Source organism: Pituophis catenifer, unplaced genomic scaffold (genome assembly GCF_029215685.1).
Source record: "Pituophis catenifer annectens isolate HBS135680 unplaced genomic scaffold, rPitCat1.0.hap2 SCAF_2, whole genome shotgun sequence".
NCBI lineage: Eukaryota > Metazoa > Chordata > Lepidosauria > Squamata > Colubridae > Pituophis > Pituophis catenifer.
Window position 1 is genome coordinate 162588468 of NW_027256882.1, and position 72089 is coordinate 162660556.

The window sequence follows — 72089 nt, forward strand, 5'->3', positions numbered from 1 at the left end:
GTGTTTTCTTCCTCAGGGAGCAAAAACACTCGATTTTTAAAAACAGCCAATAATAACATTTTTAAGCATGGAATTCCACCCCGAATCACATTCTAGCATCCGTTGTTACATTTGAGTCGAAAAAAATTTTTGGTCCTGGGCAGCTTTTTTTCTGACCGCGGCATCACGCGTTTTCTTCCTCGGGGAGCAAAAACACTCGATTTTTAAAAACAGCTAATAATAACATTTATAAGCATGGAATTCCACCCCAAATCACATTCTAGCATCCGTTATTACATTTGAGTCAAAAAAAATTTTTTTGCTCCTGGGCAGATTTTTTTCTGACCGCGGCGTCATGCGTTTTCTTCCTCGGGCAGCAAAAACACTCGATTTTTAAAAACAGCTAATAATAACATTTTTAAACATGGAATTCCACCCCTAATCACATTCTAGCATCCGTTATTACATTTGAGTCAAAAAAAATTTTTTTGCTCCTGGGCAGATTTTTTTCTGACCGCGGCATCATGCGTTTTCTTCCTCGGGGAGCAAAAACACTCGATTTTTAAAAACAGCTAATAATAACATTTATAAGCATGGAATTCCACCCCGAATCACATTCTAGCATCCGTTATTACATTTGAGTCAAAAAAAAATTTTTGGTCCTGGGCAGATTTTTTTTTTCACCGCGGCATCACGCCTTTTCTTCCTCGGGGAGCAAAAACACTCAATTTTTAAAAACAGCTAATAATAACATTTATAAGCATGGAATTCCACCCCAAATCACATTCTAGCATCCGTTATTACATTTGAGTCAAAAAAATTTTTTTTGCTCCTGGGCAGATTTTTTTCTGACCGCGGCATCACGCGTTTTCTTCCTCGGGGAGCAAAAACAATCGATTTTTAAAAACAGCTAATAATAACATTTTTAAGCATGGAATTCCACCCCGAATCACATTCTAGCATCCGTTGTTACATATGAGTCAAAAAAATATTTTTGGTCCTGGGCAGCTTTTTTTCTGACCGCGGCATCACGCGTTTCCTTCCTCGGGGAGCAAAAACAGTCGATTTTTAAAAACAGCTAATAATAACATTTATAAGCATGGAATTCCACCCCGAATCACATTCTAGCATCCGTTATTACATTTTAGTCAAAAAAAATTTTTTTGCTCCTGGGCAGATTTTTTTCTGAACGCGGCATCACGCGTTTTCTTCCTCGGGCAGCAAAAACACTCGATTTTTAAAAACAGCTAATAATAACATTTTTAAGCATGGAATTCCACCCCTAATCACATTCTAGCATCCATTATTACATTTGAGTCAAAAAAATTTTTTTTGCTCCTGGGCAGATTTTTTTCTGACCGCGGCATCTCGCGTTTTCTTCCTCGGGGAGCAAAAACACTCGATTTTTAAAAACAGCTAATAATAACATTTATAAACATGGAATTCCACCCCGAATCACATTCTAGCATCCGCTATTACATTTGAGTCAAAAAAAATTTTTTTGCTCCTGGGCAGATTTTTTTCTGACCGCGGCATCACACGTTTTCTTCCTCGGGGAGCAAAAAAACTCGATTTTTAAAAACCGCTAATAATAACATTTTTAAGCATGGAATTCCACCCCTAATCACATTCTAGCATCCGTTATTACATTTGAGTCAAAAAAAATTTTTTTGCTCCTGGGCAGATTTTTTTCTGACCACGGCATCACGCGTTTTCTTCCTCGGGCAGCAAAAACACTCGATTTTTAAAAACAGCTAATAATAACATTTTTAAGCATGGAATTCCACCCCGAATCACATTCTAGCATCCGTTGTTACATTTGAGTCAAAAAAATATTTTTGGTCCTGGGCAGCTTTTTTTCTAACCGCGGCATCACGCGTTTTCTTCCTCAGGGAGCAAAAACACTCGATTTTTAAAAACAGCCAATAATAACATTTTTAAGCATGGAATTCCACCCCGAATCACATTCTAGCATCCGTTGTTACATTTGAGTCGAAAAAATTTTTTGGTCCTGGGCAGCTTTTTTTCTGACCGCGGCATCACGCGTTTTCTTCCTCGGGGAGCAAAAACACTCGATTTTTAAAAACAGCTAATAATAACATTTATAAGCATGGAATTCCACCCCAAATCACATTCTAGCATCCGTTATTATATTTGAGTCAAAAAAAATTTTTTTGCTCCTGGGCAGATTTTTTTCTGACCGCGGCATCACACGTTTTCTTCCTCGGGGAGCAAAAAAACTCGATTTTTAAAAACCGCTAATAATAACATTTTTAAGCATGGAATTCCACCCCGAATCACATTCTAGCATCCGTTGTTACATTTGAGTCAAAAAAATATTTTTGGTCCTGGGCAGCTTTTTTTCTAACCGCGGCATCACGCGTTTTCTTCCTCAGGGAGCAAAAACACTCGATTTTTAAAAACAGCCAATAATAACATTTTTAAGCATGGAATTCCACCCCGAATCACATTCTAGCATCCGTTGTTACATTTGAGTCGAAAAAAATTTTTGGTCCTGGGCAGCTTTTTTTCTGACCGCGGCATCATGCGTTTTCTTCCTCGGGGAGCAAAAACACTCGATTTTTAAAAACAGCTAATAATAACATTTTTAAGCATGGAATTCCACCCCGAATCACATTCTAGCATCCGTTATTACATTTGAGTCAAAAAAAATTTTTTTGCTCCTGGGCAGATTTTTTTCTGACCGCGGCATCACGCGTTTTCTTCCTCGGGGAGCAAAAACACTCGATTTTTAAAAACAGCTAATAATAACATTTTTAAGCATGGAATTCCACCCCGAATCACATTCTAGCATCCGTTGTTACATATGAGTCAAAAAAATATTTTTGGTCCTGGGCAGCTTTTTTTCTGACCGCGGCATCACGCGTTTTCTTCCTCGGGGAGCAAAAACACTCGATTTTTAAAAACAGCTAATAATAACATTTATAAGCATGGAATTCCACCCCGAATCACATTCTAGCATCCGTTATTACATTTGAGTCAAAAAAAATTTTTTTGCTCCTGGGCAGATTTTTTTCTGACCGCGGCATCACGCGTTTTCTTCCTCGGGGAGCAAAAACAATCGATTTTTAAAAACAGCTAATAATAACATTTTTAAGCATGGAATTCCACCCCGAATCACATTCTAGCATCCGTTGTTACATTTGAGTCAAAAAAAAATTTTTGGTCCTGGGCAGCTTTTTTTCTGACCGCGGCATCACGCGTTTTCTTCCTCGGGGAGCAAAAACACTCGATTTTTAAAAACAGCTAATAATAACATTTATAAGCATGGAATTCCACCCCGAATCACATTCTAGCATCCGTTATTACATTTGAGTCAAAAAAATTTTTTTTGCTCCTGGGCAGATTTTTTTCTGACCGCGGCATCACGCGTTTTCTTCCTCGGGGAGCAAAAACACTCAATTTTTAAAAACAGCTAATAATAACATTTTTAAGCATGGAATTCCACCCCAAATCACATTCTAGCATCCGTTATTACATTTGAGTCAAAAAAAATTTTTTTGCTCCTGGGCAGATTTTTTTTTTCACCGCGGCATCACGCGTTTTCTTCCTCGGGGAGCAAAAACACTCGATTTTTAAAAACAGCTAATAATAACATTTTTAAGCATGGAATTCCACCCCGAATCACATTCTAGCATCCGTTATTACATTGGAGTCAAAAAAAAAATTTTGCTCCTGGGCAGATTTTTTTCTGACCGCGGCATCACGCGTTTTCTTCCTCGGGCAGCAAAAACACTCGATTTTTAAAAACAGCTAATAATAACATTTTTAAACATGGAATTCCACCCCGAATCACATTCTAGCATCCGTTATTACATTTGAGTCAAAAAAAAATTTTTTGCTCCTGGGCAGATTTTTTTCTGACCGCGGCATCACGCGTTTTCTTCCTCGGGGAGCAAAAACACTCAATTTTTAAAAACAGCTAATAATAACATTTTTAAGCATGGAATTCCACCCCGAATCACATTCTAGCATCCGTTATTACATTTGAGTCAAAAAAATATTTTTGGTTCTGGGCAGATTTTTTTTTTCACCGCGGCATCACGCGTTTTCTTCCTCGGGGAGCAAAAACACTCGATTTTTAAAAACAGCTAATAATAACATTTTTAAGCATGGAATTCCACCCCGAATCACATTCTAGCATCCGTTATTACATTGGAGTCAAAAAAAAAATTTTGCTCCTGGGCAGATTTTTTTCTGACCGCGGCATCACGCGTTTTCTTCCTCGGGCAGCAAAAACACTCGATTTTTAAAAACAGCTAATAATAACATTTTTAAACATGGAATTCCACCCCGAATCACATTCTAGCATCCGTTATTACATTTGAGTCAAAAAAAAATTTTTTGCTCCTGGGCAGATTTTTTTCTGACCGCGGCATCACGCGTTTTCTTCCTCGGGGAGCAAAAACACTCAATTTTTAAAAACAGCTAATAATAACATTTTTAAGCATGGAATTCCACCCCGAATCACATTCTAGCATCCGTTATTACATTTGAGTCAAAAAAATATTTTTGGTTCTGGGCAGATTTTTTTTTTCACTGCGGCATCACGCGTTTTCTTCCTCGGGGAGCAAAAACACTCGATTTTTAAAAACAGCTAATAATAACATTTTTAAGCATGGAATTCCACCCCGAATCACATTCTAGCATCCGTTATTACATTTGAGTCAAAAAAAATTTTTTTGCTCCTGGGCAGATTTTTTTCTGACCGCGGCATCACGCGTTTTCTTCCTCGGGGAGCAAAAACACTCGATTTTTAAAAACAGCTAATAATAACATTTTTAAGCATGGAATTCCACCCCGAATCACATTCTAGCATCCGTTGTTACATATGAGTCAAAAAAATATTTTTGGTCCTGGGCAGCTTTGTTTCTGACCGCGGCATCACGTGTTTTCTTCCTCGGGGAGCAAAAACACTCGATTTTTAAAAACAGCTAATAATAACATTTATAAGCATGGAATTCCACCCCGAATCACATTCTAGCATCCGTTATTACATTTGAGTCAAAAAAAATTTTTTTGCTCCTGGGCAGATTTTTTTCTGACCGCGGCATCACGCGTTTTCTTCCTCGGGGAGCAAAAACAATCGATTTTTAAAAACAGCTAATAATAACATTTTTAAGCATGGAATTCCACCCCGAATCACATTCTAGCATCCGTTGTTACATTTGAGTCAAAAAAAAATTTTTGGTCCTGGGCAGATTTTTTTTTTCACTGCGGCATCACGCGTTTTCTTCCTCGGGGAGCAAAAACACTCGATTTTTAAAAACAGCTAATAATAACATTTTTAAGCATGGAATTCCACCCCGAATCACATTCTAGCATCCGTTATTACATTTGAGTCAAAAAAAATTTTTTTGCTCCTGGGCAGATTTTTTTCTGACCGCGGCATCACGCGTTTTCTTCCTCGGGGAGCAAAAACACTCGATTTTTAAAAACAGCTAATAATAACATTTTTAAGCATGGAATTCCACCCCGAATCACATTCTAGCATCCGTTGTTACATATGAGTCAAAAAAATATTTTTGGTCCTGGGCAGCTTTGTTTCTGACCGCGGCATCACGTGTTTTCTTCCTCGGGGAGCAAAAACACTCGATTTTTAAAAACAGCTAATAATAACATTTATAAGCATGGAATTCCACCCCGAATCACATTCTAGCATCCGTTATTACATTTGAGTCAAAAAAAATTTTTTTGCTCCTGGGCAGATTTTTTTCTGACCGCGGCATCACGCGTTTTCTTCCTCGGGGAGCAAAAACAATCGATTTTTAAAAACAGCTAATAATAACATTTTTAAGCATGGAATTCCACCCCGAATCACATTCTAGCATCCGTTGTTACATTTGAGTCAAAAAAAAATTTTTGGTCCTGGGCAGCTTTTTTTCTGACCGCGGCATCACGCGTTTTCTTCCTCGGGGAGCAAAAACACTCGATTTTTAAAAACAGCTAATAATAACATTTATAAGCATGGAATTCCACCCCGAATCACATTCTAGCATCCGTGATTACATTTGAGTCAAAAAAAATTTTTTTGCTCCTGGGCAGATTTTTTTCTGACCGCGGCATCACGCGTTTTCTTCCTCGGGGAGCAAAAACACTCAATTTTTAAAAACAGCTAATAATAACATTTTTAAGCATGGAATTCCACCCCGAATCACATTCTAGCATCCGTTATTACATTTGAGTCAAAAAAAATTTTTTTGCTCCTGGGCAGATTTTTTTTTTCACCGCGGCATCACGCGTTTTCTTCCTCGGGGAGCAAAAACACTCGATTTTTAAAAACAGCTAATAATTACATTTTTAAGCATGGAATTCCACCCCGAATCACATTCTAGCATCCGTTATTACATTTGAGTCAAAAAAAAAATTTTGGTCCTGGGCAGATTTTTTTCTGACCGCGGCGTCATGCGTTTTCTTCCTCGGGCAGCAAAAACACTCGATTTTTAAAAACAGCTAATAATAACATTTTTAAACATGGAATTCCACCCCTAATCACATTCTAGCATCCGTTATTACATTTGAGTCAAAAAAAATTTTTTTGCTCCTGGGCAGATTTTTTTCTGACTGCGGCATCATGCGTTTTCTTCCTCGGGGAGCAAAAACACTCGATTTTTAAAAACAGCTAATAATAACATTTATAAGCATGGAATTCCACCCCGAATCACATTCTAGCATCCGTTATTACATTTGAGTCAAAAAAAAATTTTTTGCTCCTGGGCAGATTTTTTTCTGACCGCGGCATCACGCGTTTTCTTCCTCGGGGAGCAAAAACACTCAATTTTTAAAAACAGCTAATAATAACATTTTTAAGCATGGAATTCCACCCCGAATCACATTCTAGCATCTGTTATTACATTTGAGTCAAAAAAATATTTTTGGTTCTGGGCAGATTTTTTTTTTCACCGCGGCATCACGCGTTTTCTTCCTCGGGGAGCAAAAACACTCGATTTTTAAAAACAGCTAATAATAACATTTTTAAGCATGGAATTCCACCCCGAATCACATTCTAGCATCCGTTATTACATTTGAGTCAAAAAAAATTTTTTTGCTCCTGGGCAGATTTTTTTCTGACCGCGGCATCACGTGTTTTCTTCCTCGGGGAGCAAAAACACTCGATTTTTAAAAACAGCTAATAATAACATTTTTAAGCATGGAATTCCACCCCGAATCACATTCTAGCATCCGTTGTTACATATGAGTCAAAAAAATATTTTTGGTCCTGGGCAGCTTTTTTTCTGACCGCGGCATCACGCGTTTTCTTCCTCGGGGAGCAAAAACACTCGATTTTTAAAAACAGCTAATAATAACATTTATAAGCATGGAATTCCACCCCGAATCACATTCTAGCATCCGTGATTACATTTGAGTCAAAAAAAATTTTTTTGCTCCTGGGCAGATTTTTTTCTGACCGCGGCATCACGCGTTTTCTTCCTCGGGGAGCAAAAACACTCAATTTTTAAAAACAGCTAATAATAACATTTTTAAGCATGGAATTCCACCCCGAATCACATTCTAGCATCCGTTATTACATTTGAGTCAAAAAAAATTTTTTTGCTCCTGGGCAGATTTTTTTCTGACCGCGGCATCACGCGTTTTCTTCCTCGGGGAGCAAAAACACTCGATTTTTAAAAACAGCTAATAATAACATTTTTAAGCATGGAATTCCACCCCGAATCACATTCTAGCATCCGTTATTACATTTGAGTCAAAAAAAAAATTTTGGTCCTGGGCAGATTTTTTTCTGACCGCGGCGTCATGCGTTTTCTTCCTCGGGCAGCAAAAACACTCGATTTTTAAAAACAGCTAATAATAACATTTTTAAACATGGAATTCCACCCCGAATCACATTCTAGCATCCGTTATTACATTTGAGTCAAAAAAAATTTTTTTGCTCCTGGGCAGATTTTTTTCTGACCGCGGCATCATGCGTTTTCTTCCTCGGGGAGCAAAAACACTCGATTTTTAAAAACAGCTAATAATAACATTTATAAGCATGGAATTCCACCCCGAATCACATTCTAGCATCTGTTATTACATTTGAGTCAAAAAAAAATTTTTTGCTCCTGGGCAGATTTTTTTCTGACCGCGGCATCACGCGTTTTCTTCCTCGGGCAGCAAAAACACTCGATTTTTAAAAACAGCTAATAATAACATTTTTAAGCATGGAATTCCACCCCGAATCACATTCTAGCATCCGTTGTTACATTTGAGTCAAAAAAATATTTTTGGTCCTGGGCAGCTTTTTTTCTGACCGCGGCATCACGCGTTTTATTCCTCAGGGAGCAAAAACACTCGATTTTTAAAAACAGCCAATAATAACATTTTTAAGCATGGAATTCCACCCCGAATCACCTTCTAGCATCCGTTGTTACATTTGAGTCGAAAAAAATTTTTTGGTCCTGGGCAGCTTTTTTTCTGACCGTGGCATCACGCGTTTTCTTCCTCGGGGAGCAAAAACACTCGATTTTTAAAAACAGCTAATAATAACATTTTTAAGCATGGAATTCCACCCCGAATCACATTGTAGCATCCGTTATTACATTTGAGTCAAAAAAAATTTTTTTGCTCCTGGGCAGATTTTTTTCTGACCACGGCATCACGCGTTTTCTTCCTCAGGCAGCAAAAACACTCGATTTTTAAAAACAGCTAATAATAACATTTTTAAGCATGGAATTCCACCCCGAATCACATTCTAGCATCCGTTGTTACATTTGAGTCAAAAAAATATTTTTGGTCCTGGGCAGCTTTTTTTCTGACCGCGGCATCACGCGTTTTCTTCCTCAGGGAGCAAAAACACTCGATTTTTAAAAACAGCCAATAATAACATTTTTAAGCATGGAATTCCACCCCGAATCACCTTCTAGCATCCGTTGTTACATTTGAGTCGAAAAAAATTTTTTGGTCCTGGGCAGCTTTTTTTCTGACCGTGGCATCACCCGTTTTCTTCCTCGGGGAGCAAAAACACTCGATTTTTAAAAACAGCTAATAATAACATTTTTAAGCATGGAATTCCACCCCGAATCACATTGTAGCATCCGTTATTACATTTGAGTCAAAAAAAATTTTTTTGCTCCTGGGCAGATTTTTTTCTGACCACGGCATCACGCGTTTTCTTCCTCAGGCAGCAAAAACACTCGATTTTTAAAAACAGCTAATAATAACATTTTTAAGCATGGAATTCCACCCCGAATCACATTCTAGCATCCGTTGTTACATTTGAGTCAAAAAAATATTTTTGGTCCTGGGCAGCTTTTTTTCTGACCGCGGCATCACGCGTTTTCTTCCTCAGGGAGCAAAAACACTCGATTTTTAAAAACAGCCAATAATAACATTTTTAAGCATGGAATTCCACCCCAAATCACATTCTAGCATCCGTTATTACATTTGAGTCAAAAAAAATTTTTTTCCTCCTGGGCAGATTTTTTTCTGACCGCGGCATCACGCGTTTTCTTCCCGGGCAACAAAAACACTCGATTTTTAAAAACAGCTAATAATAACATTTTTAAGCATAGAATTCCACCCCGAATCACATTCTAGCATCCGTTGTTACATTTGAGTCAAAATAAAATTTTTGGTCCTGGGCAGCTTTTTTTCTGACCGCGGCATCACGCGTTTTCTTCCTCGGGGAGCAAAAACACTCGATTTTTAAAAACAGCTAATAATAACATTTTTAAGCATGGAATTCCACCCCGAATCACATTCTAGCATCCGTTGTTACATTTGAGTCAAAAAAGTATTTTTTGCTCCTGGGCAGATTTCTTTCTGACCGCGGCATCACGCGTTTTCTTCCTCGGGGAGCAAAAACACTCGATTTTTAAAAACAGCTAATAATAACATTTTTAAACATGGAATTCCACCCCTAATCACATTCTAGCATCCGTTATTACATTGGAGTCAAAAAAATTTTTTTTGCTCCTGGGCAGATTTCTTTCTGACCGCGGCATCACGCGTTTTCTTCCTCAGGGAGCAAAAACACTCGATTTTTAAAAACATTTTTAATAATAACATTTCTAATAATAACATTTTTAAGCATGGAATTCCACCCCGAATCACATTCTAGCATCCGTTATTACATTTGAGTCAAAAAAATATTTTTGGTTCTGGGCAGATTTTTTTTTTCACCGCGGCATCACGCGTTTTCTTCCTCGGGGAGCAAAAACACTCGATTTTTAAAAACAGCTAATAATAACATTTTTAAGCATGGAATTCCACCCCGAATCACATTCTAGCATCCGTTATTACATTTGAGTCAAAAAAAAATTTTTTGCTCCTGGGCAGATTTTTTTCTGACCGCGGCATCACGCGTTTTCTTCCTCGGGCAGCAAAAACACTCGATTTTTAAAAACAGCTAATAATAACATTTTTAAGCATGGAATTCCACCCCGAATCACATTCTAGCATCCGTTATTACATTTGAGTCAAAAAAATATTTTTGGTTCTGGGCAGATTTTTTTTTTCACCGCGGCATCACGCGTTTTCTTCCTCGGGGAGCAAAAACACTCGATTTTTAAAAACAGCTAATAATAACATTTTTAAGCATGGAATTCCACCCCGAATCACATTCTAGCATCCGTTGTTACATTTGAGTCAAAAAAATATTTTTGGTCCTGGGCAGCGTTTTTTGTGACCGCGGCATCACGCGTTTTCTTCCTCGGGGAGCAAAAACACTCGATTTTAAAAAACAGCTAATAATAACATTTTTAAGCATGGAATTCCACCCCGAATCACATTCTAGCATCCGTTATTACATTTGAGTCAAAAAAATATTTTTGGTTCTGGGCAGATTTTTTTTTTCACCGCGGCATCATGCGTTTTCTTCCTCGGGGAGCAAAAACACTCGATTTTTAAAAACAGCTAATAATAACATTTTTAAGCATGGAATTCCACCCCGAATCACATTCTAGCATCCGTTATTACATTTGAGTCAAAAAAATATTTTTGGTTCTGGGCAGATTTTTTTTTTCACCGCGGCATCACGCGTTTTCTTCCTCGGGGAGCAAAAACACTCGATTTTTAAAAACAGCTAATAATAACATTTTTAAACATGGAATTCCACCCCTAATCACATTCTAGCATCCGTTATTACATTTGAGTCTAAAAAAATTTTTTGCTCCTGGGCAGATTTTTTTCTGACCGCAGCATCACGCGTTTTCTTCCTCGGGCAGCAAAAACACTCGATTTTTAAAAACAGCTAATAATAACATTTTTAAGCATGGAATTCCACCCAGAATCACATTCTAGCATCCGTTATTACATTTGAGTCAAAAAAACTTTTTTTGCTCCTGGGAAGATTTTTTTCTGACCGCGGGATCACGCGTTTTCTTCCTCGGGCAGCAAAAACACTCGATTTTTAAAAACAGCTAATAATAACATTTTTAAGCATAGAATTCCACCCCGAATCATATTCTAGCATCCGATGTTACATTTGAGTCAAAAAAATATTTTTGGTCCTGGGCAGCGTTTTTTGTGACCGCGGCATCACGCGTTTTCTTCCTCGGGGAGCAAAAACACTCGATTTTAAAAAACAGCTAATAATAACATTTTTAAGCATGGAATTCCACCCCGAATCACATTCTAGCATCCGTTGTTACATTTGAGTCAAAAAAATATTTTTGGTTCTTGGCAGATTTTTTTTTTCACTGCGGCATCACGCGTTTTCTTCCTCGGGGAGCAAAAACACTCGATTTTTAAAAACAGCTAATAATAACATTTTTAAGCATGGAATTCCACCCCGAATCACATTCTAGCATCCGTTATTACATTTGAGTCAAAAAAAATTTTTTTGCTCCTGGGCAGATTTTTTTCTGACCGCGGCATCACGCGTTTTCTTCCTCGGGGAGCAAAAACACTCGATTTTTAAAAACAGCTAATAATAACATTTTTAAGCATGGAATTCCACCCCGAATCACATTCTAGCATCCGTTATTACATTTGAGTCAAAAAAACTTTTTTTCCTCCTGGGCAGATTTTTTTCTGACCGCGGCATCACGCGTTTTCTTCCTCGGGGAGCAAAAACACTCGATTTTTAAAAACAGCTAATAATAACATTTTTAAGCATGGAATTCCACCCCGAATCACATTGTAGCATCCGTTATTACATTTGAGTCAAAAAAAATTTTTTTGCTCCTGGGCAGATTTTTTTCTGACCACGGCATCACGCGTTTTCTTCCTCAGGCAGCAAAAACACTCGATTTTTAAAAACAGCTAATAATAACATTTTTAAGCATGGAATTCCACCCAGAATCACATTCTAGCATCCGTTGTTACATTTGAGTCAAAAAAATATTTTTGGTCCTGGGCAGCTTTTTTTCTGACCGCGGCATCACGCGTTTTCTTCCTCAGGGAGCAAAAACACTCGATTTTTAAAAACAGCCAATAATAACATTTTTAAGCATGGAATTCCACCCCGAATCACCTTCTAGCATCCGTTGTTACATTTGAGTCGAAAAAAATTTTTTGGTCCTGGGCAGCTTTTTTTCTGACCGTGGCATCACCCGTTTTCTTCCTCGGGGAGCAAAAACACTCGATTTTTAAAAACAGCTAATAATAACATTTTTAAGCATGGAATTCCACCCCGAATCACATTGTAGCATCCGTTATTACATTTGAGTCAAAAAAAATTTTTTTGCTCCTGGGCAGATTTTTTTCTGACCACGGCATCACGCGTTTTCTTCCTCAGGCAGCAAAAACACTCGATTTTTAAAAACAGCTAATAATAACATTTTTAAGCATGGAATTCCACCCCGAATCACATTCTAGCATCCGTTGTTACATTTGAGTCAAAAAAATATTTTTGGTCCTGGGCAGCTTTTTTTCTGACCGCGGCATCACGCGTTTTCTTCCTCAGGGAGCAAAAACACTCGATTTTTAAAAACAGCCAATAATAACATTTTTAAGCATGGAATTCCACCCCAAATCACATTCTAGCATCCGTTATTACATTTGAGTCAAAAAAAATTTTTTTCCTCCTGGGCAGATTTTTTTCTGACCGCGGCATCACGCGTTTTCTTCCCGGGCAACAAAAACACTCGATTTTTAAAAACAGCTAATAATAACATTTTTAAGCATAGAATTCCACCCCGAATCACATTCTAGCATCCGTTGTTACATTTGAGTCAAAAAAATATTTTTGGTTCTGGGCAGATTTTTTTTTTCACCGCGGCATCACGCGTTTTCTTCCTCGGGGAGCAAAAACACTCGATTTTTAAAAACAGCTAATAATAACATTTTTAAGCATGGAATTCCACCCCGAATCACATTCTAGCATCCGTTGTTACATTTGAGTCAAAAAAATATTTTTGGTCCTGGGCAGCGTTTTTTGTGACCGCGGCATCACGCGTTTTCTTCCTCGGGGAGCAAAAACACTCGATTTTAAAAAACAGCTAATAATAACATTTTTAAGCATGGAATTCCACCCCGAATCACATTCTAGCATCCGTTATTACATTTGAGTCAAAAAAATATTTTTGGTTCTGGGCAGATTTTTTTTTTCACCGCGGCATCATGCGTTTTCTTCCTCGGGGAGCAAAAACACTCGATTTTTAAAAACAGCTAATAATAACATTTTTAAGCATGGAATTCCACCCCGAATCACATTCTAGCATCCGTTATTACATTTGAGTCAAAAAAATATTTTTGGTTCTGGGCAGATTTTTTTTTTCACCGCGGCATCACGCGTTTTCTTCCTCGGGGAGCAAAAACACTCGATTTTTAAAAACAGCTAATAATAACATTTTTAAACATGGAATTCCACCCCTAATCACATTCTAGCATCCGTTATTACATTTGAGTCTAAAAAAATTTTTTGCTCCTGGGCAGATTTTTTTCTGACCGCAGCATCACGCGTTTTCTTCCTCGGGCAGCAAAAACACTCGATTTTTAAAAACAGCTAATAATAACATTTTTAAGCATGGAATTCCACCCAGAATCACATTCTAGCATCCGTTATTACATTTGAGTCAAAAAAACTTTTTTTGCTCCTGGGAAGATTTTTTTCTGACCGCGGGATCACGCGTTTTCTTCCTCGGGCAGCAAAAACACTCGATTTTTAAAAACAGCTAATAATAACATTTTTAAGCATAGAATTCCACCCCGAATCATATTCTAGCATCCGATGTTACATTTGAGTCAAAAAAATATTTTTGGTCCTGGGCAGCGTTTTTTGTGACCGCGGCATCACGCGTTTTCTTCCTCGGGGAGCAAAAACACTCGATTTTAAAAAACAGCTAATAATAACATTTTTAAGCATGGAATTCCACCCCGAATCACATTCTAGCATCCGTTGTTACATTTGAGTCAAAAAAATATTTTTGGTTCTTGGCAGATTTTTTTTTTCACTGCGGCATCACGCGTTTTCTTCCTCGGGGAGCAAAAACACTCGATTTTTAAAAACAGCTAATAATAACATTTTTAAGCATGGAATTCCACCCCGAATCACATTCTAGCATCCGTTATTACATTTGAGTCAAAAAAAATTTTTTTGCTCCTGGGCAGATTTTTTTCTGACCGCGGCATCACGCGTTTTCTTCCTCGGGGAGCAAAAACACTCGATTTTTAAAAACAGCTAATAATAACATTTTTAAGCATGGAATTCCACCCCGAATCACATTCTAGCATCCGTTATTACATTTGAGTCAAAAAAACTTTTTTTCCTCCTGGGCAGATTTTTTTCTGACCGCGGCATCACGCGTTTTCTTCCTCGGGGAGCAAAAACACTCGATTTTTAAAAACAGCTAATAATAACATTTTTAAGCATGGAATTCCACCCCGAATCACATTGTAGCATCCGTTATTACATTTGAGTCAAAAAAAATTTTTTTGCTCCTGGGCAGATTTTTTTCTGACCACGGCATCACGCGTTTTCTTCCTCAGGCAGCAAAAACACTCGATTTTTAAAAACAGCTAATAATAACATTTTTAAGCATGGAATTCCACCCAGAATCACATTCTAGCATCCGTTGTTACATTTGAGTCAAAAAAATATTTTTGGTCCTGGGCAGCTTTTTTTCTGACCGCGGCATCACGCGTTTTCTTCCTCAGGGAGCAAAAACACTCGATTTTTAAAAACAGCCAATAATAACATTTTTAAGCATGGAATTCCACCCCGAATCACCTTCTAGCATCCGTTGTTACATTTGAGTCGAAAAAAATTTTTTGGTCCTGGGCAGCTTTTTTTCTGACCGTGGCATCACCCGTTTTCTTCCTCGGGGAGCAAAAACACTCGATTTTTAAAAACAGCTAATAATAACATTTTTAAGCATGGAATTCCACCCCGAATCACATTGTAGCATCCGTTATTACATTTGAGTCAAAAAAAATTTTTTTGCTCCTGGGCAGATTTTTTTCTGACCACGGCATCACGCGTTTTCTTCCTCAGGCAGCAAAAACACTCGATTTTTAAAAACAGCTAATAATAACATTTTTAAGCATGGAATTCCACCCCGAATCACATTCTAGCATCCGTTGTTACATTTGAGTCAAAAAAATATTTTTGGTCCTGGGCAGCTTTTTTTCTGACCGCGGCATCACGCGTTTTCTTCCTCAGGGAGCAAAAACACTCGATTTTTAAAAACAGCCAATAATAACATTTTTAAGCATGGAATTCCACCCCAAATCACATTCTAGCATCCGTTATTACATTTGAGTCAAAAAAAATTTTTTTCCTCCTGGGCAGATTTTTTTCTGACCGCGGCATCACGCGTTTTCTTCCCGGGCAACAAAAACACTCGATTTTTAAAAACAGCTAATAATAACATTTTTAAGCATAGAATTCCACCCCGAATCACATTCTAGCATCCGTTGTTACATTTGAGTCAAAAAAAAATTTTTGGTCCTGGGCAGCTTTTTTTCTGACCGCGGCATCACGCGTTTTCTTCCTCGGGGAGCAAAAACACTCGATTTTTAAAAACAGCTAATAATAACATTTTTAAGCATGGAATTCCACCCCGAATCACATTCTAGCATCCGTTGTTACATTTGAGTCAAAAAAGTATTTTTTGCTCCTGGGCAGATTTCTTTCTGACCGCGGCATCACGCGTTTTCTTCCTCGGGGAGCAAAAACACTCGATTTTTAAAAACAGCTAATAATAACATTTTTAAACATGGAATTCCACCCCTAATCACATTCTAGCATCCGTTATTACATTGGAGTCAAAAAAATTTTTTTTGCTCCTGGGCAGATTTCTTTCTGACCGCGGCATCACGCGTTTTCTTCCTCAGGGAGCAAAAACACTCGATTTTTAAAAACATTTTTAATAATAACATTTCTAATAATAACATTTTTAAGCATGGAATTCCACCCCGAATCACATTCTAGCATCCGTTATTACATTTGAGTCAAAAAAATATTTTTGGTTCTGGGCAGATTTTTTTTTTCACCGCGGCATCACGCGTTTTCTTCCTCGGGGAGCAAAAACACTCGATTTTTAAAAACAGCTAATAATAACATTTTTAAGCATGGAATTCCACCCCGAATCACATTCTAGCATCCGTTATTACATTTGAGTCAAAAAAAAATTTTTTGCTCCTGGGCAGATTTTTTTCTGACCGCGGCATCACGCGTTTTCTTCCTCGGGCAGCAAAAACACTCGATTTTTAAAAACAGCTAATAATAACATTTTTAAGCATGGAATTCCACCCCGAATCACATTCTAGCATCCGTTATTACATTTGAGTCAAAAAAATATTTTTGGTTCTGGGCAGATTTTTTTTTTCACCGCGGCATCACGCGTTTTCTTCCTCGGGGAGCAAAAACACTCGATTTTTAAAAACAGCTAATAATAACATTTTTAAGCATGGAATTCCACCCCGAATCACATTCTAGCATCCGTTGTTACATTTGAGTCAAAAAAATATTTTTGGTCCTGGGCAGCGTTTTTTGTGACCGCGGCATCACGCGTTTTCTTCCTCGGGGAGCAAAAACACTCGATTTTAAAAAACAGCTAATAATAACATTTTTAAGCATGGAATTCCACCCCGAATCACATTCTAGCATCCGTTATTACATTTGAGTCAAAAAAATATTTTTGGTTCTGGGCAGATTTTTTTTTTCACCGCGGCATCATGCGTTTTCTTCCTCGGGGAGCAAAAACACTCGATTTTTAAAAACAGCTAATAATAACATTTTTAAGCATGGAATTCCACCCCGAATCACATTCTAGCATCCGTTATTACATTTGAGTCAAAAAAATATTTTTGGTTCTGGGCAGATTTTTTTTTTCACCGCGGCATCACGCGTTTTCTTCCTCGGGGAGCAAAAACACTCGATTTTTAAAAACAGCTAATAATAACATTTTTAAACATGGAATTCCACCCCTAATCACATTCTAGCATCCGTTATTACATTTGAGTCTAAAAAAATTTTTTGCTCCTGGGCAGATTTTTTTCTGACCGCAGCATCACGCGTTTTCTTCCTCGGGCAGCAAAAACACTCGATTTTTAAAAACAGCTAATAATAACATTTTTAAGCATGGAATTCCACCCAGAATCACATTCTAGCATCCGTTATTACATTTGAGTCAAAAAAACTTTTTTTGCTCCTGGGAAGATTTTTTTCTGACCGCGGGATCACGCGTTTTCTTCCTCGGGCAGCAAAAACACTCGATTTTTAAAAACAGCTAATAATAACATTTTTAAGCATGGAATTCCACCCCGAATCATATTCTAGCATCCGATGTTACATTTGAGTCAAAAAAATATTTTTGGTCCTGGGCAGCGTTTTTTGTGACCGCGGCATCACGCGTTTTCTTCCTCGGGGAGCAAAAACACTCGATTTTAAAAAACAGCTAATAATAACATTTTTAAGCATGGAATTCCACCCCGAATCACATTCTAGCATCCGTTGTTACATTTGAGTCAAAAAAATATTTTTGGTTCTTGGCAGATTTTTTTTTTCACTGCGGCATCACGCGTTTTCTTCCTCGGGGAGCAAAAACACTCGATTTTTAAAAACAGCTAATAATAACATTTTTAAGCATGGAATTCCACCCCGAATCACATTCTAGCATCCGTTATTACATTTGAGTCAAAAAAAATTTTTTTGCTCCTGGGCAGATTTTTTTCTGACCGCGGCATCACGCGTTTTCTTCCTCGGGGAGCAGAAACACTCGATTTTTAAAAACAGCTAATAATAACATTTTTAAGCATGGAATTCCACCCCGAATCACATTCTAGCATCCGTTATTACATTTGAGTCAAAAAAACTTTTTTTCCTCCTGGGCAGATTTTTTTTCTGACCGCGGCATCACGCGTTTTCTTCCTCGGGGAGCAAAAACACTCGATTTTTAAAAACAGCTAATAATAACATTTTTAAGCATGGAATTCCACCCCGAATCACATTCTAGCATCCGTTATTACATTTGAGTCAAAAAAATATTTTTGGTTCTGGGCAGATTTTTTTGTCCACCGCGGCGTCACGCGTTTTCTTCCTCGGGGAGCAAAAACACTCGATTTTTAAAAACAGCTAATAATAACATTTTTAAACATGGAATTCCACCCCTAATCACATTCTAGCATCCGTTATTACATTTGAGTCAAAAAAAATTTTTTTGCTCCTGGGCAGATTTTTTTCTGACAGCGGCATCACGCGTTTTCTTCCTCGGGGAGCAAAAACACTCGATTTTTAAAAACAGCTAATAATAACATTTTTAAGCATGGAATTCCACCCCGAATCACATTCTAGCATCCGTTATTACATTTGAGTCAAAAAAAAATTTTTTGCTCCTGGTCAGATTTTTTTCTGACCGCGGCATCACGCGTTTTCTTCCTCGGGGAGCAAAAACACTCGATTTTTAAAAACAGCTAATAATAACATTTTTAAGCATGGAATTCCACCCCGAATCACATTCTAGCATCCGTTGTTACATTTGAGTCAAAAAAATATTTTTGGTCCTGGGCAGCGTTTTTTCTGACCGCGGCATCACGCGTTTTCTTCCTCGGGGAGCAAAAACACTCGATTTTTAAAAACAGCTAATAATAACATTTATAAGCATGGAATTCCACCCCGAATCACATTCTAGCATCCGTTATTACATTTGAGTCAAAAAAATATTTTTGGTTCTGGGCAGATTTTTTTTTTCACCGCGGCATCACGCGTTTTCTTCCTCGGGGAGCAAAAACACTCGATTTTTAAAAACAGCTAATAATAACATTTTTAAGCATGGAATTCCACCCCGAATCACATTCTAGCATCCGTTATTACATTTGAGTCAAAAAAATATTTTTGGTTCTGGGCAGATTTTTTTCTGACCGCGGCATCACGCGTTTTCTTCCTCGGGCAGCAAAAACACTCGATTTTTAAAAACAGCTAATAATAACATTTTTAAGCATGGAATTCCACCCCGAATCACATTCTAGCATCCGTTGTTACATATGAGTCAAAAAAATATTTTTGGTCCTGGGCAGCTTTTTTTCTGACCGCGGCATCATGCGTTTTCTTCCTCGGGGAGCAAAAACACTCAATTTTTAAAAACAGCTAATAATAACATTTTAAAGCATGGAATTCCACCCCGAATCACATTCTAGCATCCGTTATTACATTTGAGTCAAAAAAAATTTTTTTGCTCCTGGGCAGATTTTTTTTTTTCACCGCGGCATCACGCGTTTTCTTCCTCGGGCAGCAAAAACACTCGATTTTTAAAAACAGCTAATAATAACATTTTTAAACATGGAATTCCACCCCTAATCACATTCTAGCATCCGTTATTACATTTGAGTCAAAAAAAATTTTTTTGCTCCAGGGCAGAGTTTTTTCTGACCGCGGCATCATGGGTTTTCTTCCTCGGGGAGCAAAAACACTCGATTTTTAAAAACAGCTAATAATAACATTTATAAGCATGGAATTCCACCCCGAATCACATTCTAGCATCCGTTATTACATTTGAGTCAAAAAAAAATTTTTTGCTCCTGGGCAGATTTTTTTCTGACCGCGGCATCACGCGTTTTCTTCCTCGGGGAGCAAAAACACTCAATTTTTAAAAACAGCTAATAATAACATTTTTAAGCATGAAATTCCACCCCGAATCACATTCTAGCATCCGTTTCTACATTTGAGTCAAAAAAAAATTTTTTGCTCCTGGGCAGATTTTTTTCTGACCGCGGCATCACGCGTTTTCTTCCTCGGGGAGCAAAAACACTCGATTTTTAAAAACAGCTAATAATAACATTTTTAAGCATGGAATTCCACCCCGAATCACATTCTAGCATCCGTTATTACATTTGAGTCAAAAAAAATTTTTTTGCTCCTGGTCAGATTTTTTTCTGACCGCGGCATCACGCGTTTTCTTCCTCGGGGAGCAAAAACACTCGATTTTTAAAAACACCTAATAATAACATTTTTAAGCATGGAATTCCACCCCGAATCACATTCTAGCATCCGTTGTTACATATGAGTCAAAAAAATATTTTTGGTCCTGGGCAGCTTTTTTTCTGACCGCGGCATCATGCGTTTTCTTCCTCGGGGAGCAAAAACACTCGATTTTTAAAAACAGCTAATAATAACATTTATAAGCATGGAATTCCACCCCGAATCACATTCTAGCATCCGTTATTACATTTGAGTCAAAAAAAAATTTTTTGCTCCTGGGCAGATTTTTTTCTGACCGCGGCATCACGCGTTTTCTTCCTCGGGGAGCAAAAACACTCAATTTTTAAAAACAGCTAATAATAACATTTTTAAGCATGGAATTCCACCCCGAATCACATTCTAGCATCCGTTATTACATTTGAGTCAAAAAAAAATTTTTTGCTCCTGGGCAGATTTTTTTTTTCACCGCGGCATCACGCGTTTTCTTCCTCGGGGAGCAAAAACACTCGATTTTTAAAAACAGCTAATAATAACATTTTTAAGCATGGAATTCCACCCCGAATCACATTCTAGCATCCGTTATTACATTTGAGTCAAAAAAAAAAATTTTGGTCCTGGGCAGATTTTTTTCTGACCGCGGCATCACGCGTTTTCTTCCTCGGGCAGCAAAAACACTCGATTTTTAAAAACAGCTAATAATAACATTTTTAAACATGGAATTCCACCCCTAATCACATTCTAGCATCCGTTATTACATTTGAGTCAAAAAAATTTTTTTTGCTCCAGGGCAGATTTTTTTCTGACCGCGGCATCATGCGTTTTCTTCCTCGGGGAGCAAAAACACTCGATTTTTAAAAACAGCTAATAATAACATTTATAAGCATGGAATTCCACCCCGAATCACATTCTAGCATCCGTTATTACATTTGAGTCAAAAAAAAATTTTTTGCACCTGGGCAGATTTTTTTCTGACCGCGGCATCACGCGTTTTCTTCCTCGGGGAGCAAAAACACTCGATTTTTAAAAACAGCTAATAATAACATTTTTAAGCATGGAATTCCACCCCGAATCACATTCTAGCATCCATTACTACATTTGAGTCAAAAAAAATATTTTTGGTTCTGGGCAGATTTTTTTTTTCACCGCGGCATCACGCGTTTTCTTCCTCGGGGAGCAAAAACACTCGATTTTTAAAAACAGCTAATAATAACATTTTTAAGCATGGAATTCCACCCCGAATCACATTCTAGCATCCGTTATTACATTTGAGTCAAAAAAATTTTTTTTGCTCCTGGGCAGATTTTTTTCTGACCGTGGCATCACGCGTTTTCTTCCTCGGGGAGCAAAAACACTTGATTTTTAAAAACAGCTAATAATAACTTTTTTAAGCATGGAATTCCACCCCGAATCACATTCTAGCATCCGTTATTACATTTGAGTCAAAAAAATATTTTTGGTTCTGGGCAGATTTTTTTTTTCACCGCGGCATCACGCGTTTTCTTCCTCGGGGAGCAAAAACACTCGATTTTTAAAAACAGCTAATAATAACATTTATAAGCATGGAATTCCACCCCAAATCACATTCTAGCATCCGTTATTACATTTGAGTCAAAAAAAAATTTTTTGCTCCTGGGCAGATTTTTTTCTGACCGCGGCATCACGCGTTTTCTTCCTCGGGGAGCAAAAACACTCGATTTTTAAAAACAGCTAATAATAACATTTTTAAGCATGGAATTCCACCCCAAATCACATTCTAGCATCCATTATTACATTTGAGTCAAAAAAATATTTTTGGTTCTGGGCAGATTTTTTTTTTCACCGCGGCATCACGCGTTTTCTTCCTCGGGGAGCAAAAACACTCGATTTTTAAAAACAGCTAATAATAACATTTTAAAGCATGGAATTCCACCCCGAATCACATTCTAGCATCCGTTATTACATTTGAGTCAAAAAAAATTTTTTTGCTCCTGGGCAGATTTTTTTCTGACTGCGGCATCACGCGTTTTCTTCCTCGGGGAGCAAAAACACTCGATTTTTAAAAACAGCTAATAATAACATTTTTAAGCATGGAATTCCACCCCGAATCACATTCTAGCATCCGTTGTTACATATGAGTCAAAAAAATATTTTTGGTCCTGGGCAGCTTTTTTTCTGACCGCGGCATCACGCGTTTTCTTCCTCGGGGAGCAAAAACACTCGATTTTTAAAAACAGCTAATAATAACATTTATAAGCATGGAATTCCACCCCGAATCACATTCTAGCATCCGTTATTACATTTGAGTCAAAAAAAAATTTTTTGCTCCTGGGCAGATTTTTTTTTTCACCGCGGCATCACGCGTTTTCTTCCTCGGGCAGCAAAAACACTCGATTTTTAAAAACAGCTAATAATAACATTTTTAAGCATGGAATTCCACCCCGAATAACATTCTAGCATCCGTTATTACATTTGAGTCAAAAAAAATTTTTTTGCTCCTGGGCAGATTTTTTTCTGACCGCGGCATCACGCGTTTTCTTCCTCGGGGAGCAAATACACTCGATTTTTAAAAACAGCTAATAATAACATTTATAAGCATGGAATTCCACCCCGAATCACATTCTAGCATCCGTTATTACATTTGAGTCAAAAAAAATTTTTTTGCTCCTGGGCAGATTTTTTTTTTTCACCGCGGCATCACGCGTTTTCTTCCTCGGGGAGCAAAAACACTCGATTTTTAAAAACAGCTAATAATAACATTTTTAAGCATGGAATTCCACCCCGAATCACATTCTAGCATCCGTTATTACATTTGAGTCAAAAAAAAATTTTTTGCACCTGGGCAGATTTTTTTCTGACCGCGGCATCACGCGTTTTCTTCCTCGGGGAGCAAAAACACTCGATTTTTAAAAACAGCTAATAATAACATTTTTAAGCATGGAATTCCACCCCGAATCACATTCTAGCATCCATTACTACATTTGAGTCAAAAAAAATATTTTTGGTTCTGGGCAGATTTTTTTTTTCACCGCGGCATCACGCGTTTTCTTCCTCGGGGAGCAAAAACACTCGATTTTTAAAAACAGCTAATAATAACATTTTTAAGCATGGAATTCCACCCCGAATCACATTCTAGCATCCGTTATTACATTTGAGTCAAAAAAATTTTTTTTGCTCCTGGGCAGATTTTTTTCTGACCGTGGCATCACGCGTTTTCTTCCTCGGGGAGCAAAAACACTCGATTTTTAAAAACAGCTAATAATAACATTTATAAGCATGGAATTCCACCCCGAATCACATTCTAGCATCCGTGATTACATTTGAGTCAAAAAAAATTTTTTTGCTCCTGGGCAGATTTTTTTCTGACCGCGGCATCACGCGTTTTCTTCCTCGGGGAGCAAAAACACTCAATTTTTAAAAACAGCTAATAATAACATTTTTAAGCATGGAATTCCACCCCGAATCACATTCTAGCATCCGTTATTACATTTGAGTCAAAAAAAATTTTTTTGCTCCTGGGCAGATTTTTTTCTGACCGCGGCATCACGCGTTTTCTTCCTCGGGGAGCAAAAACACTCGATTTTTAAAAACAGCTAATAATAACATTTTTAAGCATGGAATTCCACCCCGAATCACATTCTAGCATCCGTTATTACATTTGAGTCAAAAAAAAAATTTTGGTCCTGGGCAGATTTTTTTCTGACCGCGGCGTCATGCGTTTTCTTCCTCGGGCAGCAAAAACACTCGATTTTTAAAAACAGCTAATAATAACATTTTTAAACATGGAATTCCACCCCGAATCACATTCTAGCATCCGTTATTACATTTGAGTCAAAAAAAATTTTTTTGCTCCTGGGCAGATTTTTTTCTGACCGCGGCATCATGCGTTTTCTTCCTCGGGGAGCAAAAACACTCGATTTTTAAAAACAGCTAATAATAACATTTATAAGCATGGAATTCCACCCCGAATCACATTCTAGCATCTGTTATTACATTTGAGTCAAAAAAAAATTTTTTGCTCCTGGGCAGATTTTTTTCTGACCGCGGCATCACGCGTTTTCTTCCTCGGGCAGCAAAAACACTCGATTTTTAAAAACAGCTAATAATAACATTTTTAAGCATGGAATTCCACCCCGAATCACATTCTAGCATCCGTTGTTACATTTGAGTCAAAAAAATATTTTTGGTCCTGGGCAGCTTTTTTTCTGACCGCGGCATCACGCGTTTTATTCCTCAGGGAGCAAAAACACTCGATTTTTAAAAACAGCCAATAATAACATTTTTAAGCATGGAATTCCACCCCGAATCACCTTCTAGCATCCGTTGTTACATTTGAGTCGAAAAAAATTTTTTGGTCCTGGGCAGCTTTTTTTCTGACCGTGGCATCACGCGTTTTCTTCCTCGGGGAGCAAAAACACTCGATTTTTAAAAACAGCTAATAATAACATTTTTAAGCATGGAATTCCACCCCGAATCACATTGTAGCATCCGTTATTACATTTGAGTCAAAAAAAATTTTTTTGCTCCTGGGCAGATTTTTTTCTGACCACGGCATCACGCGTTTTCTTCCTCAGGCAGCAAAAACACTCGATTTTTAAAAACAGCTAATAATAACATTTTTAAGCATGGAATTCCACCCCGAATCACATTCTAGCATCCGTTGTTACATTTGAGTCAAAAAAATATTTTTGGTCCTGGGCAGCTTTTTTTCTGACCGCGGCATCACGCGTTTTCTTCCTCAGGGAGCAAAAACACTCGATTTTTAAAAACAGCCAATAATAACATTTTTAAGCATGGAATTCCACCCCGAATCACCTTCTAGCATCCGTTGTTACATTTGAGTCGAAAAAATTTTTTTGGTCCTGGGCAGCTTTTTTTCTGACCGTGGCATCACCCGTTTTCTTCCTCGGGGAGCAAAAACACTCGATTTTTAAAAACAGCTAATAATAACATTTTTAAGCATGGAATTCCACCCCGAATCACATTGTAGCATCCGTTATTACATTTGAGTCAAAAAAAATTTTTTTGCTCCTGGGCAGATTTTTTTCTGACCACGGCATCACGCGTTTTCTTCCTCAGGCAGCAAAAACACTCGATTTTTAAAAACAGCTAATAATAACATTTTTAAGCATGGAATTCCACCCCGAATCACATTCTAGCATCCGTTGTTACATTTGAGTCAAAAAAATATTTTTGGTCCTGGGCAGCTTTTTTTCTGACCGCGGCATCACGCGTTTTCTTCCTCAGGGAGCAAAAACACTCGATTTTTAAAAACAGCCAATAATAACATTTTTAAGCATGGAATTCCACCCCAAATCACATTCTAGCATCCGTTATTACATTTGAGTCAAAAAAAATTTTTTTCCTCCTGGGCAGATTTTTTTCTGACCGCGGCATCACGCGTTTTCTTCCCGGGCAACAAAAACACTCGATTTTTAAAAACAGCTAATAATAACATTTTTAAGCATAGAATTCCACCCCGAATCACATTCTAGCATCCGTTGTTACATTTGAGTCAAAAAAAAATTTTTGGTCCTGGGCAGCTTTTTTTCTGACCGCGGCATCACGCGTTTTCTTCCTCGGGGAGCAAAAACACTCGATTTTTAAAAACAGCTAATAATAACATTTTTAAGCATGGAATTCCACCCCGAATCACATTCTAGCATCCGTTGTTACATTTGAGTCAAAAAAGTATTTTTTGCTCCTGGGCAGATTTCTTTCTGACCGCGGCATCACGCGTTTTCTTCCTCGGGGAGCAAAAACACTCGATTTTTAAAAACAGCTAATAATAACATTTTTAAACATGGAATTCCACCCCTAATCACATTCTAGCATCCGTTATTACATTGGAGTCAAAAAAATTTTTTTTGCTCCTGGGCAGATTTCTTTCTGACCGCGGCATCACGCGTTTTCTTCCTCAGGGAGCAAAAACACTCGATTTTTAAAAACATTTTTAATAATAACATTTCTAATAATAACATTTTTAAGCATGGAATTCCACCCCGAATCACATTCTAGCATCCGTTATTACATTTGAGTCAAAAAAATATTTTTGGTTCTGGGCAGATTTTTTTTTTCACCGCGGCATCACGCGTTTTCTTCCTCGGGGAGCAAAAACACTCGATTTTTAAAAACAGCTAATAATAACATTTTTAAGCATGGAATTCCACCCCGAATCACATTCTAGCATCCGTTATTACATTTGAGTCAAAAAAAAATTTTTTGCTCCTGGGCAGATTTTTTTCTGACCGCGGCATCACGCGTTTTCTTCCTCGGGCAGCAAAAACACTCGATTTTTAAAAACAGCTAATAATAACATTTTTAAGCATGGAATTCCACCCCGAATCACATTCTAGCATCCGTTATTACATTTGAGTCAAAAAAATATTTTTGGTTCTGGGCAGATTTTTTTTTTCACCGCGGCATCACGCGTTTTCTTCCTCGGGGAGCAAAAACACTCGATTTTTAAAAACAGCTAATAATAACATTTTTAAGCATGGAATTCCACCCCGAATCACATTCTAGCATCCGTTGTTACATTTGAGTCAAAAAAATATTTTTGGTCCTGGGCAGCGTTTTTTGTGACCGCGGCATCACGCGTTTTCTTCCTCGGGGAGCAAAAACACTCGATTTTAAAAAACAGCTAATAATAACATTTTTAAGCATGGAATTCCACCCCGAATCACATTCTAGCATCCGTTATTACATTTGAGTCAAAAAAATATTTTTGGTTCTGGGCAGATTTTTTTTTTCACCGCGGCATCATGCGTTTTCTTCCTCGGGGAGCAAAAACACTCGATTTTTAAAAACAGCTAATAATAACATTTTTAAGCATGGAATTCCACCCCGAATCACATTCTAGCATCCGTTATTACATTTGAGTCAAAAAAATATTTTTGGTTCTGGGCAGATTTTTTTTTTCACCGCGGCATCACGCGTTTTCTTCCTCGGGGAGCAAAAACACTCGATTTTTAAAAACAGCTAATAATAACATTTTTAAACATGGAATTCCACCCCTAATCACATTCTAGCATCCGTTATTACATTTGAGTCTAAAAAAATTTTTTGCTCCTGGGCAGATTTTTTTCTGACCGCAGCATCACGCGTTTTCTTCCTCGGGCAGCAAAAACACTCGATTTTTAAAAACAGCTAATAATAACATTTTTAAGCATGGAATTCCACCCAGAATCACATTCTAGCATCCGTTATTACATTTGAGTCAAAAAAACTTTTTTTGCTCCTGGGAAGATTTTTTTCTGACCGCGGGATCACGCGTTTTCTTCCTCGGGCAGCAAAAACACTCGATTTTTAAAAACAGCTAATAATAACATTTTTAAGCATGGAATTCCACCCCGAATCATATTCTAGCATCCGATGTTACATTTGAGTCAAAAAAATATTTTTGGTCCTGGGCAGCGTTTTTTGTGACCGCGGCATCACGCGTTTTCTTCCTCGGGGAGCAAAAACACTCGATTTTAAAAAACAGCTAATAATAACATTTTTAAGCATGGAATTCCACCCCGAATCACATTCTAGCATCCGTTGTTACATTTGAGTCAAAAAAATATTTTTGGTTCTTGGCAGATTTTTTTTTTCACTGCGGCATCACGCGTTTTCTTCCTCGGGGAGCAAAAACACTCGATTTTTAAAAACAGCTAATAATAACATTTTTAAGCATGGAATTCCACCCCGAATCACATTCTAGCATCCGTTATTACATTTGAGTCAAAAAAAATTTTTTTGCTCCTGGGCAGATTTTTTTCTGACCGCGGCATCACGCGTTTTCTTCCTCGGGGAGCAAAAACACTCGATTTTTAAAAACAGCTAATAATAACATTTTTAAGCATGGAATTCCACCCCGAATCACATTCTAGCATCCGTTATTACATTTGAGTCAAAAAAACTTTTTTTCCTCCTGGGCAGATTTTTTTCTGACCGCGGCATCACGCGTTTTCTTCCTCGGGGAGCAAAAACACTCGATTTTTAAAAACAGCTAATAATAACATTTTTAAGCATGGAATTCCACCCCGAATCACATTCTAGCATCCGTTATTACATTTGAGTCAAAAAAATATTTTTGGTTCTGGGCAGATTTTTTTGTCCACCGCGGCGTCACGCGTTTTCTTCCTCGGGGAGCAAAAACACTCGATTTTTAAAAACAGCTAATAATAACATTTTTAAACATGGAATTCCACCCCTAATCACATTCTAGCATCCGTTATTACATTTGAGTCAAAAAAAATTTTTTTGCTCCTGGGCAGATTTTTTTCTGACCGCGGCATCACGCGTTTTCTTCCTCGGGGAGCAAAAACACTCGATTTTTAAAAACAGCTAATAATAACATTTTTAAGCATGGAATTCCACCCCGAATCACATTCTAGCATCCGTTATTACATTTGAGTCAAAAAAAAATTTTTTGCTCCTGGTCAGATTTTTTTCTGACCGCGGCATCACGCGTTTTCTTCCTCGGGGAGCAAAAACACTCGATTTTTAAAAACAGCTAATAATAACATTTTTAAGCATGGAATTCCACCCCGAATCACATTCTAGCATCCGTTGTTACATTTGAGTCAAAAAAATATTTTTGGTCCTGGGCAGCGTTTTTTCTGACCGCGGCATCACGCGTTTTCTTCCTCGGGGAGCAAAAACACTCGATTTTTAAAAACAGCTAATAATAACATTTATAAGCATGGAATTCCACCCCGAATCACATTCTAGCATCCGTTATTACATTTGAGTCAAAAAAATATTTTTGGTTCTGGGCAGATTTTTTTTTTCACCGCGGCATCACGCGTTTTCTTCCTCGGGGAGCAAAAACACTCGATTTTTAAAAACAGCTAATAATAACATTTTTAAGCATGGAATTCCACCCCGAATCACATTCTAGCATCCGTTATTACATTTGAGTCAAAAAAATATTTTTGGTTCTGGGCAGATTTTTTTCTGACCGCGGCATCACGCGTTTTCTTCCTCGGGCAGCAAAAACACTCGATTTTTAAAAACAGCTAATAATAACATTTTTAAGCATGGAATTCCACCCCGAATCACATTCTAGCATCCGTTGTTACATATGAGTCAAAAAAATATTTTTGGTCCTGGGCAGCTTTTTTTCTGACCGCGGCATCATGCGTTTTCTTCCTCGGGGAGCAAAAACACTCAATTTTTAAAAACAGCTAATAATAACATTTTAAAGCATGGAATTCCACCCCGAATCACATTCTAGCATCCGTTATTACATTTGAGTCAAAAAAAATTTTTTTGCTCCTGGGCAGATTTTTTTTTTCACCGCGGCATCACGCGTTTTCTTCCTCGGGCAGCAAAAACACTCGATTTTTAAAAACAGCTAATAATAACATTTTTAAACATGGAATTCCACCCCTAATCACATTCTAGCATCCGTTATTACATTTGAGTCAAAAAAAATTTTTTTGCTCCAGGGCAGAGTTTTTTCTGACCGCGGCATCATGGGTTTTCTTCCTCGGGGAGCAAAAACACTCGATTTTTAAAAACAGCTAATAATAACATTTATAAGCATGGAATTCCACCCCGAATCACATTCTAGCATCCGTTATTACATTTGAGTCAAAAAAAAATTTTTTGCTCCTGGGCAGATTTTTTTCTGACCGCGGCATCACGCGTTTTCTTCCTCGGGGAGCAAAAACACTCAATTTTTAAAAACAGCTAATAATAACATTTTTAAGCATGGAATTCCACCCCGAATCACATTCTAGCATCCGTTTCTACATTTGAGTCAAAAAAAAATTTTTTGCTCCTGGGCAGATTTTTTTCTGACCGCGGCATCACGCGTTTTCTTCCTCGGGGAGCAAAAACACTCGATTTTTAAAAACAGCTAATAATAACATTTTTAAGCATGGAATTCCACCCCGAATCACATTCTAGCATCCGTTATTACATTTGAGTCAAAAAAAATTTTTTTGCTCCTGGTCAGATTTTTTTCTGACCGCGGCATCACGCGTTTTCTTCCTCGGGGAGCAAAAACACTCGATTTTTAAAAACACCTAATAATAACATTTTTAAGCATGGAATTCCACCCCGAATCACATTCTAGCATCCGTTGTTACATATGAGTCAAAAAAATATTTTTGGTCCTGGGCAGCTTTTTTTCTGACCGCGGCATCATGCGTTTTCTTCCTCGGGGAGCAAAAACACTCGATTTTTAAAAACAGCTAATAATAACATTTATAAGCATGGAATTCCACCCCGAATCACATTCTAGCATCCGTTATTACATTTGAGTCAAAAAAAAAATTTTTTGCTCCTGGGCAGATTTTTTTCTGACCGCGGCATCACGCGTTTTCTTCCTCGGGGAGCAAAAACACTCAATTTTTAAAAACAGCTAATAATAACATTTTTAAGCATGGAATTCCACCCCGAATCACATTCTAGCATCCGTTATTACATTTGAGTCAAAAAAAAATTTTTTGCTCCTGGGCAGATTTTTTTTTTCACCGCGGCATCACGCGTTTTCTTCCTCGGGGAGCAAAAACACTCGATTTTTAAAAACAGCTAATAATAACATTTTTAAGCATGGAATTCCACCCCGAATCACATTCTAGCATCCGTTATTACATTTGAGTCAAAAAAAAAAATTTTGGTCCTGGGCAGATTTTTTTCTGACCGCGGCATCACGCGTTTTCTTCCTCGGGCAGCAAAAACACTCGATTTTTAAAAACAGCTAATAATAACATTTTTAAACATGGAATTCCACCCCTAATCACATTCTAGCATCCGTTATTACATTTGAGTCAAAAAAAATTTTTTTGCTCCAGGGCAGATTTTTTTCTGACCGCGGCATCATGCGTTTTCTTCCTCGGGGAGCAAAAACACTCGATTTTTAAAAACAGCTAATAATAACATTTATAAGCATGGAATTCCACCCCGAATCACATTCTAGCATCCGTTATTACATTTGAGTCAAAAAAAAATTTTTTGCACCTGGGCAGATTTTTTTCTGACCGCGGCATCACGCGTTTTCTTCCTCGGGGAGCAAAAACACTCGATTTTTAAAAACAGCTAATAATAACATTTTTAAGCATGGAATTCCACCCCGAATCACATTCTAGCATCCATTACTACATTTGAGTCAAAAAAAATATTTTTGGTTCTGGGCAGATTTTTTTTTTTCACCGCGGCATCACGCGTTTTCTTCCTCGGGGAGCAAAAACACTCGATTTTTAAAAACAGCTAATAATAACATTTTTAAGCATGGAATTCCACCCCGAATCACATTCTAGCATCCGTTATTACATTTGAGTCAAAAAAATTTTTTTTGCTCCTGGGCAGATTTTTTTCTGACCGTGGCATCACGCGTTTTCTTCCTCGGGGAGCAAAAACACTTGATTTTTAAAAACAGCTAATAATAACTTTTTTAAGCATGGAATTCCACCCCGAATCACATTCTAGCATCCGTTATTACATTTGAGTCAAAAAAATATTTTTGGTTCTGGGCAGATTTTTTTTTTCACCGCGGCATCACGCGTTTTCTTCCTCGGGGAGCAAAAACACTCGATTTTTAAAAACAGCTAATAATAACATTTATAAGCATGGAATTCCACCCCAAATCACATTCTAGCATCCGTTATTACATTTGAGTCAAAAAAAAATTTTTTGCTCCTGGGCAGATTTTTTTCTGACCGCGGCATCACGCGTTTTCTTCCTCGGGGAGCAAAAACACTCGATTTTTAAAAACAGCTAATAATAACATTTTTAAGTATGGAATTCCACCCCAAATCACATTCTAGCATCCATTATTACATTTGAGTCAAAAAAATATTTTTGGTTCTGGGCAGATTTTTTTTTTCACCGCGGCATCACGCGTTTTCTTCCTCGGGGAGCAAAAACACTCGATTTTTAAAAACAGCTAATAATAACATTTTTAAGCATGGAATTCCACCCCGAATCACATTCTAGCATCCGTTATTACATTTGAGTCAAAAAAAATTTTTTTGCTCCTGGGCAGATTTTTTTCTGACCGCGGCATCACGCGTTTTCTTCCTCGGGGAGCAAAAACACTCGATTTTTAAAAACAGCTAATAATAACATTTTTAAGCATGGAATTCCACCCCGAATCACATTCTAGCATCCGTTGTTACATATGAGTCAAAAAAATATTTTTGGTCCTGGGCAGCTTTTTTTCTGACCGCGGCATCACGCGTTTTCTTCCTCGGGGAGCAAAAACACTCGATTTTTAAAAACAGCTAATAATAACATTTATAAGCATGGAATTCCACCCCGAATCACATTCTAGCATCCGTTATTACATTTGAGTCAAAAAAAAATTTTTTGCTCCTGGGCAGATTTTTTTTTTCACCGCGGCATCACGCGTTTTCTTCCTCGGGCAGCAAAAACACTCGATTTTTAAAAACAGCTAATAATAACATTTTTAAGCATGGAATTCCACCCCGAATAACATTCTAGCATCCGTTATTACATTTGAGTCAAAAAAAATTTTTTTGCTCCTGGGCAGATTTTTTTCTGACCGCGGCATCACGCGTTTTCTTCCTCGGGGAGCAAATACACTCGATTTTTAAAAACAGCTAATAATAACATTTATAAGCATGGAATTCCACCCCGAATCACATTCTAGCATCCGTTATTACATTTGAGTCAAAAAAAATTTTTTTGCTCCTGGGCAGATTTTTTTTTTCACCGCGGCATCACGCGTTTTCTTCCTCGGGGAGCAAAAACACTCGATTTTTAAAAACAGCTAATAATAACATTTTTAAGCATGGAATTCCACCCCGAATCACATTCTAGCATCCGTTATTACATTTGAGTCAAAAAAAAATTTTTTGCACCTGGGCAGATTTTTTTCTGACCGCGGCATCACGCGTTTTCTTCCTCGGGGAGCAAAAACACTCGATTTTTAAAAACAGCTAATAATAACATTTTTAAGCATGGAATTCCACCCCGAATCACATTCTAGCATCCATTACTACATTTGAGTCAAAAAAAATATTTTTGGTTCTGGGCAGATTTTTTTTTTCACCGCGGCATCACGCGTTTTCTTCCTCGGGGAGCAAAAACACTCGATTTTTAAAAACAGCTAATAATAACATTTTTAAGCATGGAATTCCACCCCGAATCACATTCTAGCATCCGTTATTACATTTGAGTCAAAAAAATTTTTTTTGCTCCTGGGCAGATTTTTTTCTGACCGTGGCATCACGCGTTTTCTTCCTCGGGGAGCAAAAACACTTGATTTTTAAAAACAGCTAATAAAAACTTTTTTAAGCATGGAATTCCACCCCGAATCACATTCTAGCATCCGTTATTACATTTGAGTCAAAAAAATATTTTTGGTTCTGGGCAGATTTTTTTTTTCACCGCGGCATCACGCGTTTTCTTCCTCGGGGAGCAAAAACACTCGATTTATAAAAACAGCTAATAATAACATTTATAAGCATGGAATTCCACCCCAAATCACATTCTAGCATCCGTTATTACATTTGAGTCAAAAAAAAATTTTTTGCTCCTGGGCAGATTTTTTTCTGACCGCGGCATCACGCGTTTTCTTCCTCGGGGAGCAAAAACACTCGATTTTTAAAAACAGCTAATAATAACATTTTTAAGCATGGAATTCCACCCCCAAATCACATTCTAGCATCCATTATTACATTTGAGTCAAAAAAATATTTTTGGTTCTGGGCAGATTTTTTTTTTCACCGCGGCATCACGCGTTTTCTTCCTCGGGGAGCAAAAACACTCGATTTTTAAAAACAGCTAATAATAACATTTTTAAGCATGGAATTCCACCCCGAATCACATTCTAGCATCCGTTATTACATTTGAGTCAAAAAAAATTTTTTTGCTCCTGGGCAGATTTTTTTCTGACCGCGGCATCACGCGTTTTCTTCCTCGGGGAGCAAAAACACTCGATTTTTAAAAACAGCTAATAATAACATTTTTAAGCATGGAATTCCACCCCGAATCACATTCTAGCATCCGTTGTTACATATGAGTCAAAAAAATATTTTTGGTCCTGGGCAGCTTTTTTTCTGACCGCGGCATCACGCGTTTTCTTCCTCGGGGAGCAAAAACACTCGATTTTTAAAAACAGCTAATAATAACATTTATAAGCATGGAATTCCACCCCGAATCACATTCTAGCATCCGTTATTACATTTGAGTCAAAAAAAAATTTTTTGCTCCTGGGCAGATTTTTTTTTTCACCGCGGCATCACGCGTTTTCTTCCTCGGGCAGCAAAAACACTCGATTTTTAAAAACAGCTAATAATAACATTTTTAAGCATGGAATTCCACCCCGAATAACATTCTAGCATCCGTTATTACATTTGAGTCAAAAAAAATTTTTTTGCTCCTGGGCAGATTTTTTTCTGACCGCGGCATCACGCGTTTTCTTCCTCGGGGAGCAAATACACTCGATTTTTAAAAACAGCTAATAATAACATTTATAAGCATGGAATTCCACCCCGAATCACATTCTAGCATCCGTTATTACATTTGAGTCAAAAAAAATTTTTTTGCTCCTGGGCAGATTTTTTTTTTCACCGCGGCATCACGCGTTTTCTTCCTCGGGGAGCAAAAACACTCGATTTTTAAAAACAGCTAATAATAACATTTTTAAGCATGGAATTCCACCCCGAATCACATTCTAGCATCCATTACTACATTTGAGTCAAAAAAAATATTTTTGGTTCTGGGCAGATTTTTTTTTCACCGCGGCATCACGCGTTTTCTTCCTCGGGGAGCAAAAACACTCGATTTTTAAAAACAGCTAATAATAACATTTTTAAGCATGGAATTCCACCCCGAATCACATTCTAGCATCCGTTATTACATTTGAGTCAAAAAAATTTTTTTTGTGTCTGGGCAGATTTTTTTCTGACCGTGGCATCACGCGTTTTCTTCCTCGGGGAGCAAAAACACTTGATTTTTAAAAACAGCTAATAATAACTTTTTTAAGCATGGAATTCCACCCCGAATCACATTCTAGCATCCGTTATTACATTTGAGTCAAAAAAATATTTTTGGTTCTGGGCAGATTTTTTTTTTCACCGCGGCATCACGCGTTTTCTTCCTCGGGGAGCAAAAACACTCGATTTTTAAAAACAGCTAATAATAACATTTATAAGCATGGAATTCCACCCCAAATCACATTCTAGCATCCGTTATTACATTTGAGTCAAAAAAAAATTTTTTGCTCCTGGGCAGATTTTTTTCTGACCGCGGCATCACGCGTTTTCTACCTCGGGGAGCAAAAACACTCGATTTTTAAAAACAGCTAATAATAACATTTTTAAGCATGGAATTCCACCCCAAATCACATTCTAGCATCCATTATTACATTTGAGTCAAAAAAATATTTTTGGTTCTGGGCAGATTTTTTTTTTCACCGCGGCATCACCCGTTTTCTTCCTCGGGGAGCAAAAACACTCGATTTTTAAAAACAGCTAATAATAACATTTTTAAGCATGGAATTCCACCCCGAATCACATTCTAGCATCCGTTGTTACATATGAGTCAAAAAAATATTTTTGGTCCTGGGCAGCTTTTTTTCTGACCGCGGCATCACGCGTTTTCTTCCTCGGGGAGCAAAAACACTCGATTTTTAAAAACAGCTAATAATAACATTTATAAGCATGGAATTCCACCCCGAATCACATTCTAGCATCCGTTATTACATTTGAGTCAAAAAAAAATTTTTTGCTCCTGGGCAGATTTTTTTTTTCACCGCGGCATCACGCGTTTTCTTCCTCGGGCAGCAAAAACACTCGATTTATAAAAACAGCTAATAATAACATTTTTAAGCATGGAATTCCACCCCGAATAACATTCTAGCATCCGTTATTACATTTGAGTCAAAAAAAATTTTTTTGCTCCTGGGCAGATTTTTTTCTGACCGCGGCATCACGCGTTTTCTTCCTCGGGGAGCAAATACACTCGATTTTTAAAAACAGCTAATAATAACATTTATAAGCATGGAATTCCACCCCGAATCACATTCTAGCATCCGTTATTACATTTGAGTCCAAAAAAAAATTTTTGCTCCTGGGCAGATTTTTTTTTTCACCGCGGCATCACGCGTTTTCTTCCTCGGGGAGCAAAAACACTCGATTTTTAAAAACAGCTAATAATAACATTTTTAAGCATGGAATTCCACCCCGAATCACATTCTAGCATCCATTACTACATTTGAGTCAAAAAAAATATTTTTGGTTCTGGGCAGATTTTTTTTTCACCGCGGCATCACGCGTTTTCTTCCTCGGGGAGCAAAAACACTCGATTTATAAAAACAGCTAATAATAACATTTATAAGCATGGAATTCCACCCCAAATCACATTCTAGCATCCGTTATTACATTTGAGTCAAAAAAAAATTTTTTGCTCCTGGGCAGATTTTTTTCTGACCGCGGCATCACGCGTTTTCTTCCTCGGGGAGCAAAAACACTCGATTTTTAAAAACAGCTAATAATAACATTTTTAAGCATGGAATTCCACCCCAAATCACATTCTAGCATCCATTATTACATTTGAGTCAAAAAAATATTTTTGGTTCTGGGCAGATTTTTTTTTTTCACCGCGGCATCACGCGTTTTCTTCCTCGGGGAGCAAAAACACTCGATTTTTAAAAACAGCTAATAATAACATTTTTAAGCATGGAATTCCACCCCGAATCACATTCTAGCATCCGTTATTACATTTGAGTCAAAAAAAATTTTTTTGCTCCTGGGCAGATTTTTTTCTGACCGCGGCATCACGCGTTTTCTTCCTCGGGGAGCAAAAACACTCGATTTTTAAAAACAGCTAATAATAACATTTTTAAGCATGGAATTCCACCCCGAATCACATTCTAGCATCCGTTGTTACATATGAGTCAAAAAAATATTTTTGGTCCTGGGCAGCTTTTTTTCTGACCGCGGCATCACGCGTTTTCTTCCTCGGGGAGCAAAAACACTCGATTTTTAAAAACAGCTAATAATAACATTTATAAGCATGGAATTCCACCCCGAATCACATTCTAGCATCCGTTATTACATTTGAGTCAAAAAAAAATTTTTTGCTCCTGGGCAGATTTTTTTTTTCACCGCGGCATCACGCGTTTTCTTCCTCGGGCAGCAAAAACACTCGATTTTTAAAAACAGCTAATAATAACATTTTTAAGCATGGAATTCCACCCCGAATAACATTCTAGCATCCGTTATTACATTTGAGTCAAAAAAAATTTTTTTTGCTCCTGGGCAGATTTTTTTCTGACCGCGGCATCACGCGTTTTCTTCCTCGGGGAGCAAATACACTCGATTTTTAAAAACAGCTAATAATAACATTTATAAGCATGGAATTCCACCCCGAATCACATTCTAGCATCCGTTATTACATTTGAGTCAAAAAAAATTTTTTTGCTCCTGGGCAGATTTTTTTTTTCACCGCGGCATCACGCGTTTTCTTCCTCGGGGAGCAAAAACACTCGATTTTTAAAAACAGCTAATAATAACATTTTTAAGCATGGAATTCCACCCCGAATCACATTCTAGCATCCATTACTACATTTGAGTCAAAAAAAATATTTTTGGTTCTGGGCAGATTTTTTTTTCACCGCGGCATCACGCGTTTTCTTCCTCGGGGAGCAAAAACACTCGATTTTTAAAAACAGCTAATAATAACATTTTTAAGCATGGAATTCCACCCCGAATCACATTCTAGCATCCGTTATTACATTTGAGTCAAAAAAAATTTTTTTTGTGTCTGGGCAGATTTTTTTCTGACCGTGGCATCACGCGTTTTCTTCCTCGGGGAGCAAAAACACTTGATTTTTAAAAACAGCTAATAATAACTTTTTTAAGCATGGAATTCCACCCCGAATCACATTCTAGCATCCGTTATTACATTTGAGTCAAAAAAATATTTTTGGTTCTGGGCAGATTTTTTTTTTCACCGCGGCATCACGCGTTTTCTTCCTCGGGGAGCAAAAACACTCGATTTTTAAAAACAGCTAATAATAACATTTATAAGCATGGAATTCCACCCCAAATCACATTCTAGCATCCGTTATTACATTTGAGTCAAAAAAAAATTTTTTGCTCCTGGGCAGATTTTTTTCTGACCGCGGCATCACGCGTTTTCTACCTCGGGGAGCAAAAACACTCGATTTTTAAAAACAGCTAATAATAACATTTTTAAGCATGGAATTCCACCCCAAATCACATTCTAGCATCCATTATTACATTTGAGTCAAAAAAATATTTTTGGTTCTGGGCAGATTTTTTTTTTCACCGCGGCATCACCCCGTTTTCTTCCTCGGGGAGCAAAAACACTCGATTTTTAAAAACAGCTAATAATAACATTTTTAAGCATGGAATTCCACCCCGAATCACATTCTAGCATCCGTTGTTACATATGAGTCAAAAAAATATTTTTGGTCCTGGGCAGCTTTTTTTCTGACCGCGGCATCACGCGTTTTCTTCCTCGGGGAGCAAAAACACTCGATTTTTAAAAACAGCTAATAATAACATTTATAAGCATGGAATTCCACCCCGAATCACATTCTAGCATCCGTTATTACATTTGAGTCAAAAAAAAATTTTTTGCTCCTGGGCAGATTTTTTTTTTCACCGCGGCATCACGCGTTTTCTTCCTCGGGCAGCAAAAACACTCGATTTTTAAAAACAGCTAATAATAACATTTTTAAGCATGGAATTCCACCCCGAATAACATTCTAGCATCCGTTATTACATTTGAGTCAAAAAAAATTTTTTTGCTCCTGGGCAGATTTTTTTCTGACCGCGGCATCACGCGTTTTCTTCCTCGGGGAGCAAATACACTCGATTTTTAAAAACAGCTAATAATAACATTTATAAGCATGGAATTCCACCCCGAATCACATTCTAGCATCCGTTATTACATTTGAGTCCAAAAAAAAATTTTTGCTCCTGGGCAGATTTTTTTTTTCACCGCGGCATCACGCGTTTTCTTCCTCGGGGAGCAAAAACACTCGATTTTTAAAAACAGCTAATAATAACATTTTTAAGCATGGAATTCCACCCCGAATCACATTCTAGCATCCATTACTACATTTGAGTCAAAAAAAATATTTTTGGTTCTGGGCAGATTTTTTTTTCACCGCGGCATCACGCGTTTTCTTCCTCGGGGAGCAAAAACACTCGATTTTTAAAAACAGCTAATAATAACATTTTTAAGCATGGAATTCCACCCCGAATCACATTCTAGCATCCGTTATTACATTTGAGTCAAAAAAATTTTTTTTGTTCCTGGGCAGATTTTTTTCTGACCGTGGCATCACGCGTTTTCTTCCTCGGGGAGCAAAAACACTTGATTTTTAAAAACAGCTAATAATAACTTTTTTAAGCATGGAATTCCACCCCGAATCACATTCTAGCATCCGTTATTACATTTGAGTCAAAAAAATATTTTTGGTTCTGGGCAGATTTTTTTTTTCACCGCGGCATCACGCGTTTTCTTCCTCGGGGAGCAAAAACACTCGATTTTTAAAAACAGCTAATAATAACATTTATAAGCATGGAATTCCACCCCAAATCACATTCTAGCATCCGTTATTACATTTGAGTCAAAAAAAAATTTTTTGCTCCTGGGCAGATTTTTTTCTGACCGCGGCATCACGCGTTTTCTTCCTCCGGGAGCAAAAACACTCGATTTTTAAAAACAGCTAATAATAACATTTTTAAGCATGGAATTCCACCCCGAATCACATTCTAGCATCCGTTATTACATTTGAGTCAAAAAAAATTTTTTTTGCTCCTGGGCAGATTTTTTTCTGACCGCGGCATCACGCGTTTTCTTCCTCGGGGAGCAAAAACACTCGATTTTTAAAAACAGCTAATAATAACATTTTTAAGCATGGAATTCCACCCCGAATCACATTCTAGCATCCGTTATTACATTTGAGTCAAAAAAATTTTTTTTGTTCCTGGGCAGATTTTTTTCTGACCGTGGCATCACGCGTTTTCTTCCTCGGGGAGCAAAAACACTTGATTTTTAAAAACAGCTAATAATAACTTTTTTAAGCATGGAATTCCACCCCGAATCACATTCTAGCATCCGTTATTACATTTGAGTCAAAAAAATATTTTTGGTTCTGGGCAGATTTTTTTTTTCACCGCGGCATCACGCGTTTTCTTCCTCGGGGAGCAAAAACACTCGATTTTTAAAAACAGCTAATAATAACATTTATAAGCATGGAATTCCACCCCAAATCACATTCTAGCATCCGTTATTACATTTGAGTCAAAAAAAAATTTTTTGCTCCTGGGCAGATTTTTTTCTGACCGCGGCATCACGCGTTTTCTTCCTCCGGGAGCAAAAACACTCGATTTTTAAAAACAGCTAATAATAACATTTTTAAGCATGGAATTCCACCCCGAATCACATTCTAGCATCCGTTATTACATTTGAGTCAAAAAAAATTTTTTTGCTCCTGGGCAGATTTTTTTCTGACCGCGGCATCACGCGTTTTCTTCCTCGGGGAGCAAAAACACTCGATTTTTAAAAACAGCTAATAATAACATTTTTAAGCATGGAATTCCACCCCGAATCACATTCTAGCATCCGTTGTTACATATGAGTCAAAAAAATATTTTTGGTCCTGGGCAGCTTTTTTTCTGACCGCGGCATCACGCGTTTTCTTCCTCGGGGAGCAAAAACACTCGATTTTTAAAAACAGCTAATAATAACATTTATAAGCATGGAATTCCACCCCGAATCACATTCTAGCATCCGTTATTACATTTGAGTCAAAAAAAAATTTTTTGCTCCTGGGCAGATTTTTTTTTTCACCGCGGCATCACGCGTTTTCTTCCTCGGGCAGCAAAAACACTCGATTTTTAAAAACAGCTAATAATAACATTTTTAAGCATGGAATTCCACCCCGAATCACATTCTAGCATCCGTTATTACATTTGAGTCAAAAAAATTTTTTTTGTTCCTGGGCAGATTTTTTTCTGACCGTGGCATCACGCGTTTTCTTCCTCGGGGAGCAAAAACACTTGATTTTTAAAAACAGCTAATAATAACTTTTTTAAGCATGGAATTCCACCCCGAATCACATTCTAGCATCCGTTATTACATTTGAGTCAAAAAAATATTTTTGGTTCTGGGCAGATTTTTTTTTTCACCGCGGCATCACGCGTTTTCTTCCTCGGGGAGCAAAAACACTCGATTTTTAAAAACAGCTAATAATAACATTTATAAGCATGGAATTCCACCCCAAATCACATTCTAGCATCCGTTATTACATTTGAGTCAAAAAAAAATTTTTTGCTCCTGGGCAGATTTTTTTCTGACCGCGGCATCACGCGTTTTCTTCCTCCGGGAGCAAAAACACTCGATTTTTAAAAACAGCTAATAATAACATTTTTAAGCATGGAATTCCACCCCGAATCACATTCTAGCATCCGTTATTACATTTGAGTCAAAAAAAATTTTTTTGCTCCTGGGCAGATTTTTTTCTGACCGCGGCATCACGCGTTTTCTTCCTCGGGGAGCAAAAACACTCGATTTTTAAAAACAGCTAATAATAACATTTTTAAGCATGGAATTCCACCCCGAATCACATTCTAGCATCCGTTGTTACATATGAGTCAAAAAAATATTTTTGGTCCTGGGCAGCTTTTTTTCTGACCGCGGCATCACGCGTTTTCTTCCTCGGGGAGCAAAAACACTCGATTTTTAAAAACAGCTAATAATAACATTTATAAGCATGGAATTCCACCCCGAATCACATTCTAGCATCCGTTATTACATTTGAGTCAAAAAAAAATTTTTTGCTCCTGGGCAGATTTTTTTTTTCACCGCGGCATCACGCGTTTTCTTCCTCGGGCAGCAAAAACACTCGATTTTTAAAAACAGCTAATAATAACATTTTTAAGCATGGAATTCCACCCCGAATCACATTCTAGCATCCGTTATTACATTTGAGTCAAAAAAAATTTTTTTGCTCCTGGGCAGATTTTTTTCTGACCGCGGCATCACGCGTTTTCTTCCTCGGGGAGCAAAAACACTCGATTTTTAAAAACAGCTAATAATAACATTTTTAAGCATGGAATTCCACCCCGAATCACATTTTAGCATCCGTTGTTACATATGAGTCAAAAAAATATTTTTGGTCCTGGGCAGCTTTTTTTCTGACCGCGGCATCACGTGTTTTCTTCCTCGGGGAGCAAAAACACTCGATTTTTAAAAACAGCTAATAATAACATTTATAAGCATGGAATTCCACCCCGAATCACATTCTAGCATCCGTTGTTACATTTGAGTCAAAAAAATATTTTTGGTCCTGGGCAGCTTTTTTTCTGACCGCGGCATCACGCGTTTTCTTCCTCAGGGAGCAAAAACACTCGATTTTTAAAAACAGCCAATAATAACATTTTTAAGCATGGAATTCCACCCCGAATCACCTTCTAGCATCCGTTGTTACATTTGAGTCGAAAAAATTTTTTTGGTCCTGGGAAGCTTTTTTTCTGACCGCGGCATCACGCGTTTTCTTCCTCAGGGAGCAAAAACACTCGATTTTTAAAAACAGCCAATAATAACATTTTTAAGCATGGAATTCCACCCCGAATCACCTTCTAGCATCCGTTGTTACATTTGAGTCGAAAAAATTTTTTTGGTCCTGGGCAGCTTTTTTTCTGACCGCGGCAATCACGCGTTTTCTTCCTCGGGGAGCAAAAACACTCGATTTTTAAAAACAGCTAATAATAACATTTTTAAGCATGGAATTCCACCCCGAATCACATTCTAGCATCCGTTATTACATTTGAGTCAAAAAAAAAATTTTTGGTCCTGGGCAGATTTTTTTCTGACCGCGGCATCACGCGTTTTCTTCCTCGGGCAGCAAAAACACTCGATTTTTAAAAACAGCTAATAATAACATTTTTAAACATGGAATTCCACCCCTAATCACATTCTAGCATCCGTTATTACATTTGAGTCAAAAAAAATTTTTTTGCTCCTGGGCAGATTTTTTTCTGACCGCGGCATCACGCGTTTTCTTCCTCGGGGAGCAAAAACACTCGATTTTTAAAAACAGCTAATAATAACATTTTTAAGCATGGAATTCCACCCCGAATCACATTCTAGCATCCGTTGTTACATATGAGTCAAAAAAATATTTTTGGTCCTGGGCAGCTTTTTTTCTGACCGCGGCATCACGCGTTTTCTTCCTCGGGGAGCAAAAACACTCGATTTTTAAAAACAGCTAATAATAACATTTATAAGCATGGAATTCCACCCCGAATCACATTCTAGCATCCGTTATTACATTTGAGTCAAAAAAAAATTTTTTGCTCCTGGGCAGATTTTTTTTTTCACCGCGGCATCACGCGTTTCCTTCCTCGGGCAGCAAAAACACTCGATTTTTAAAAACAGCTAATAATAACATTTTTAAGCATGGAATTCCACCCCGAATCACATTCTAGCATCCGTTATTACATTTGAGTCAAAAAAATTTTTTTTGTTCCTGGGCAGATTTTTTTCTGACCGTGGCATCACGCGTTTTCTTCCTCGGGGAGCAAAAACACTTGATTTTTAAAAACAGCTAATAATAACTTTTTTAAGCATGGAATTCCACCCCGAATCACATTCTAGCATCCGTTATTACATTTGAGTCAAAAAAATATTTTTGGTTCTGGGCAGATTTTTTTTTTCACCGCGGCATCACGCGTTTTCTTCCTCGGGGAGCAAAAACACTCGATTTTTAAAAACAGCTAATAATAACATTTATAAGCATGGAATTCCACCCCAAATCACATTCTAGCATCCGTTATTACATTTGAGTCAAAAAAAAATTTTTTGCTCCTGGGCAGATTTTTTTCTGACCGCGGCATCACGCGTTTTCTTCCTCCGGGAGCAAAAACACTCGATTTTTAAAAACAGCTAATAATAACATTTTTAAGCATGGAATTCCACCCCGAATCACATTCTAGCATCCGTTATTACATTTGAGTCAAAAAAAATTTTTTTGCTCCTGGGCAGATTTTTTTCTGACCGCGGCATCACGCGTTTTCTTCCTCGGGGAGCAAAAACACTCGATTTTTAAAAACAGCTAATAATAACATTTTTAAGCATGGAATTCCACCCCGAATCACATTCTAGCATCCGTTGTTACATATGAGTCAAAAAAATATTTTTGGTCCTGGGCAGCTTTTTTTCTGACCGCGGCATCACGCGTTTTCTTCCTCGGGGAGCAAAAACACTCGATTTTTAAAAACAGCTAATAATAACATTTATAAGCATGGAATTCCACCCCGAATCACATTCTAGCATCCGTTATTACATTTGAGTCAAAAAAAAATTTTTTGCTCCTGGGCAGATTTTTTTTTTCACCGCGGCATCACGCGTTTTCTTCCTCGGGCAGCAAAAACACTCGATTTTTAAAAACAGCTAATAATAACATTTTTAAGCATGGAATTCCACCCCGAATCACATTCTAGCATCCGTTATTACATTTGAGTCAAAAAAAAATTTTTTTGCTCCTGGGCAGATTTTTTTCTGACCGCGGCATCACGCGTTTTCTTCCTCGGGGAGCAAAAACACTCGATTTTTAAAAACAGCTAATAATAACATTTTTAAGCATGGAATTCCACCCCGAATCACATTCTAGCATCCGTTGTTACATATGAGTCAAAAAAATATTTTTGGTCCTGGGCAGCTTTTTTTCTGACCGCGGCATCACGCGTTTTCTTCCTCGGGGAGCAAAAACACTCGATTTTTAAAAACAGCTAATAATAACATTTATAAGCATGGAATTCCACCCCGAATCACATTCTAGCATCCGTTATTATGTTTGAGTCAAAAAAAAATTTTTTGCTCCTGGGCAGATTTTTTTCTGACCGCGGCAATCACGCGTTTTCTTCCTCGGGCAGCAAAAACACTCGATTTTTAAAAACAGCTAATAATAACATTTTTAAGCATGGAATTCCACCCCGAATCACATTCTAGCATCCGTTGTTACATTTGAGTCAAAAAAATATTTTTGGTCCTGGGCAGCTTTTTTTCTGACCGCGGCATCACGCGTTTTCTTCCTCAGGGAGCAAAAACACTCGATTTTTAAAAACAGCCAATAATAACATTTTTAAGCATGGAATTCCACCCCGAATCACCTTCTAGCATCCGTTGTTACATTTGAGTCGAAAAAATTTTTTTGGTCCTGGGAAGCTTTTTTTCTGACCGCGGCATCACGCGTTTTCTTCCTCAGGGAGCAAAAACACTCGATTTTTAAAAACAGCCAATAATAACATTTTTAAGCATGGAATTCCACCCCGAATCACCTTCTAGCATCCGTTGTTACATTTGAGTCGAAAAAATTTTTTTGGTCCTGGGCAGCTTTTTTTCTGACCGCGGCAATCACGCGTTTTCTTCCTCGGGGAGCAAAAACACTCGATTTTTAAAAACAGCTAATAATAACATTTTTAAGCATGGAATTCCACCCCGAATCACATTCTAGCATCCGTTATTACATTTGAGTCAAAAAAAAAATTTTTGGTCCTGGGCAGATTTTTTTCTGACCGCGGCATCACGCGTTTTCTTCCTCGGGCAGCAAAAACACTCGATTTTTAAAAACAGCTAATAATAACATTTTTAAACATGGAATTCCACCCCTAATCACATTCCAGCATCCGTTATTACATTTGAGTCAAAAAAAATTTTTTGGTCCTGGGCAGCTTTTTTTCTGACCGCGGCATCACGCGTTTTCTTCCTCAGGGAGCAAAAACACTCGATTTTTAAAAACAGCCAATAATAACATTTTTAAGCATGGAATTCCACCCCGAATCACGTTCTAGCATCCGTTGTTACATTTGAGTCGAAAAAATTTTTTGGTCCTGGGCAGCTTTTTTTCTGACCGCGGCATCACGCGTTTTCTTCCTCGGGGAGCAAAAACACTCGATTTTTAAAAACAGCTAATAATAACATTTATAAGCATGGAATTCCACCCCGAATCACATTCTAGCATCCGTTATTACATTTGAGTCAAAAAAAAATTTTTTGCTCCTGGGCAGATTTTTTTTTTCACCGCGGCATCACGCGTTTTCTTCCTCGGGCAGCAAAAACACTCGATTTTTAAAAACAGCTAATAATAACATTTTTAAGCATGGAATTCCACCCCGAATCACATTCTAGCATCCGTTATTACATTTGAGTCAAAAAAAATTTTTTTGCTCCTGGGCAGATTTTTTTCTGACCGCGGCATCACGCGTTTTCTTCCTCGGGGAGCAAAAACACTCGATTTTTAAAAACAGCTAATAATAACATTTTTAAGCATGGAATTCCACCCCGAATCACATTCTAGCATCCGTTGTTACATATGAGTCAAAAAAATATTTTTGGTCCTGGGCAGCTTTTTTTCTGACCGCGGCATCACGCGTTTTCTTCCTCGGGGAGCAAAAACACTCGATTTTTAAAAACAGCTAATAATAACATTTATAAGCATGGAATTCCACCCCGAATCACATTCTAGCATCCGTTATTACGTTTGAGTCAAAAAAAAATTTTTTGCTCCTGGGCAGATTTTTTTCTGACCGCGGCATCACGCGTTTTCTTCCTCGGGCAGCAAAAACACTCGATTTTTAAAAACAGCTAATAATAACATTTTTAAGCATGGAATTCCACCCCGAATCACATTCTAGCATCCGTTGTTACATTTGAGTCAAAAAAATATTTTTGGTCCTGGGCAGCTTTTTTTCTGACCGCGGCATCACGCGTTTTCTTCCTCGGGGAGCAAAAACACTCGATTTTTAAAAACAGCTAATAATAACATTTATAAGCATGGAATTCCACCCCGAATCACATTCTAGCATCCGTTATTACATTTGAGTCAAAAAAAAATTTTTTGCTCCTGGGCAGATTTTTTTTTTCACCGCGGCATCACGCGTTTTCTTCCTCGGGCAGCAAAAACACTCGATTTTTAAAAACAGCTAATAATAACATTTTTAAGCATGGAATTCCACCCCGAATCACATTCTAGCATCCGTTATTACATTTGAGTCAAAAAAAATTTTTTTGCTCCTGGGCAGATTTTTTTCTGACCGCGGCATCACGCGTTTTCTTCCTCGGGGAGCAAAAACACTCGATTTTTAAAAACAGCTAATAATAACATTTTTAAGCATGGAATTCCACCCCGAATCACATTCTAGCATCCGTTGTTACATATGAGTCAAAAAAATATTTTTGGTCCTGGGCAGCTTTTTTTCTGACCGCGGCATCACGCGTTTTCTTCCTCGGGGAGCAAAAACACTCGATTTTTAAAAACAGCTAATAATAACATTTATAAGCATGGAATTCCACCCCGAATCACATTCTAGCATCCGTTATTACGTTTGAGTCAAAAAAAAATTTTTTGCTCCTGGGCAGATTTTTTTCTGACCGCGGCATCACGCGTTTTCTTCCTCGGGCAGCAAAAACACTCGATTTTTAAAAACAGCTAATAATAACATTTTTAAGCATGGAATTCCACCCCGAATCACATTCTAGCATCCGTTGTTACATTTGAGTCAAAAAAATATTTTTGGTCCTGGGCAGCTTTTTTTCTGACCGCGGCATCACGCGTTTTCTTCCTCAGGGAGCAAAAACACTCGATTTTTAAAAACAGCCAATAATAACATTTTTAAGCATGGAATTCCACCCCGAATCACCTTCTAGCATCCGTTGTTACATTTGAGTCGAAAAAATTTTTTTGGTCCTGGGCAGCTTTTTTTCTGACCGCGGCATCACGCGTTTTCTTCCTCAGGGAGCAAAAACACTCGATTTTTAAAAACAGCCAATAATAACATTTTTAAGCATGGAATTCCACCCCGAATCACCTTCTAGCATCCGTTGTTACATTTGAGTCGAAAAAATTTTTTTGGTCCTGGGCAGCTTTTTTTCTGACCGCGGCAATCACGCGTTTTCTTCCTCGGGGAGCAAAAACACTCGATTTTTAAAAACAGCTAATAATAACATTTTTAAGCATGGAATTCCACCCCGAATCACATTCTAGCATCCGTTATTACATTTGAGTCAAAAAAAAAAATTTTGGTCCTGGGCAGATTTTTTTCTGACCGCGGCATCACGCGTTTTCTTCCTCGGGCAGCAAAAACACTCGATTTTTAAAAACAGCTAATAATAACATTTTTAAACATGGAATTCCACCCCTAATCACATTCCAGCATCCGTTATTACATTTGAGTCAAAAAAAATTTTTTGGTCCTGGGCAGCTTTTTTTCTGACCGCGGCATCACGCGTTTTCTTCCTCAGGGAGCAAAAACACTCGATTTTTAAAAACAGCCAATAATAACATTTTTAAGCATGGAATTCCACCCCGAATCACGTTCTAGCATCCGTTGTTACATTTGAGTCGAAAAAATTTTTTGGTCCTGGGCAGCTTTTTTTCTGACCGCGGCATCACGCGTTTTCTTCCTCGGGGAGCAAAAACACTCGATTTTTAAAAACAGCTAATAATAACATTTTTAAGCATGGAATTCCACCCCGAATCACATTCTAGCATCCGTTGTTACATATGAGTCAAAAAAATATTTTTGGTCCTGGGCAGCTTTTTTTCTGACCGCGGCATCACGTGTTTTCTTCCTCGGGGAGCAAAAACACTCGATTTTTAAAAACAGCTAATAATAACATTTATAAGCATGGAATTCCACCCCGAATCACATTCTAGCATCCGTTATTACGTTTGAGTCAAAAAAAATTTTTTTGCTCCTGGGCAGATTTTTTTCTGACCGCGGCATCACGCGTTTTCTTCCTCGGGCAGCAAAAACACTCGATTTTTAAAAACAGCTAATAATAACATTTTTAAGCATGGAATTCCACCCCGAATCACATTCTAGCATCCGTTGTTACATTTGAGTCAAAAAAATATTTTTGGTCCTGGGCAGCTTTTTTTCTGACCGCGGCATCACGCGTTTTCTTCCTCAGGGAGCAAAAACACTCGATTTTTAAAAACAGCCAATAATAACATTTTTAAGCATGGAATTCCACCCCGAATCACCTTCTAGCATCCGTTGTTACATTTGAGTCGAAAAAATTTTTTTGGTCCTGGGCAGCTTTTTTTCTGACCGCGGCATCACGCGTTTTCTTCCTCAGGGAGCAAAAACACTCGATTTTTAAAAACAGCCAATAATAACATTTTTAAGCATGGAATTCCATCCCGAATCACCTTCTAGCATCCGTTGTTACATTTGAGTCGAAAAAATTTTTTTGGTCCTGGGCAGCTTTTTTTCTGACCGCGGCATCACGCGTTTTCTTCCTCGGGCAGCAAAAACACTCGATTTTTAAAAACAGCTAATAATAACATTTTTAAACATGGAATTCCACCCCTAATCACATTCCAGCATCCGTTATTACATTTGAGTCAAAAAAAATTTTTTGGTCCTGGGCAGCTTTTTTTCTGACCGCGGCATCACGCGTTTTCTTCCTCGGGGAGCAAAAACACTCGATTTTTAAAAACAGCTAATAATAACATTTTTAAGCATGGAATTCCACCCCGAATCACATTCTAGCATCCGTTATTACATTTGAGTCAAAAAAATTTTTTTTGCTCCTGGGCAGCTTTTTTTCTGACCGCGGCATCACGCGTTTTCTTCCACGGGGAGCAAAAACACTCGATTTTTAAAAACAGCTAATAATAACATTTTTAAGCATGTAATTCCACTCTGAATCACATTCTAGCATCCGTTATTACATTTGAGTAAAAAAAATTTTTTTTGCTCCTGGGCAGATTTTTTTCTGACCGCGGCTTCATGCGTTTTCTTCCTCGGGGAGCAAAAACACTCGATTTTTAAAAACAGCTAATAATAACATTTATAAGCATGGAATTCCACACCGAATTACATTCTAGCATCCGTTATTACATTTGAGTCAAAAAAAAATTTTTTGCTCCTGGGCAGATTTTTTTCTGACTGCGGCATCACGCGTTTTCTTCCTCGGGCAGCAAAAACACTCGATTTTTAAAAACAGCTAATAATAACTTTTTTAAGCATGGAATTCCACCCCGAATCACATTCTAGCATCCGTTGTTACATTTGAGTCAAAAAAATATTTTTGGTCCTGGGCAGCTTTTTTTCTGACCGTGGCATCACGCGTTTTCTTCCTCAGGGAGCAAAAACACTCGATTTTTAAAAACAGCCAATAATAACATTTTTAAGCATGGAATTCCATCCCGAATCACCTTCTAGCATCCGTTGTTACATTTGAGTCGAAAAAATTTTTTTGGTCCTGGGCAGCTTTTTTTCTGACCGCGGCATCACGCGTTTTCTTCCTCGGGCAGCAAAAACACTCGATTTTTAAAAACAGCTAATAATAACATTTTTAAACATGGAATTCCACCCCTAATCACATTCCAGCATCCGTTATTACATTTGAGTCAAAAAAAATTTTTTGGTCCTGGGCAGCTTTTTTTCTGACCGCGGCATCACGCGTTTTCTTCCTCAGGGAGCAAAAACACTCGATTTTTAAAAACAGCCAATAATAACATTTTTAAGCATGGAATTCCACCCCGAATCACGTTCTAGCATCCGTTGTTACATTTGAGTCGAAAAAATTTTTTGGTCCTGGGCAGCTTTTTTTCTGACCGCGGCATCACGCGTTTTCTTCCTCGGGGAGCAAAAACACTCGATTTTTAAAAACAGCTAATAATAACATTTTTAAGCATGGAATTCCACCCCGAATCACATTCTAGCATCCGTTATTACATTTGAGTCAAAAAAATTTTTTTTGCTCCTGGGCAGCTTTTTTTCTGACCGCGGCATCACGCGTTTTCTTCCACGGGGAGCAAAAACACTCGATTTTTAAAAACAGCTAATAATAACATTTATAAGCATGGAATTCCACACCGAATTACATTCTAGCATCCGTTATTACATTTGAGTCAAAAAAAAATTTTTTGCTCCTGGGCAGATTTTTTTCTGACTGCGGCATCACGCGTTTTCTTCCTCGGGCAGCAAAAACACTCGATTTTTAAAAACAGCTAATAATAACTTTTTTAAGCATGGAATTCCACCCCGAATCACATTCTAGCATCCGTTGTTACATTTGAGTCAAAAAAATATTTTTGGTCCTGGGCAGCTTTTTTTCTGACCGTGGCATCACGCGTTTTCTTCCTCAGGGAGCAAAAACACTCGATTTTTAAAAACAGCCAATAATAACATTTTTAAGCATGGAATTCCACCCCGAATCACATTCTAGCATTCGTTATTACATTTGAGTCAAAAAAAAATTTTTGGTCCTGGGCAGATTTTTTTTTTCACCGCGGCATCACGCGTTTTCTTCCTCGGGGAGCAAAAACACTCGATTTTTAAAAACAGCTAATAATAACATTTATAAGCATGGAATTCCACCCCAAATCACATTCTAGCATCCGTTATTACATTTGAGTCAAAAAAAATTTTTTTGCTCCTGGGCAGATTTTTTTCTGACCGCGGCATCACGCGTTTTCTTCCTCGGGGAGCAAAAACACTCGATTTTTAAAAACAGCTAATAATAACATTTTTAAGCATGGAATTCCACCCCGAATCACATTCTAGCATCCGTTGTTACATATGAGTCAAAAAAATATTTTTGGTCCTGGGCAGCTTTTTTTCTGACCGCGGCATCACGCGTTTTCTTCCTCGGGGAGCAAAAACACTCGATTTTTAAAAACAGCTAATAATAACATTTTTAAGCATGGAATTCCACCCCGAATCACATTCTAGCATCCGTTATTACATTTGAGTCAAAAAAAATTTTTTTGCTCCTGGGCAGATTTTTTTCTGACCGCGGCATCACGCGTTTTCTTCCTCGGGCAGCAAAAACACTCGATTTTTAAAAACAGCTAATAATAACATTTTTAAGCATGGAATTCCACCCCTAATCACATTCTAGCATCCATTATTACATTTGAGTCAAAAAAAATTTTTTTGCTCCTGGGCAGATTTTTTTCTGACAGCAGCATCACGCCTTTTCTTCCTCGGGGAGCAAAAACACTCGATTTTTAAAAACAGCTAATAATAACATTTATAAGCATGGAATTCCACCCCGAATCACATTCTAGCATCCGTTATTACATTTGAGTCAAAAAAAATTTTTTTGCTCCTGGGCAGATTTTTTTCTGACCGCGGCATCACAGGTTTTCTTCCTCGGGCAGGAAAAACACTCGATTTTTAAAAACAGCTAATAATAACATTTTTAAGCATGGAATTCCACCCCGAATCACATTGTAGCATCCGTTATTACATTTGAGTCAAAAAAAATTTTTTTGCTCCTGGGCAGATTTTTTTCTGACCACGGCATCATGCGTTTTCTTCCTCGGGCAGCAAAAACACTCGATTTTTAAAACCAGCTAATAATAACATTTTTCAGCATGGAATTCCACCCCGAATCACATTCTAGCATCCGTTGTTACATTTGAGTCAAAAAAATATTTTTGGTCCTGGGCAGCTTTTTTTCTGACCGCGGCATCACGCGTTTTCTTCCTCGGGGAGCAAAAACACTCGATTTTTAAAAACAGCTAATAATAACATTTATAAGCATGGAATTCCACCCCAAATCACATTCTAGCATCCGTTATTACATTTGAGTCAAAAAAAATTTTTTTGCTCCTGGGCAGATTTTTTTCTGACCGCGGCATCACACGTTTTCTTCCTCGGGGAGCAAAAACACTCGATTTTTAAAAACCGCTAATAATAACATTTTTAAGCATGGAATTCCACCCCGAATCACATTTTAGCATCCGTTATTACATTTGAGTCAAAAAAAAAATTTTTCCTCCTGGGCAGATTTTTTTCTGACCGCGGCATCACGCGTTTTCTTCCCGGGCAGCAAAAACACTCGATTTTTAAAAACAGCTAATAATAACATTTTTAAGCATGGAATTCCACCCTGAATCACATTCTAGCATCCGTTGTTACATTTGAGTCAAAAAAAAATTTTTGGTCCTGGGCAGCTTTTTTTCTGACCGCGGCATCACGCGTTTTCTTCCTCGGGGAGCAAAAACACTCGATTTTTAAAAACAGCTAATAATAACATTTTTAAGCATGGAATTCCACCCCGAATCACATTCTAGCATCCGTTGTTACATTTGAGTCAAAACCAAATTTTTGGTCCTGGGCAGCTTTTTTTCTGACCGCGGCATCACGCGTTTTCTTCCTCGGGGAGCAAAAACACTCGATTTTTAAAAACAGCTAATAATAACATTTTTAAGCATGCAATTCCACCCCGAATCACATTCTAGCATCCGTTGTTACATATGAGTCAAAAAAATATTTTTGGTCCTGGGCAGCTTTTTTTCTGACCGCGGCATCACGCGTTTTCTTCCTCGGGGAGCAAAAACACTCGATTTTTAAAAACAGCTAATAATAACATTTTTAAGCATGGAATTCCACCCCGAATCACATTCTAGCATCCGTTATTACATTTGAGTCAAAAAAAATTTTTTTGCTCCTGGGCAGATTTTTTTCTGACCGCGGCATCACGCGTTTTCTTCCTCGGGCAGCAAAAACACTCGATTTTTAAAAACAGCTAATAATAACATTTTTAAGCATGGAATTCCACCCCTAATCACATTCTAGCATCCATTATTACATTTGAGTCAAAAAAAATTTTTTTGCTCCTGGGCAGATTTTTTTCTGACAGCAGCATCACGCCTTTTTTTCCTCGGGGAGCAAAAACACTCGATTTTTAAAAACAGCTAATAATAACATTTATAAGCATGGAATTCCACCCCGAATCACATTCTAGCATCCGTTATTACATTTGAGTCAAAAAAAATTTTTTTGCTCCTGGGCAGATTTTTTTCTGACCGCGGCATCACAGGTTTTCTTCCTCGGGCAGGAAAAACACTCGATTTTTAAAAACAGCTAATAATAACATTTTTAAGCATGGAATTCCACCCCGAATCACATTGTAGCATCCGTTATTACATTTGAGTCAAAAAAAATTTTTTTGCTCCTGGGCAGATTTTTTTCTGACCACGGCATCATGCGTTTTCTTCCTCGGGCAGCAAAAACACTCGATTTTTAAAACCAGCTAATAATAACATTTTTCAGCATGGAATTCCACCCCGAATCACATTCTAGCATCCGTTGTTACATTTGAGTCAAAAAAATATTTTTGGTCCTGGGCAGCTTTTTTTCTGACCGCGGCATCACGCGTTTTCTTCCTCGGGGAGCAAAAACACTCGATTTTTAAAAACAGCTAATAATAACATTTATAAGCATGGAATTCCACCCCAAATCACATTCTAGCATCCGTTATTACATTTGAGTCAAAAAAAATTTTTTTGCTCCTGGGCAGATTTTTTTCTGACCGCGGCATCACACGTTTTCTTCCTCGGGGAGCAAAAACACTCGATTTTTAAAAACCGCTAATAATAACATTTTTAAGCATGGAATTCCACCCCGAATCACATTTTAGCATCCGTTATTACATTTGAGTCAAAAAAAAAATTTTTCCTCCTGGGCAGATTTTTTTCTGACCGCGGCATCACGCGTTTTCTTCCCGGGCAGCAAAAACACTCGATTTTTAAAAACAGCTAATAATAACATTTTTAAGCATGGAATTCCACCCTGAATCACATTCTAGCATCCGTTGTTACATTTGAGTCAAAAAAAAATTTTTGGTCCTGGGCAGCTTTTTTTCTGACCGCGGCATCACGCGTTTTCTTCCTCGGGGAGCAAAAACACTCGATTTTTAAAAACAGCTAATAATAACATTTTTAAGCATGGAATTCCACCCCGAATCACATTCTAGCATCCGTTGTTACATTTGAGTCAAAACCAAATTTTTGGTCCTGGGCAGCTTTTTTTCTGACCGCGGCATCACGCGTTTTCTTCCTCGGGGAGCAAAAACACTCGATTTTTAAAAACAGCTAATAATAACATTTTTAAGCATGCAATTCCACCCCGAATCACATTCTAGCATCCGTTATTACATTTGAGTCAAAAAAAATTTTTTTGCTCCTGGGCAGCTTTTTTTCTGACCGCGGCATCACGCGTTTTCTTCCACGGGGAGCAAAAACACTCGATTTTTAAAAACAGCTAATAATAACATTTTTAAGCATGTAATTCCACTCTGAATCACATTCTAGCATCCGTTGTTACATTTGAGTCAAAAAAATATTTTTGGTCCTGGGCAGCTTTTTTTCTGACCGCGGCATCACCCGTTTTCTTCCTCGGGGAGCAAAAACACTCGATTTTTAAAAACAGCTAATAATAACATTTTTAAGCATGGAATTCCACCCCGAATCACATTCTAGCATCCGATATTACATTTGAGTCAAAAAAAAATTTTTGGTCCTGGGCAGATATTTTTTTTCACCGCGGCATCCCACGTTTTCTTCCTCGGGGAGCAAAAACACTCGATTTTTAAAAACAGCTAATAATAACATTTTTAAGCATGGAATTCCACCCCGAATCACATTCTAGCATCCGTTATTACATTTGAGTCAAAAAAAATTTTTTTGCTCCTGGGCAGATTTTTTTCTGACCGCGGCATCACGCGTTTTCTTCCTCGGAGAGCAAAAACACTCGATTTTTAAAAACAGCTAATAATAACATTTTTAAGCATGGAATTCCACCCCGAATCACATTCTAGCATCCGTTATTACATTTGAGTCAAAAAAAGTTTTTTTGCTCCTGGGCAGATTTTTTTCTGACCGCGGCATCACGCGTTTTCTTCCTCGGAGAGCAAAAACACTCGATTTTTAAAAACAGCTAATAATAACATTTTTAAGCATGGAATTCCACCCCGAATCACAATCTAGCATCCGTTATTACATTGGAGTAAAAAAAAAAAATTTTGCTCCTGGGCAGATTTTTTTCTGACCGCGGCATCACGCGTTTTCTTCCTCGGGCAGCAAAAACACTCGATTTTTAAAAACAGCTAATAATAACATTTTTAAACATGGAATTCCACCCCTAATCACATTCTAGCATCCGTTATTACATTTGAGTCAAAAAAATTTTTTTTGCTCCTGGGCAGATTTTTTTCTGACCGCGGCATCATGCGTTTTCTTCCTCGGGGAGCAAAAACACTCGATTTTTAAAAACAGCTAATAATAACATTTATAAGCATGGAATTCCACCCCGAATCACATTCTAGCATCCGTTATTACATTTGAGTCAAAAAAAAATTTTTTGCTCCTGGGCAGATTTTTTTCTGACCGCGGCATCACGCGTTTTCTTCCTCGGGGAGCAAAAACACTCAATTTTTAAAAACAGCTAATAATAACATTTTTAAGCATGGAATTCCACCCCGAATCACATTCTAGCATCCGTTATTACATTTGAGTCAAAAATATATTTTTGGTTCTGGGCAGATTTTTTTTTTCACCGCGGCATCACGCGTTTTCTTCCTCGGGGAGCAAAAACACTCGATTTTTAAAAACAGCTAATAATAACATTTTTAAGCATGGAATTCCACCCCGAATCACATTCTAGCATCCGTTATTACATTTGAGTCAAAAAAAATTTTTTTGCTCCTGGGCAGATTTTTTTCTGACCGCGGCATCACGCGTTTTCTTCCTCGGGGAGCAAAAACACTCGATTTTTAAAAACAGCTAATAATAACATTTTTAAGCATGGAATTCCACCCCGAATCACATTCTAGCATCCGTTATTACATTTGAGTCAAAAAAAAAAATTTTGGTCCTGGGCAGATTTTTTTCTGACCGCGGCATCACGCGTTTTCTTCCTCGGAGAGCAAAAACACTCGATTTTTAAAAACAGCTAATAATAACATTTTTAAGCATGGAATTCCACCCCGAATCACAATCTAGCATCCGTTATTACATTGGAGTAAAAAAAAAAAATTTTGCTCCTGGGCAGATTTTTTTCTGACCGCGGCATCACGCGTTTTCTTCCTCGGGCAGCAAAAACACTCGATTTTTAAAAACAGCTAATAATAACATTTTTAAACATGGAATTCCACCCCTAATCACATTCTAGCATCCGTTATTACATTTGAGTCAAAAAAATTTTTTTTGCTCCTGGGCAGATTTTTTTCTGACCGCGGCATCATGCGTTTTCTTCCTCGGGGAGCAAAAACACTCGATTTTTAAAAACAGCTAATAATAACATTTATAAGCATGGAATTCCACCCCGAATCACATTCTAGCATCCGTTATTACATTTGAGTCAAAAAAAAATTTTTTGCTCCTGGGCAGATTTTTTTCTGACCGGGGCATCACGCGTTTTCTTCCTCGGGGAGCAAAAACACTCAATTTTTAAAAACAGCTAATAATAACATTTTTAAGCATGGAATTCCACCCCGAATCACATTCTAGCATCCGTTATTACATTTGAGTCAAAAATATATTTTTGGTTCTGGGCAGATTTTTTTTTTCACCGCGGCATCACGCGTTTTCTTCCTCGGGGAGCAAAAACACTCGATTTTTAAAAACAGCTAATAATAACATTTTTAAGCATGGAATTCCACCCCGAATCACATTCTAGCATCCGTTATTACATTTGAGTCAAAAAAAATTTTTTTGCTCCTGGGCAGATTTTTTTCTGACCGCGGCATCACGCGTTTTCTTCCTCGGGGAGCAAAAACACTCGATTTTTAAAAACAGCTAATAATAACATTTTTAAGCATGGAATTCCACCCCGAATCACATTCTAGCATCCGTTATTACATTTGAGTCAAAAATATATTTTTGGTTCTGGGCAGATTTTTTTTTTCACCGCGGCATCACGCGTTTTCTTCCTCGGGGAGCAAAAACACTCGATTTTTAAAAACAGCTAATAATAACATTTTTAAGCATGGAATTCCACCCCGAATCACATTCTAGCATCCGTTATTACATTTGAGTCAAAAAAAATTTTTTTGCTCCTGGGCAGATTTTTTTCTGACCGCGGCATCACGCGTTTTCTTCCTCGGGGAGCAAAAACACTCGATTTTTAAAAACAGCTAATAATAACATTTTTAAGCATGGAATTCCACCCCGAATCACATTCTAGCATCCGTAATTACATTTGAGTCAAAAAAAAATTTTTTGCTCCTGGGCAGATTTTTTTTTTCACCGCGGCATCATGCGTTTTCTTCCTCGGGGAGCAAAAACACTCGATTTTTAAAAACAGCTAATAATAACATTTTTAAGCATGGAATTCCACCCCGAATCACATTCTAGCATCCGTTATTACATTTGAGTCAAAAAAAAAAATTTTAGTCCTGGGCAGATTTTTTTCTGACCGCGGCATCACGCGTTTTCTTCCTCGGAGAGCAAAAACACTCGATTTTTAAAAACAGCTAATAATAACATTTTTAAGCATGGAATTCCACCCCGAATCACAATCTAGCATCCGTTATTACATTGGAGTAAAAAAAAAAAATTTTGCTCCTGGGCAGATTTTTTTCTGACCGCGGCATCACGCGTTTTCTTCCTCGGGCAGCAAAAACACTCGATTTTTAAAAACAGCTAATAATAACATTTTTAAACATGGAATTCCACCCCTAATCACATTCTAGCATCCGTTATTACATTTGAGTCAAAAAAATTTTTTTTGCTCCTGGGCAGATTTTTTTCTGACCGCGGCATCATGCGTTTTCTTCCTCGGGGAGCAAAAACACTCGATTTTTAAAAACAGCTAATAATAACATTTATAAGCATGGAATTCCACCCCGAATCACATTCTAGCATCCGTTATTACATTTGAGTCAAAAAAAAATTTTTTGCTCCTGGGCAGATTTTTTTCTGACCGCGGCATCACGCGTTTTCTTCCTCGGGGAGCAAAAACACTCAATTTTTAAAAACAGCTAATAATAACATTTTTAAGCATGGAATTCCACCCCGAATCACATTCTAGCATCCGTTATTACATTTGAGTCAAAAAAAATTTTTTTTGCTCCTGGGCAGATTTTTTTCTGACCGCGGCATCATGCGTTTTCTTCCTCGGGGAGCAAAAACACTCGATTTTTAAAAACAGCTAATAATAACATTTATAAGCATGGAATTCCACCCCGAATCACATTCTAGCATCCGTTATTACATTTGAGTCAAAAAAAATTTTTTTGCTCCTGGGCAGATTTTTTTCTGACCGCGGCATCACGCGTTTTCTTCCTCGGGGAGCAAAAACACTCAATTTTTAAAAACAGCTAATAATAACATTTTTAAGCATGGAATTCCACCCCGAATCACATTCTAGCATCCGTTATTACATTTGAGTCAAAAATATATTTTTGGTTCTGGGCAGATTTTTTTTTTCACCGCGGCATCACGCGTTTTCTTCCTCGGGGAGCAAAAACACTCGATTTTTAAAAACAGCTAATAATAACATTTTTAAGCATGGAATTCCACCCCGAATCACATTCTAGCATCCGTTATTACATTTGAGTCAAAAAAAATTTTTTTGCTCCTGGGCAGATTTTTTTCTGACCGCGGCATCACGGGTTTTCTTCCTCGGGGAGCAAAAACACTCGATTTTTAAAAACAGCTAATAATAACATTTTTAAGCATGGAATTCCACCCCGAATCACATTCTAGCATCCGTTATTACATTTGAGTCAAAAAAAAAAATTTTGGTCCTGGGCAGATTTTTTTCTGACCGCGGCATCACGCGTTTTCTTCCTCGGAGAGCAAAAACACTCGATTTTTAAAAACAGCTAATAATAACATTTTTAAGCATGGAATTCCACCCCGAATCACAATCTAGCATCCGTTATTACATTGGAGTAAAAAAAAAAAATTTTGCTCCTGGGCAGATTTTTTTCTGACCGCGGCATCACGCGTTTTCTTCCTCGGGCAGCAAAAACACTCGATTTTTAAAAACAGCTAATAATAACATTTTTAAACATGGAATTCCACCCCTAATCACATTCTAGCATCCGTTATTACATTTGAGTCAAAAAAATTTTTTTTGCTCCTGGGCAGATTTTTTTCTGACCGCGGCATCATGCGTTTTCTTCCTCGGGGAGCAAAAACACTCGATTTTTAAAAACAGCTAATAATAACATTTATAAGCATGGAATTCCACCCCGAATCACATTCTAGCATCCGTTATTACATTTGAGTCAAAAAAAAATTTTTTGTTTCCTGGGCAGATTTTTTTCTGACCGCGGCATCACGCGTTTTCTTCCTCGGGGAGCAAAAACACTCGATTTTTAAAAACAGCTAATAATAACATTTTTAAGCATGGAATTCCACCCCGAATCACATTCTAGCATCCGTTATTACATTTGAGTCAAAAAAAATTTTTTTTGCTCCTGGGCAGATTTTTTTCTGACCGCGGCATCACGCGTTTTCTTCCTCGGGGAGCAAAAACACTCGATTTTTAAAAACAGCTAATAATAACATTTTTAAGCATGGAATTCCACCCCCGAATCACATTCTAGCATCCGTTATTACATTTGAGTCAAAAATATATTTTTGGTTCTGGGCAGATTTTTTTTTTCACCGCGGCATCACGCGTTTTCTTCCTCGGGGAGCAAAAACACTCGATTTTTAAAAACAGCTAATAATAACATTTTTAAGCATGGAATTCCACCCCGAATCACATTCTAGCATCCGTTATTACATTTGAGTCAAAAAAAATTTTTTTGCTCCTGGGCAGATTTTTTTCTGACCCGCGGCATCACGCGTTTTCTTCCTCGGGGAGCAAAAACACTCGATTTTTAAAAACAGCTAATAATAACATTTTTAAGCATGGAATTCCACCCCGAATCACATTCTAGCATCCGTAATTACATTTGAGTCAAAAAAAAAATTTTTTGCTCCTGGGCAGATTTTTTTTTTCACCGCGGCATCATGCGTTTTCTTCCTCGGGGAGCAAAAACACTCGATTTTTAAAAACAGCTAATAATAACATTTTTAAGCATGGAATTCCACCCCGAATCACATTCTAGCATCCGTTATTACATTTGAGTCAAAAAAAAAAATTTTGGTCCTGGGCAGATTTTTTTCTGACCGCGGCATCACGCGTTTTCTTCCTCGGAGAGCAAAAACACTCGATTTTTAAAAACAGCTAATAATAACATTTTTAAGCATGGAATTCCACCCCGAATCACAATCTAGCATCCGTTATTACATTGGAGTAAAAAAAAAAAAATTTTTGCTCCTGGGCAGATTTTTTTCTGACCGCGGCATCACGCGTTTTCTTCCTCGGGCAGCAAAAACACTCGATTTTTAAAAACAGCTAATAATAACATTTTTAAACATGGAATTCCACCCCTAATCACATTCTAGCATCCGTTATTACATTTGAGTCAAAAAAATTTTTTTTGCTCCTGGGCAGATTTTTTTCTGACCGCGGCATCATGCGTTTTCTTCCTCGGGGAGCAAAAACACTCGATTTTTAAAAACAGCTAATAATAACATTTATAAGCATGGAATTCCACCCCGAATCACATTCTAGCATCCGTTATTACATTTGAGTCAAAAAAAAATTTTTTGCTCCTGGGCAGATTTTTTTCTGACCGCGGCATCACGCGTTTTCTTCCTCGGGGAGCAAAAACACTCAATTTTTAAAAACAGCTAATAATAACATTTTTAAGCATGGAATTCCACCCCGAATCACATTCTAGCATCCGTTATTACATTTGAGTCAAAAATATATTTTTGGTTCTGGGCAGATTTTTTTTTTCACCGCGGCATCACGCGTTTTCTTCCTCGGGGAGCAAAAACACTCGATTTTTAAAAACAGCTAATAATAACATTTTTAAGCATGGAATTCCACCCCGAATCACATTCTAGCATCCGTTATTACATTTGAGTCAAAAAAAATTTTTTTGCTCCTGGGCAGATTTTTTTTCTGACCGCGGCATCACGCGTTTTCTTCCTCGGGGAGCAAAAACACTCGATTTTTAAAAACAGCTAATAATAACATTTTTAAGCATGGAATTCCACCCCGAATCACATTCTAGCATCCGTTATTACATTTGAGTCAAAAAAAAATTTTTTGCTCCTGGGCAGATTTTTTTTTTCACCGCGGCATCATGCGTTTTCTTCCTCGGGGAGCAAAAACACTCGATTTTTAAAAACAGCTAATAATAACATTTTTAAGCATGGAATTCCACCCCGAATCACATTCTAGCATCCGTTATTACATTTGAGTCAAAAAAAAAAAATTTTGGTCCTGGGCAGATTTTTTTCTGACCGCGGCATCACGCGTTTTCTTCCTCAGGCAGCAAAAACACTCGATTTTTAAAAACAGCTAATAATAACATTTTTAAACATGGAATTCCACCCCTAATCACATTCTAGCATCCGTTATTACATTTGAGTCAAAAAAAAATTTTTTGCTCCTGGGCAGATTTTTTTCTGACTGCGGCATCATGCGTTTTCTTCCTCGGGGAGCAAAAACACTCGATTTTTAAAAACAGCTAATAATAACATTTATAAGCATGGAATTCCACCCCGAATCACATTCTAGCATCCGTTATTACATTTGAGTCAAAAAAAAATTTTTTGCTCCTGGGCAGATTTTTTTCTGACCGCGGCATCACGCGTTTTCTTCCTCGGGGAGCAAAAACACTCAATTTTTAAAAACAGCTAATAATAACATTTTTAAGCATGGAATTCCACCCCGAATCACATTCTAGCATCCGTTATTACATTTGAGTCAAAAAAAATTTTTTTGCTCCTGGGCAGATTTTTTTCTGACCGCGGCATCACGCGTTTTCTTCCTCGGGCAGCAAAAACACTCGATTTTTAAAAACAGCTAATAATAACATTTTTAAGCATGGAATTCCACCCCGAATCACATTCTAGCATCCGTTGTTACATTTGAGTCAAAAAAATATTTTTTGTCCTGGGCAGCTTTTTTTCTGACCGCGGCATCACGCGTTTTCTTCCTCAGGGAGCAAAAACACTCGATTTTTAAAAACAGCCAATAATAACATTTTTAAGCATGGAATTCCACCCCGAATCACATTCTAGCATCCGTTATTACATTTGAGTCAAAAAAAATTTTTTTGCTCCTGGGCAGATTTTTTTCTGACCGCGGCATCACGCGTTTTCTTCCTCGGAGAGCAAAAACACTCGATTTTTTATAAACAGCTAATAATAACATTTTTAAGCATGGAATTCCACCCCGAATCACATTCTAGCATCCGTTGTTACATATGAGTCAAAAAAATATTTTGGTCCTGGGCAGCTTTTTTTCTGACCGCGGCATCACGCGTTTTCTTCCTCGGGGAGCAAAAACACTCGATTTTTAAAAACAGCTAATAATAACATTTTTAAGCATGGAATTCCACCCCGAATCACATTCTAGCATCCGTTGTTACATATGAGTCAAAAAAATATTTTTGGTCCTGGGCAGCTTTTTTTCTGACCGCGGCATCACGCGTTTTCTTCCTCGTGGAGCAAAAACACTCGATTTTTAAAAACAGCTAATAATAACATTTTTAAGCATGGAATTCCACCCCGAATCACATTTTAGCATCCGTTATTACATTTGAGTCAAAAAAAATTTTTTTGCTCCAGGGCAGATTTTTTTCTGACCGCGGCATCACGCGTTTTCTTCCTCGGGCAGCAAAAACACTCGATTTTTAAAAACAGCTAATAATAACATTTATAAGCATGGAATTCCACCCCGAATCACATTCTAGCATCCGTTATTACATTTGAGTCAAAAAAATTTTTTTTGCTCCTGGGCAGCTTTTTTTCTGACCGCGGCATCACGCGTTTTCTTCCACGGGGAGCAAAAACACTCGATTTTTAAAAACAGCTAATAATAACATTTTTAAGCATGTAATTCCACTCTGAATCACATTCTAGCATCCGTTGTTACATTTGAGTCAAAAAAATTTTTTTGGTCCTGGGCAGCTTTTTTTCTGACCGCGGCATCACGCGTTTTCTTCCTCGGGGAGCAAAAAACACTCGATTTTTAAAAACAGCTAATAATAACATTTTTAAGCATGGAATTCCACCCCGAATCACATTCTAGCATCCGTTATTACATTTGAGTCAAAAAAAAATTTTTGGTCCTGGGCAGATTTTTTTTTTCACCGCGGCATCACGCGTTTTCTTCCTCAGGGAGCAAAAACACTCAATTTTTAAAAACAGCTAATAATAACATTTATAAGCATGGAATTCCACCCCAAATCACATTCTAGCATCCGTTATTACATTTGAGTCAAAAAAAATTTTTTTTGCTCCTGGGCAGATTTTTTTCTGACCGCGGCATCACGCGTTTTCTTCCTCCGTGTTAGGGTGTGTGTAAAAAGTATTTGTTGCTTGTGCAACGAGCAGAGCAGAAGCACACAGGGAAGGAGATAAACGTCCAGCTCATGTGAGAATAATACTTTATAGATAACAGTCTCGGTGTAAGTAAAACAGTCCAAGGTCATAAACAGTAATATCAGTCCAGTAAGTATTTTCCCTTACCAAAGCAAACAGACTTTAGTAACTCTTGGTATACAGTACCATATAACAGACACAGTAAGCAACAGGATACAATCAGGTATCAATCCGGAAGAAGCAGGAAGAAGGAACGCTTCTCTGTGCTGCTTATTTAAGCACTGTAGCCTAATTACAGGGTTCAGCAAACCCTGATTACGTGGCTCAGTTGTTTCTTAAAGAAACAGATATTGCCTGACCAACAAGTTAGGAGTAAGCTGCAAGCTGAACCTAACATTCTCCCCATTGGGCAGGACAATATACACAATAGATACAGAAACAAAAATGCACATCCAAATCATACATTGTACAGTGGTATCAGTTCCATTTCAGATTCTTAATCCAAATCTTTCACAACAATTGGTGTGTTTAATGGCACCTTGCGCTTTAATAAAATTATCGGCAATATTGTCCTAGATTTCTAAGTTTAAATTTTGTTTGCAACTGACCGATAATCTCTCTGGCCTCAGTGTCAGTTCTAGTAATTATGGCAATGTCGTCTGTAAAGAGTAACAAGAATGAAACACATCCATCCTGTTCTTTTTTAAACAGACATTTATCTGCTACGCCCTCATAGAACCCAATGTTATGTAATTCCTGCACTATACATTGGTTCCACTCGTAACCTGATTGCCTTAAACCATATAGGCTTTTTTGTAGCCTCCAACACTCAGTTCTATCCTGTGTATCATAACCAGGAGGTTTCTTCATATATATTGTATGCCTCAACGGAGCGTTCAAGTAAGCTGTCTCGACATCTAAATGAGTAATTGAGCATTTATTTCTAGCTGCCCAAACAAGCATCGTTCTCAAAGTACTCGCTCGTAAACTTTGAGCAAAAACTTCATCATAGTCTCTATCTGTCTGTGAGAACCCTTGTGCAACAAGCCGAGCTTTATGGGTTACTAGCCCATCTACACTTTTCTTTACCTTATAGACCCACCTACAGCCTATAAGTTTCTCATTTGGTGGTATTCTAACAACTTCATAGACACCAAGCCTCTTCAAAGAATCAATTTCTCTATCCATTGCCTCTTGCCAGGCTTTTTGCTCCTTTTCTGGATATAATTTTATATCATGATAACTGGATGGTTCGATATCTACTTGGCAAACCACTGTGGCTTTATAGCGATCTGGTGGATGCCGGTCCCTGGAAGATCGTCTAGGCATAACAGGACTAACATCAGGTATATTGGGTTCATCCTCCCCTAACCCTAATTCCTGTTCCTGTTCTTCCACCTTAATAGATGGTTTATCATCCATCTCAGATGAACTATCATCAGGAATATGGTCTACCCTAACATCAATATCTGTAAAACCATAGTCTTCTTTTTCTAACCTATACCAGCCTTCATGTTCTAGGAATTTAGCATTAGCGCTACACAAAACTTTTGTTGTTCCTTTTTCCCAGAACCTATAGGACCTATGGTTAGCCTCATAGCCAACAAAAATCATTTTCTTTGCTCTCTGTTGGTCCTTCCTTCTCTGACTAACTGGTATATGCACCCAGGCTGGTGCACCAAAAGTATGTATATAACTTAAATCAGGCTTCCTCCCGTGCCATAAAGTAAAAGGAATTTTTCCTGTAGAGGAGTGCACCACATTATTTAAAATATGATTGGCACATAGTATTGCTTCTCCCCACAATTTATCAGGTAAACAAGCATCAGCCAGCATAGTCCTAGTCATAGCTTGTAGGGTCTGGCCTCTTCTTTCAATGTATGCATTATGTTCTGGCCGAAAAGGGGCAGAACGTTTATGCTGTATCCCAGCATCCTTCAAAAACTTAGCCAACTGATGGTTAGTAAACTCAGTTCCATTGTCAGTAACAATGCATTTCACCTTAAACCTCTGCTTCCTTTCAACAAAACGAAGCCAGTTTGTGATACATTGAAACGTATCACTTTTGGACTTCATAAGGTAGCAAAAACCATATCTGGTAAAGTGATCAACTATACTTAAAATATAGCATGCTCCCCCTAAACTGGGTTTCTTTGGCCCTATTAAGTCTAAAAAGACTACCTCCAAAGGTTTAGTTGTTTTAAACCCATTGCAGCGGTTTGCAGGTGTAACTTTGCTTTTATGCTGGTTACAAGTATTACAGTTCAGGTATTTGCTGCAAGCCCTTAATTTTATGCCTTTAGACTGCTTAACAGTCAAATTCAACAACCTGAAATTCAGATGACCAAGCCTTCTATGTAGTAAATGTACGCATTCATCATGAGGCTTTACATTTCCAAATTTAGCTTTTGACTGAACTAACAGTACTGACTTATCTCTAATAACAAATAAGTCGTTTTCTAATTCTGCAGTAACTACAGTGCCTTCACATTCCAGCAAACATTTGTTGTTTTTAAAAGTTACTGTAAACCCAGAATGTAGTAATGACTTTACAGATAAAAGGTTATATTTCAAACTAGGGATATAAAGCATGGGTAAAGGGTGCTTACTGATAGAACATTGAACAAGTCCCTCCCCAGCTACAGTCACATTCCAGCCATTAGCTAATTTGACCTTTTTAGTACTTTTCTTCATATTTAGAAACAGTTTTCTGTTTTTTGTTATTGATTGAGAGGCACCGCTATCAATCACCCACCAATCATCTCTTATATTATTAGATGAACTGGTTGCTAAATTACACCCTTTCCTGGGTTTAGCAGAGTTTCTAGCAGACACTTTCTTATTACAATATTTTGCAATGTGCCCCTTAGCCCCACATGCATAACAGCGTTTAACAATATTGACATTTTCATATACAGCTTCCATTTTTGGTTGCTGTTGCATCCTTAACTGGTCTCGTTCTTGCCTACGTTTGGCCTCATCCAGTAACCTACCAGTTATACTGGCCAATGTTAGTTCATCTCTAGACAATACTTCTAATGATGAAACAAAAGAGTCATAACTGTCATCCAACGATGAAAGAATAATATAAACTTGCTGCAGTTCAGTAAACACAAGGTCTTTCTCACGTAGCTCCTGGAAAAGCCCTGTCATGGAGTCCAGATGAGCCATCATGTCTCCTCCTTTCTGAAGATGTAAGCGAAATAATTTCCGTGTCAGGTAGATATGGACACCCACAGAGTCACGAATGTAGAGCTTCTTTAGCTTTGTCCAACACCTCGCAGCAGACTCTTCGCCCCGGAAATGGACAAGTTGCTGGTCTCCCAGTGTCAGGCCAATGATGCATAAAGCACACTCGTTGTCCCTGTGAAACTTCGCTATCTTTTTGGCATCTTCTTCGTCAGCAGCATTCAGTGCAGTTATGTCCGGTGGATTATTAACCATGTCCCACAGTCCTTCTTTTCGCAAAAGTAGACAGCATTTTGTGGACCAGGTAACATAGTTTGTTCCATCCAACCGGGTTATAGTAGAATAACTTGTACCTTGCTCAAAAACCATCATCTTGACTACTACACCCACTGCCTGCACTCCTCACTTCCACAAAAACAAATTAAAGAGCCCTGGAACGTTCTGGGCCCATAACCAATGTTAGGGTGTGTGTAAAAAGTATTTGTTGCTTGTGCAACGAGCAGAGCAGAAGCACACAGGGAAGGAGATAAACGTCCAGCTCATGTGAGAATAATACTTTATAGATAACAGTCTCGGTGTAAGTAAAACAGTCCAAGGTCATAAACAGTAATATCAGTCCAGTAAGTATTTTCCCTTACCAAAGCAAACAGACTTTAGTAACTCTTGGTATACAGTACCATATAACAGACACAGTAAGCAACAGGATACAATCAGGTATCAATCCGGAAGAAGCAGGAAGAAGGAACGCTTCTCTGTGCTGCTTATTTATGCACTGTAGCCTAATTACAGGGTTCAGCAAACCCTGATTACGTGGCTCAGTTGTTTCTTAAAGAAACAGATATTACCTGACCAACAAGTTAGGAGTAAGCTGCAAGCTGAACCTAACACTCCGGGAGCAAAAACACTCGATTTTTAAAAACAGCTAATAATAACATTTTTAAGCATGGAATTCCACCCCGAATCACATTTTAGCATCCATTATTACATTTGAGTCAAAAAAAAATTTTGTCCTCCTGGGCAGCTTTTTTTCTGACCGCGGCATCACGCGTTTTCTTCCTCGGGGAGAAAAACACTCGATTTTTAAAAACAGCTAATAATAACATTTTTAAGCATGGAATTCCACCCCGAATCACATTCTAGCATCCGTTGTTACATTTGAGTCAAAAAAAAAATTTTGGTCCTGGGCAGCTTTTTTTGTGACCGCGGCATCACGCGTTTTCTTCCTCGGGGAGCAAAAACACTCGATTTTTAAAAACAGCTAATAATAACATTTTTAAGCATGGAATTCCACCCCAAATCACATTCTAGCATCCGTTGTTACATTTGAGTCAAAAAAAAATTTTTGGTCCTGGGCAGCTTTTTTTCTGACCGCGGCATCACGCGTTTTCTTCCTCGGGGAGCAAAAACACTCGATTTTTAAAAACAGCTAATAATAACATTTTTAAGCATGGAATTCCACCCCGAATCACATTCTAGCATCCGTTATTACATTTGAGTCAAAAAAAATTTTTTTGCTCCTGGGCAGATTTTTTTCTGACCGCGGCATCACGCGTTTTCTTCCTCGGGGAGCAAAAACACTCGATTTTTAAAAACAGCTAATAATAACATTTTTAAGCATGGAATTCCACCCCGAATCACATTTTAGCATCCGTTATTACATTTGAGTCAAAAAAAATTTTTTTGCTCCTGGGCAGATTTTTTTCTGACCGCGGCATCACGCGTTTTCTTCCTCGGGGAGCAAAAACACTCGATTTTTAAAAACAGCTAATAATAACATTTTTAAGCATGGAATTCCACCCCGAATCACATTTTAGCATCCGTTATTACATTTGAGTCAAAAAAATTTTTTTTCCTCCTGGGCAGATTTTTTTCTGACCGCGGCATCACGCGTTTTCTTCCTCGGGGAGCAAAAACACTCGATTTTTAAAAACAGCTAATAATAACATTTTTAAGCATGGAATTCCACCCCGAATCACATTCTAGCCTCCGTTGTTACATTTGAGTCAAAAAAATATTTTTGGTCCTGGGCAGCTTTTTTTCTGACCGCGGCATCACGCGTTTTCTTCCTCAGGCAGCAAAAACACTCGATTTTTAAAAACAGCTAATAATAACATTTTTAAGCATGGAATTTCACCCCGAATCACATTCTAGCATCCGTTGTTACATTTGAGTCAAAAAAATTTTTTTAGTCCTGGGCAGCTTTTTTTCTGACCGCGGCATCATGCGTTTTCTTCCTCGGGGAGCAAAAACACTTGAGTTTTAAAAACAGCTAATAATAACATTTTTAAGCATGGAATTCCACCCCGAATCACATTCTAGAATCCGTTGTTACATTTGAGTCAAAAAAAATTTTTTTTGCTCCTGGGCAGTTTTTTTTCTGACCGCGGCATCACGCGTTTTCTTCCTCGGGCAGCAAAAACACTCGATTTTTAAAAACAGCTAATAATAACATTTTTAAGCATGCAATTCCACCCCGAATCACATTCTAGCATCCGTTGTTACATTTGAGTCAAAAAAATTTTTTTGGTCCTGGGCAGCTTTTTTTCTGACCGCGGCATCACGCGTTTTCTTCCTCGGGGAGCAAAAACACTCGATTTTTAAAAACAGCGAATAATAACATTTTTAAGCATGGAATTCCACCCTGAATCACATTCTAGAATCTGTTCTTACATTTGAGTCAAAAAAATATTTTTGGTCCTGGGCAGCTTTTTTTCTGACCGCAGCATCACGCGTTTTCTTTCTCGGGGAGCAAAAACACTCGATTTTTAAAAACAGCTAATAATAACATTTATAAGCATGGAATTCCACCCCGAATCACATTCTAGCATCCGTTGTTACATTTGAGTCAAAAAAAATTTTTTGGTCCTGGGCAGCTCTTTTTCTGAACGCGGCATCACGCGTTTTCTTCCTCGGGCAGCAAAAACACTCGATTTTTAAAAACAGCTAATAATAATATTTGTAAGCATGGAATCTACCCCGAATCACATTGTAGCATCCGTTGTTACATTTGAGTCAAAAAAAAATTTTTAGTCCTGGGCAGCTTTTTTTCTGACCGCGGCATCACGCGTTTCCTTCCTCGGGGAGCAAAAACACTCGATTTTTAAAAACAGCTAATAATAACATTTTTAAGCATGCAATTCCACCCCGAATCACATTTTAGCATCCGTTATTACATTTGAGTCAAAAAAAATTTTTTTGCTCCTGGGCAGATTTTTTTCTGACCGCGGCATCACGCGTTTTCTTCCTCGGGGAGCAAAAACACTCGATTTTTAAAAACAGCTAATAATAACATTTTTAAGCATGGAATTCCACCCCGAATCACATTTTAGCATCCGTTATTACATTTGAGTCAAAAAAATTTTTTTTCCTCCTGGGCAGATTTTTTTCTGACCGCGGCATCACGCGTTTTCTTCCTTGGGCAGCAAAAACACTCAATTTTTAAAAACAGCTAATAATAACATTTTTAAGCATGGAATTCCACCCCGAATCACATTCTAGCATCCGTTGTTACATTTGAGTCAAAAAAAAATTTTTGGTCCTGGGCAGCTTTTTTTCTGACCGCGGCATCATGCGTTTTCTTCCTCGGGGAGCAAAAACACTCGATTTTTAAAAACAATTAATAATAACATTTATAAGCATGGAATTCCACCCCGAATCACATTCTAGAATCCGTTGTTACATTTGAGTCAAAAAAAATTTTTTGGTCCTGGGCAGCTTTTGTTCTCACCGCGGCATGACGCGTTTTCTTCCTCGGGGAGCAAAAACACTTGAGTTTTAAAAACAGCTAATAATAACATTTTTAAGCATGGAATTCCACCCCGAATCACATTCTAGCATCCATTATTACATTTGAGTCAAAAAAATTTTTTTTGCTCCTGGGCAGTTTTTTTTCTGACCGCGCCATCACGCGTTTTCTTCCTCGGGCAGCAAAAACACTCGATTTTTAAAAACAGCTAATAATAACATTTTTAAGCATGCAATTCCACCCCGAATCACATTCTAGCATCCGTTGTTACATTTGAGTCAAAAAAAATTTTTTGGTCCTGGGCAGCTTTTTTTCTGACCGCGGCATCACACGTTTTCTTCCTCGGGGAGCAAAAACACTCGATTTTTAAAAACAGCGAATAATAACATTTTTAAGCATGGAATTCCACCCTGAATCACATTCTAGAATCTGTTCTTACATTTGAGTCAAAAAAATATTTTTGGTCCTGGGCAGCTTTTTTTCTGACCGCAGCATCACGCGTTTTCTTTCTCGGGGAGCAAAAGACTCGATTTTTAAAAACAGCTAATAATAACATTTATAAGCATGGAATTCCACCCCGAATCACATTCTAGCATCCGTTGTTACATTTGAGTCAAAAAAAAATTTTTGGTCCTGGGCAGCTCTTTTTCTGAACGCGGCATCACGCGTTTTCTTTCTCGGGGAGCAAAAACACTCGATTTTTAAAAACAGCTAATAATAACATT